Raw genomic sequence first — 57,498 nt, forward strand, 5'->3', positions numbered from 1 at the left:
ACCTGTAGTTAGTATTACATCCACCCAGGTCTCTGTCACAAACACTACAGTTGTACCTGTATTTAGTACAACATCCACCCAGGACTCTGTCACCAACACTACAGTTGTACTTGTAGTTAGTACTACGTCCAACAGAGGGCCAGCTTTGACTCTGTCCCTGTATCTAAGGATCTGTGTGATGCTTTCTCTCCTCCTGTGGAAGAGAGTAGAGCTGTAGAGTTGTATAATAGTTAATGTAGATAGATGTCATGTGGAACAGTGGAATCAGTGCAGAGAGAGTTGTGTCATTAGATGTAACTGGTATGTATATGTTATACTAAAAGACAAGGTGGATATATGAACTTTTTCTCATAATACATGTGTCAGCTTTTTATTCTTCTTTCTATTCTCTTAAAAGTGAAACTATGGAGATGTTGTCAGAACTTCTGCTTTTTCATTCTGAGTAACTCTTCAGTCAGCATAGATAGAATAAAGACCCCTATATGGCCATCGGTGGCCGGTCACACTTTGGGGGGAAGTTTCCCCTAGGTACAGATCTAGGATCAGGTTTCCCTCCCCCAATCTTAACCTTAACCATTAGTGGTGGAAATGTAAAACCAACCTAAGATCAGCATCTAGGGGCAACTTCTCCCCCTACACCACCAGTCACAGAGTGAGATCCATAATGTGTTCTCCATGTGAAGGCTGGGGGTGCTGTAAACTCAGTCAGGATATATGTAGTGTATATGTCAAGTAATAGGATCACAATTTATTTTAGCACATCCAAAATTGGGACCCTGTGAATTCACACATACATCGTATAGCATGATATATAGTAATGTAATGTATTATATTGTCACACTAAGACTGGTGGGAGTCATATCATGTATTATATTATCACACTAAGGCTGGTGGAGTCATATCATGTATTATATTATCAAACTAAGGCTGGTGGAGTCATATCATGTATTATATTATCAAACTAAGGCTGGTGGAGTCATATCATGTATTATATTATCAAACTAAGGCTGGTGGGAGTCATATCATGTATTATATTATCACACTAAGACTGGTGGGAGTCATATCATGTATTATATTATCACACTAAGACTGGTGGGAGTCATATCATGTATTATATTATCACACTAAGGCTGGTGGGAGTCATATCATGTATTATATTATCATACTAAGGCTGGTGGGAGTCATATCATGTATTATATTATCACACTAAGGCTGGTGGGAGTCATATCATGTATTATATTATCACACTAAGGCTGGTGGGAGTCATATCATGTATTATATTATCACACTAAGGCTGGTGGGAGTCATATCATGTATTATATTATCATACTAAGGCTGGTGGGAGTCATGTGGTGGCCTGTGTTGTGTTGATTTCACAATTTATCATCCACTGCGGATGACTGACAAAGAGTTTCACTACCTAAAGTCACACAGACCCAGGACAGTGCAGGAGGAAGACACAGCTATAGATGTATATTAGAGTTGAGGTTAGATGTAGAAGTTAGTGTATTTTATCAGCAGTGTGTTAAGATGTCAGAGGGAGTCTATGAAATCCCAGATGGATTTAATGACGATGAGCCTGATGCAATGAAGAACACAGACATTGATGGCCAATCATATGCCAACGTAAGAGCCTTCAAGCCCAGTCCAAGAGATGGAGTTGTTGCTTCAGGTAAGATTGCACGAACACACACACACACACACTACAGTGAGTGAGTGAGTGAGTGAGTGAGTGAGTGAGTGAGTGAGTGAGTGAGTGAGTGAGTGAGAACGTTGTCATAGTAGGTTGATGTTACATCACTTTCTCACAGATCCAGTTTTGATTTTTTTTAAATCTCTCTCTCTTTCCATTACATTTTCAAATGCAAATAGTACTTGGCTTCTTTGATGCATCTACAGTTCTCATGGAATGACATCCATGAATCAAAACATACACTTTTAGGAACGTGATTGGAAACTCTCTCTCTCTGTGTTTTTCTGGTAGTCTAGTTACTATGCTGATAAAGTCCTTCAGTATGTACTGTGTATTTCCAACCTAGTCTCAAAACATGTTGTATTATTCTGTACGTATATCAGAGACACTCCATTTTAATATGATATATTACCTTTCATATGGTATGTATCAATTTGTGGATGCCCATCAACCATGTTGTATGAATTGTTACAAATTACAATGTGTATGATATGTTACGAATTTGCAAAAACAAACAATATGTTACGAATGTCCTAAAGATATGAATTCTACTAACATTAGCAAGCTGGTAGTAATTACTATGTTGATGGTTGGATACAGTGGTACGGAGGAGAGGAGATAAGAGGATAGGAGGAGAGGAGATAGGAGAAGAGGAGAAAGGAGTAGATATGAGGAGGTGAGGAGATAGGTGGAGAGGAGAGACTAATTGAGATAGAGCCTTAGTGTCAGAAAGACACAGAAGAGGAAGAAGAAAATTAAGAGAATGATGAAGACAAATAATTGTTTTGTTTAGATTTAGAGCAGAGAATGTAGACATACTGTACTCTGTAAAAGTATTCTTCATTATTTTTATTAGAAACATGTCATGTGATTTTGTAAAAAAGTGGGACCAATTATTAGCCTATGCTTATCACTTTAATAATAAGAATAACAAAGCACAGATTAATAAATAAAGGAACAAAGTTCTTTGACAAGGTCGACCAGCTTCCTGATTGAATGTGATTGGATACTTAAAACTGTGTGACCTGGACACACACAGAGGGCAGAACATTACTGAGAGGAAACGTTCCACAACAAATGCTTGTTTTGTTCGATAATGTCCATCATTTATGTCCAATAGCTTCTTTTGTTAGGGCGTTTGGTAAACATATCCAAAAGCGCGATCTGGTCCAGTCGGACGAAACGTTCAAAAAGTTATATTACAGGTCGAAGAAACTTGTCAAACTAAGTATAGAATCAATCTTCAGGATGTTTTTATCATAAAGGATCAATAATGTTCCAACCGGAGAATTCCATTGTCTGTCGAAAAGCCATGGAACGAGAGCTAACTCTCTCGTGACCACGCATCATGAGGCTGTGACACTCTGCCAGACCACTCACTCAAACAGCTCTCAACAGCTCTCATCCGGTCCCACTTCACACTACAAGCCTCATTCAAGTTTCTAAATACTGTTGACATCTAGACATCAACATTACCCATATCCCACTGTGTATTCGATAGGGCTGAGTTCAAAAACTACAAACCTTAGATTTACCACTCCCTGTTGGGATTTTTTCTCGGGTTTTTGCCTGACATATGAGTTCTGTTATACTCACATATATCATTCAAACCGTTTTAGAAACTTCAGAGTGTTTTCAATACAATACTACTAATAATATGCATATATTAGCATCTGGGACTGAGTAGGAGGCAGTTTACTCTGGGCACACATTTCATCCAAAAGTGAAAATGCTGCCCCCTAGCCCAAAGAAGTTAACAGGATATAAAACATAATATACTGTCCATTGTACAGTGTGTAGATACATAAAGTACCAAAGGATATTTTAAGGGGGCAATTAGAATTAGCCTTTATATGGAGCAGTCTGAGGATATTTATGCTACTGTAGACAGGGAGAGCTGTGGACAGGATACTGTGAACAGGAACACAGATAAACAACCTGAATCTCAGAACACTGGTAAGTACACAGTAGTCATAGAGACACACATGGAAGTTTAAAGTAATGGTTATTCTCCTTCCACTTGCCGCATAAAAAATTGTGCCTATGTTAATGTGATGCGGTTGGCCGATGCCCCATGCTCCAAGACTTCAAAAGTCAACTGAGTAAAATAAACTGTAACAAACAGATTATTACATATTCAAAAACAGAATACAATGTGTCTTCCAAATATAGGTCTTACTTCACAAGGGAAAGCTTTGGAATTGATATACTTATGGAAAAGGATACATTAAATGTTAAATACTACAGCTCCTAAATGAAACATTGTTCCTTTAAGACTAGAGGTTAAATGATCTGAAATGTTCGAGGCTCTGTATTTTAGGATGTTTACTAACTGCTGAAACATTAATTTTGATGTTCATAAAGTCCAATGCAAATCGCCAATGTGTATTTCCAACATGGTCTCATTGCATTTGTATTATTATGTACGTAAATCCGAGTCACAAGTCCCCCTCAACAGGAAGAGAGATGGTGTGAGAAAACATCACTTTAAAAGTGTGATTGTGTCTCATTGATGCTATGTACAGTACCTGTGTCCACAGAGCCTGATAGCTCAGGGAAGAGACCCTTCCTAGTTGCTGCAGTGTGTCTGGGGCTGCTGTGTGTTCTACTGGCTGGGATCATAGGCCTGTCTGTCTACTGTAAGTCTGAAGTTATAATTCCTACAATTCACCAGCATTCACCTACAATTCACCAGATTATCAATTTTATTGATACACTTTGTTGTTGTTAAAACAGATGATGGGGTCTCTAAGAGCTTCTTAGCCTATAAGACCAACTCATCTGCAGCGATAGAACAGCTACAGACCAGCTACAACAACCTGACTAAAGAGAGAGACCAGCTACAGACCATGACTAAAGAGAGAGACCAGCTACAGACCAGTTACAACACCATGACTAAAGAGAGAGACCAGCAAAGAGACTGAGAGAGATTTTCTTAACTGGAGGCTTACCAATCTCAGTGAGTAAACCTACAGTAATTAATTATCATTAATCCCACACAACTGATCATGAGTCTCTGTTCTTTCATTAAGTGTCCAGTGTGATAAATTGAAGGAAATTCATATTTTCATCAATATTTTCAAACCTGTTCTGAAGGCTGGCAGAAGTTTGAATCCAGTTGGTACTTCCTGTCTACTGAGTCCAAAACCTGGAAGGAGAGCAGAAAGGACTGTTTGAAGAGAGGAGCAGACCTGGTGATCATAAACAGTGATAAGGAACAGGTGAGAGAAAGAGGGAGAGGGAGTGGGGATGGGTGTGCAAGGGGTAAATATGTTCAAACATAAACGTCAGTTAATTTATCTTTCTCAACAACAGACTTTTCTCTTCAACCTCAAGAAGAGAGTCTGGATTGGTCTGACTGACTCTGTTAAGGAGGGGACCTGGAAATGGGTGGACGGCACCCCACTGACCACGAGGTGAGAGATGATAACTAATCTGTCAATACGGCTCCATTCAACCTTTTCTATACAGGTTACTGACATTGATGATAGCAGTCAACGCAGATAACTATAAAATGAAAAATGTCTACATATTATTTAGTATTATGATGTTGTAACTGTGATATCTGACTGTTTTTAACCTTGTAGGTACTGGTGTTAACCATGATATCTGACTGTTTTTAACCCTGTAGGTACTGGTATTAACCATGATATCTGACTGTTTTTAACCCTGTAGGTACTGGTGTTAATCATGATATCTGACTGTTTTGAACCCAGTAGGTACTAGTATTAACCATGATATCTGATGGTTTTTAACCCTGTAGGTACTGGAATGACAAGCAGCCTGATAGTAAAGATCCTACTGGGGAGGAGGACTGTGTTGAGATACATACAGATTGGACTCCACTTAAGGCATGGAATGACATGTCATGTGACAGGAAACTCAACTGGATTTGTGAGAAAGTGTTTTAACATCACCATGACAACGTACTATAACACATACAGCAGTTTATAGTTTACACAACTTTATTCTTCATTCTCTCTCTCTCTCTCTCTCTCTCACACACACTCACACACACACACACACTCTCTCTCTCTCTCTATCACACTTACACACATTTTCACACACACCCGCACACACACATACATGCAGGTACACACACACATTCAAATGCACCTATTGTTGTAATAGTTTGTTGTATCATATTAATAAAATTCCTACTTTTTTCCTGTTTGTAGCTTCCTGTGTACCAGTAGTTATGTTTGACATATCATCAGAGTCAACAGGAAGTTAGTACATTTGACAAAAAATGTTCAATACAAATGTATTCTGCTCCAATTGAGGCCTGGTGATGACATTCTCTACATTACCAAACCACCATTACATACACTGTATAGGAGGAGGTGACTGTATCACCAATCAATGAGTGTAGTAGAGATATCAAAGGATGTTACTAAGTCATCTTTGACCGTCAGTCTTTGTTGTCAAGTCACATACAATATCAAATGCTCATATTTGACTGATGTTCCCTTATAAGGGTCCCAAAAGAGTGAAGTGGATGTTTTCAGTTGTTCAAACAGATGTCACTCAACATCTCATCCTCACTGGTTAAGACTACCCACCCTCAATATCCACTTGGAACAGTTTGTAGTGTCACATCTATTGTCTGGACATTATAATGATGATGATGATGATGTTTGTAGTCCTGGACCTCCTGAACATGTTGATGTATATTTGGGAGTAAACAGAGGGTCCAAATCAGCAGAAAGGTGAAAGGAAGGAGGAGTTCTGGAAACTCCCTGAATTATCTTGGGGCTGTTAAATATGATATTTAATATATGTTAACAACTAGTCTTTATTCTCCACTTCCCCTCTATGATCTATATCTTCCTGGTATGATAGTGTCCTGTCCATCATCACAAATAACAAGTCCCATTCCCTGGGCAGGAGGACTGTGTAGAGATGTACTCTGGACAAGATGACCATGTAGAGACATGGAATAATTTATATTGTTCTGCAGAAAATGGTTTAACAATAACCACTGTAACAATGTCTCACACTCACACAACTACACACGCAAGTTTTCAAACTTGTAAACATTTTTGTATTATCATAGCCACAACTTCCCGTGAAATGTTGTTGTTTCTTCCATAGAGTTAACAGCTACAGCAGTCACACAGACAGAGACACACTGATGACTCAGAGACAGAGATATCACAAGAAGAAGAGACTTAACGTATAGAGGGCCTGCAGTTGACGTACGACGCCTCCAGGCGGCCATGTTGGAAGACCACCACATTAATTCTAGAACAAGATACTTAATGTACAGTTGGGGGGGACACGACTCCCCATCCTTGGAAAAATATGATTTTTCTCCACAATATATCAATGTAAACATAACTATGGAACATCAATAATATTAATAATACGCAATGAAAGCACTTGTGCTGATCATAGACACTTAATAGCGTGTTTTTAAGTTTCAAAAGATTGTCACACCTCGCCTTTTGCCACACAATGGTTTAATCCACAGCATCCCACAACTTAGCAGTGTTACATGATGCAGGTACTGTGCATGTGTGGGAATCTGACAGTCTGTTTTTGGTGGCTGACCTCCAGTATGTAGTTCAAACAAAGGATATGTTAGACATTTCTTTACTTCTCCCACTCAATACAAGAAAACACATTTATAACCGTCACCAGTCTTCATTTTCGCTGCATCAACTTACAGATCACTCTCTATGTTAGCTAGCGGTTAGCTGATGATTGCCAGCTAGCTACAGTAACATCAACCAGTTTTTGCAGCTATTTGAATATGAGTCAATGAGAGAAGCTAGCAATGCAATGTACTGTTCCTTAGCTGGCAAAGTAACAGAGGGTTGATGTCTACCGTCTGAAAGGCCCTCAATGCACGTAACTAACGTGAGGTTGATCCAGTCAATCTCACCATAGCGATTTTGTTTTATGTTGGCAGGGTTCACACACAAAATAGCTACATTTGCAGAGCTAGCGCGCAAACTAAAAAAACAAATAGCTAACAAGCTAGCTAGTACCTATTACATTTATGTGGTGTCGTCAAAGATGGAATCTTTGCTAACATCAGTTTATTCCAAGATTAGCATGCAGCTGTAGTGCTTCGAAGTCCCTGTGATAAGGTTAGCGATAAACTGAACAGAACTACACTCTCTTCTACCATTGTCTTAAATATCTTTAATGACCTCGTTGCAAAAGGTAAATTGTCGCTAGGGGACTTGGAAGCACCTGTGTGCCGATCTTGGAGTAAACTGACGATAGCAAAGATTATAGCAAACACCACAGAAACGGAACTGGTGCTTGCTAGATCTGCAAATTCAGCTATTGTTGGAAGCCAGCCAATATTAAACATAAACTATATTAAAAGTACAAAACGTTGCAGCATACGTTGTGTAAATGGTGAACTCATACAGCTGTCATCCCTTGTCACTGCAATCCGTTTCACATTTGCCAGCTGACTAGCTAGCTTCCTTTTAGATCGAAGCCCAACTAGAATGATAGAAGATGATGATAGAAGAACATCTAGAATGATAGAAGATGATAGATGATGATGGTAGCCAGCCAGGTAGAAAAATGGCAGAGAAAAGACAGACATCAAGAGTATTTTTCAGAAACCAAAACGCAAAGTAAGAACCACCTACTAGCCTAATATCTCAGACTTGTTGATAAAATGTTCATAAGAAAGAAGTGAAATGATAATGGGAATGTTTCACAATGATGTCATTAGGCAGAGCAGGCTACAGATGGCACACATACAGTAGAGCTGGGGACAGATGGGCAGGGACAGACTGGCAGAGACAGACTGGCAGGGACAGATGGGCAGGGACAGACTGGCAGAGACAGGGAGTCTCAGGTAAGTTTGTTGAGTCTTTGTTTGGCAACATTATGAAAGGTTCTCTCTTTTTTAGACTTGTAAAATTGGGACATAATTGGAAAATGCCATGGATACCCCCACTCTCAACTTAAACTGGTGACTGAACTAAGATTTGTTAAAGGCAATGGTATTGCGGTTGTGATTAATTATGTAGTTTTGGGTACCAGTAGTTAGGAGTATGGCCAACACCTTATTTATTTTCTTGGAGGCAGACTGTGAGTCAGTGAGGGTGGTGAAACAGAAAGAGCCACGGAGAGAGACTTCACAGGACAATATCACAGCCACGGCAGGACCAGGTGTCAACCTTGTTGCCAGCAGCACCAGTATAAGAGACAGTGGCACGCCATTGTCCAGTTACCTCAGTGATGGCACAAAACCATATCAGCCACACACACAATTTATAGAACCACAAACTCTTGCCAACAGAGTGTTGAGGTTTCAAGAGAGATGGTTTTGCGATTTCCCCTGGCTACATTATAATCCATCAATGAAAGGAGTGTTGTGTTTTCACTGTAGCCAAGGGTTTTCAAGCCAGCCATCTTTTGGCCAAAGAGCGGATGTTGCCTTCATTAGTGCAGGATTTAGGAACGGGTGGAAAAGCCATTGAATAATTCACAGCACATCAAAACAGCCAAACCCACCGCCACTGTGTAACGGTAACAGCACACCAGCTAAATCCAATCAGTGTCCAGTTATCCAGCGCGTGGGGTAAACAGTAGAAATGACGAAAGCTACCTTGCACTGTATGAGAAAGCAACAACATTGATTGACTCCATTGAGTCCATTGAGACACACTCAAGACGATTTTCTGGCAAAGCAGTGGATCACTATAGGGCAGTATTTTTTAAAGTGTTGGACGGAGTGGAGGTTCAGTTTGACGACCGTTTTGAACAGGACAGTCTAAACATTCTGTAAAAGTTGGAAAGAGAGCTTCTCACGGGGGAGTTGGATGAGTCTCTAGATCAGTACCCTGAGCTGAACATAGATTCTCTTTCAGTGCAGATCCCTCTCTTTGCAACAAATACCCCTGTAGCAGCAGTGGAGAGGCAGCAGACGTCCTTGGGAGGCTTCCAGTGGAGGTGCCGGGGGTTGGTTGACCAAGTTGAGGTGCTGAACAGAATTCTGTTTGTGGTACCAGTGTCTTCATGTGAGGCTGAGAGAAGTTTCAGTGCACTCCGTAGGTTAAAGACTTGGCTACGGGCCAGCAGGGGCCAAGAGAGACTGAACGGCGTAGTTGTCTGTAATGTACATTAAGACAGGCTGGATAGTCTCGAGGGAAAATATCTGCCAGCAATTTGTTGGATCCTTTGAAACCTACAAACATATGTTTGTTTATTTTGTTCAGTAGTGTGTATAGCAGTGGTTCTCAACCTTTTTGGGGTACTGGAACCCCTGCATATTTTGAGGCAAGGTGGGCAAGGTTTTGAGTGGTCCTCAGGGACCCCCACCACCTCTATATTATATGTAAAGTTACTGTAATCCTTGTGGTGCTGAATACGTTCATTACACTTTTCACGGCCCCTTTACAATTACACCAGGGACCCCTAGGGGTCCATTGACCCCTGTTTGTGAACCCCTGCTGTATAGTGTGATATTTGTGCTTTTGTTTAGTAGTTTTCAGTTTTTAGTACATGACAGTACACTTACTAATTATTTATATTATGTTATTTTATTTAAAATTGTATACATTGTGTCACATACTTGTCCATAGCTGCTGTTTGAAGGGTTGAGACACTGACTGAACAATAAATATGTATTTTTGAAGGACATTTTGGTTGATTTATTTGGGTTATTCATTGAAGTAGTTATTTTGCTTTTACAACTGTACTTATTCTGAGCTTTCTGTTCTACTGTAGTAGACTCAGGCCAGTGGCACATGTTTAATGACTATATAAATGTATCAGAAAAAGTCAAATAAAAAGGTATACGGAGACCAACTTTGTGATGCTTCTCAATGGAGATGATTTTAGATGAGATCACACCATGTTCATTGTATTTATGAAAACTGCACCCATACACAGTGTACCATTGCCACCTACTGGCCATGCTTGGTATTGCTGGTTGTAAATACAAATACCTGCATACATACTGGACTGATAAGGAACACTGCTATAACTATTATTAGTTGTAGTATTATAATGGTTTAAACATTTGAACAAGTTGGGACAACCCTTCAGTTAACTACTGCACCTATCAATTATCCAGATGTAGTAATTATGGTTCCTCAATATATATTTAACATATTACAACGTAGGCTATGTGTTACAGCAGGAATTGCCCCCCCCCCCCTCAGGAATTGCTCTTGAGAAAATGTAATGTAATTGTCCAATCCAAAGTTGATATCAGCTTTTGCCCCTGCAGTAGACCGACATAGAAAGAAAGACCCAGGCATTGTTAAATATGTCAAAGGTCATCTATACTGAACCAGATATGAACAAGAAGGTCAAGTTTGACAGAGGTGAGATGGAGGAGAGGATTGTGGATATCTACGTCAGCGCAGACACCCTGAGACATAAATGTCTCTTGTATGTGTCCACAGAGCTTGATTGCTCAGGGAAGAGACCCTTCCTAGTTGCTGCAGTGTTTCTGGGGCTGTGTGTGTTCTACTGGCTGGGATCATAGGCCTGTCGGTCTACTGTGAGTTTGTGTCTAAATTCATTGCTTATCACATAGTTGTAAGAAGTACAGGCTACTAAGCCTATTTAACTTGTGTTTTACCTAGTAACTATGTGTTTATACTTTGTAGATAACAGAGACAAAGATTCTGAGGATAAAAGGAACAACTTGTCAGAGTTTTCCCTTAATAAGACCAACACAACTGAAGAAAGAGACCAGCTACAGACCAGATACAACCACCTGAATGAAGAGAGTGACCAGCTACAGACCAGATACAACAACCTAACTGAAGAGAGAGAACAGCTACAGACCAAATACAACAACCTGACTGAAGAGAGAGACCAGCTACAGACCAGATACAACAACCTGACTGAAGAGAGAGACCAGCTACAGACCAGATACAACAACCTGACTGAAGAGAGAGACCAGCTACAGACCAGATACAACAACCTGACTACAGAGAAAGGCCATATTCAGTCAAAGCTTTTTGAGATATAAACTGATAAATTAGAAGTAAAATCAACAATAACTCTATATCAATGGGTTTATGAGTATAGAGATAATGGCTAAGTGTCTCAATGTTTTCACCTTTGCTGAGAGAGAGGAGAGAGGAGAGAGGAGAGAGAGAGAGAGGTGGAACAAGTATACTTTTCATCAGTACACTAATATGTGTGCATTATTTTATAAATATACCAATTGTGACATAAGCTTTATCTTTCTCAACAACAGACATTTGTCTTCAACCTCCACATGAGAGCCTGGATTGGTCTGACTGACTCTGTTACTGAGGGGCCCTGGAAGTGAGTGGACGACACATCACTGACCACAGGGTGAGAGATTTGACCATTTTACCAGGTGAAATGGAGACAAAAAACAAATACATTTTGCTTCCAATCATGTTCATAAAAATGTATGTTTCGACTCATTAATGTCATTCATTGAGAACTATGGATGTATTTTAGCAACCAGGTAATATTTACATATGAAAAGGTAAACTAAATGTGTTGATGACCCATTCTTGCTAATTTTACGATCATCTTACAGTGTTTCTTTAAAACTGTAAAAACATAAGAATATGTGTATAATTGAGAAGGATGTTTGTACCACAGTGTCTGACTGTGTGGTTCTCTGTGTTGTTTAGGTACTGGAGGACAGGACAGCCCGATGATAGTGGGCAAGAGGACTATTGAGGTATACAATGGACAAGATGACCCTGTAAAGACATGGAATGATGACAAATGTGGCACAAATCTCAACTGGATCTGTGAGAAAGAGGTGTAACAATAACCCACAGTAACAAACAGTCCCTCTCTCTCCCCCTTTCTCTCTCCCTTTCTCTCTCTCTCCCTCTAATGGTTGGATAAGGTCCTGAATGGTTAGGTGATGATTCCACCTAGTGGTTAAAGTGAGAGATGAACTCACCATAGAAGTGAAATAGTGGTATGACAGACTGTCTCAAAACACATTGAAGAACAGAATCCTAGGGGACTGACCTTGGTCCCTCTCCTCTAATAGGGTTGAAAGGAGGAGAGGAGATAAAGTCTTAGTGTCAGAGAGCCATAAAGGAGGAAGAAGAAAATAAAGAGAAAGATAGAAAAATAAGACAATTAATTGTTGTGTTTAGATTTAGAGGAGAGTATGTAAACATACTGTACTCTAGAAAATGATTCTTCTTTATTTTTATTAGAAACATGTCATGTGATTTGCAATAGACTTATGCTTAGTAAAATAAAATTGGGACCAATTATTAACCAATGCTTATCACTTTAATGATATGAATAACAAAGTCACTTTTGAATAAAAGGAACAGTTGTCTTTAACAAGGTATACCAGCTTCCTGATTGAATGAGATTGAATGCTGAGAGGGCACACTCACACACACACAAACAATGCTAATGAAAGGTGAGAATGACTCACAACCTTCACTGTACAAGGGACAACGTGTAGGTGACCAAGGACCTGTCTGCTACACACTCATCATGGTGTCTAATGGGGTCTCCACCCTCTCCCTCTCTGTTCTGTCTGTGAACCACAGCAAGTGACAGGATGTGTCACGGCTCTATCCACCAATAAGAAACAGACCCGTGTGTCCTTAATGGCACCCTATTCTCTACATAGTGCACTACATAGGGAAATAGGATGCCATTTGGCCACCAGTTACTGAGGGAGAGAGACCAGTTACTGAGGGAGAGAGACCAGTAACTGAGGGAGAGAGAGCTGTTACTGAAGGACAGAGACCATTTAAAGAGTGAGGGAGACCAGTTACTAAGGATCAGATACCAGTTAAAGAGTGAGAGAGACCAGTTAAAGAGGCAGAGAGACCAGTTACTGAGGGACAGAGACCAGTTACTGAGGGACAGAGACCAGTTACAGAAGGAAAGAGACCAGTTACAGAAGGAAAGAGACCAGTTACTGAAAGAGAGAGACCAGTTACTGAAAGAGAGAGACCAGTTACTGAAGGAGAGAGACCAGTTACAGAAGGAAAGAGACCAGTTACAGAGGGAGAGATACAATGTACAGAAGGAGAGAGACCAGTTACAGAAGGAGAGAGACCAGGTACAGAGGGAGAGAGACCAGTTACAGAGGGAGAGAGACCAGTTACAGAGGGAGAGAGACCAGTTACAGATGGAGAGAGAACCGTTACTGAAGCAGAGAGACCATTTACTAAGGGAGAGAGACCAGTTACTGAGGGAGAGAGACCAGTTACTGAGGGAGAGAGACCAGTTACTGAGGGAGAGAGGCCAGTTGCTGAGGGAGAGAGGCTAGTTACTGAGGAACAGAAACCAGTTTAAGAGTGAGAGAGACCAGTTATTGAGGGACAGAGAGCAATTAGAGTGAGAGAGACCAGTTACTGAGGCATCGAGACAAGTTACTGAGGGAGAGAGACAAGGTACAGAGGCAGAGAGACCAGTTACTGAGGCAGAGAGACCAGTTACTGAGGCAGAGAGACCAGTTACTGAAGGAGAGAGACCAGTTTTTTTATTTAAAAAAATTATTCACCTGTATTTAACCAGGTAAGCTAGTTGAGAACATGTTCTCATTTACAACTGTGACCTGGACAAGATAAAGCAAAGCAGAGGGACACAAACAACAACACATGTTGTTGAACAGGCGTACAGTCAATAACACAATAGAAAAAAGAAAGTCTATACAGTGTGTGGAAATGGCGTGAGGTGGTAAGGCAATAAATAGGCCATAGTTACTGAGGCAGAGAGACCTATTATTGAAGGAGAGAGACCAGTTACTGAGGGAGAGAGACCATTTACTGAGGAAGGGAGACCACCTTTCAGCAGGACAATAAGCTAAAACACAGTTTGACCAAGACAACACTGAATGTTCCTGAGTGGCCTTGTTACAGTTTTGACTTAAATTGGCTTGATAATCTATGGAAAGACTTGAAAATGTCTGTTTAGCAATGATCAACAATCAACTTGACAGAGCTTGAATTTAAAAATAAATGTAAAAAAATGGGCAAATATTGCACAATCTATGTGTAGAAAGCTCTTAGAGACTTACCCAGGAAGACTCACAGCTGTAATCGCCGCCAAAGTTGCTTCTACAAAGTATTGACTCAGGGGTATGAACACTTATTTTTTTGCATTTAATTTTCAATACATGTGCAAACATTTTTAAAACATGTTTTCAATTTCTTATGATGGGGTATTGTGTGTAGATGGGTGAGACAAATAATCAATTTAATCAATTTTTAATTCAGACTGTAACAAAACCAAATGTGGAATAAGTCGAGGGGTGTGAATATTTTCTGAAAGCACTGTACTTATCAAGCATGTTTCCACAGTGTCTGACTCGCTGGTTCTCTGTGTTGTTAACCATCTAGGTACAGGTATCTATCCAAACGCAATAATCTGGGTCCTGCTGGAGAGGAGGACTATGCAGAGAGAACACAGAAACATGTGAGGAGAATCTTCACTGGATTTGCGAGAAAGTGGTTGAACATCACCATGACAACATACTGTGACACATACAGCAGCCTAGTGCACACAACCTCCTCCTCCTGTCTCTCTCTCGCTCCAATTTCATCATTTAAAAGAGCGACTTACAGTAATGAGCAGTGGCGTAAAGTACTTCAGAAAAAATACTTTAGAGTACTACTAAAGTCATTTTGGGGGTATCTGTCCTTTACTATTTATATTTTTGACAACCTTTACTTCACTTCACTTTACTTCAATACTTTTTACTACATACATTTTCCCTGACAACTTGCACATTCATCTTCTGCACATCTATCACTCCAGTGTTAATGCTAAATTGTAATTATTTTCGCCACTCTGGACTCTTTATTGCCTTACCTCCCTAATCTTACTACATTTACACATACTGTATGTATATCTATTGTGATATTGACTGTACGTTTGTTTATCCCACATGCAACTCTGTGTTGTTTGTGTCGGACTGCTTTGCTTCATCTTGGCCAGGTTGCAGTTGTAAATGAGAACTTGTTATCAACTGGCCTACCTGGTTAAATAAAGGTGGGGGGAAAAAAACTAAAGTACTCATTACATTTTGAATACTTGGCAGAACAGGAAAAATTGTGAAACACGTGGTCATCCTAACTGCATATATTCTGGCAGATTTCCAGTACATTAGACACAACATGAGATCAGTACATTAGACACAACATGAGATCAGTACATTAGACACAACATGTGGCCAGCAGCATACCACCCTGCATACCACTGCTGGTTTGCTTCTGAAGCTAAGCAGGGTTGGTCCTGGTCAGTACCTGGATGGGAGACCAGATGCTGCTAGAAGTGGTGTTGAAGGGCCAGTAGGAGGCACTCTTTCCTCTGGTCTAAAAAAAGAAATATCCCAATTCCCCAGGGTAGTGATTGTACCCTACACTGCCCTGTGTAGGGTGCAGTCTTTTGGATGGGACTTTAAACGGGTGTCCTGACTCTCTGAGGTCATTAAAGATCCCATGGCACTTATCGTAAGAGTAGGGGTGTTTACCCTGGCTAAATTCCCAATCTTGCCCTTGAACTGTCACCCAGTCAACAATTGACTCATTCATCCCCCTCCTCTCCCCTGTAACTATTCCCCAGGTTGCTGCTGCAAATGAGAATCAGTCAACTTAACCTGGTAAAATAACGGATAAATAAAAACAGGACATTAGACACAACATGAGGTCAGGACATTACACACAACATGAGGTCAGGACATTACACACAACATGAACAGGAGAAGAAAATGCCCTGACCTTAACCACAATGTTACTATTTCATCACCTTCCTCTTTTGACATTTCCCTTTTATTCTGTGGATGAAGTCATAAACAGTTAGTCAAAGACTCAGAGCAGAGATAGGTACAGTAAAGAAACAGACACAGGGGCAACTATATTACCAGAATCTGTATATAGATAGAAAACACAGTAAGTTGTTGGAGAGGTCATCTATGCTGAGCCAGATATGAACAAGAAGGTCACGTTTGACAGAGGTGAGATGGAGGAGAGGATTGTGGATATCTATGTCAGTGCAGATACCCTGAGAGACGGTGAGACCAGCACCAAGAGAGAAGAGACAGTAGACACTGCTCCTAATAATGGACCAAGAGACCAGCACTCAGGTGACACACACACACACACACACACACACACACACACACACACACACACACACACACACACACACACACACACACACACACACACACACACACACACACACACACACACACACACACACAAAACATAACAGTATATTATGTGTGTCCACAGAACCTGATAGCTCAGGGAAGAGACGCTTCCTAGTTGCTGCAGTGTTTCTGGGGCTGCTGTGTGTTCTCCTACTGGCTGGGATCATAGGCCTGTCTGTCTACTGTGAGTTTGTGTCCAAGTTCATTGATTATCACCCAGTTATATAGAGGCGCTGGTTACTAAGCCAATTTACCTGGTGTTTAACCTAGTAACTATGTGTTTATACTTTATAGATAACAGAGCCATCAAAGATTCTGAGGATAAAAGGAACAACTTGTCACAGAGTTTTTCCCTTTATAAGACTAACACAACTGCAGAGAGAGACCAGCTACAGACCAGATACAACAACCTGACTGAAGAGAGAGACCAGCTACAGACCAGTTACAACAACCTGACTGAAGAGAGAGACCAGCTACAGACCAGATACAACAACCTGACTACAGAGAGAGACAGGCTTCAGAATTTGCTTTGTGGTCAGTGAGCTGGTTTTCATACCTTTCTTTATTATAAAGTACATTTTTCATTGAGATCCAGTGACTGATGGAAAATAAAATGTGAAGTTTATTGTATTGTATCACATTGTATAAGTGTTGTGTCGTCAAACAGAAAAAACATGTTGTTCAGACGGATGGAAGAAGTTTGAATGCAGTTGTTACTTCCTGTCTACTGAGGAGAAAACCTGGGAGGAGAGCAGACAGGACTGTCTGGAGGGAGGAACAGACCTGGTGATCATAAACAGCAAAGAGGAACAGGTGAGAGGAGATAGCACGAAAGAGAAGGTTGAGGGGGGGGGGGGGGGGGATATAGGTCTGTCGGGGGTAGATATGGTCAAACAATGAGCTTCAAAAGTATTGGGACTTTGACAAATATTTTTTGGTGGGGCTTTGTGCTCCAGCACTTTGGATTTGGAACGACACAATGTCTATGAGGTTGACGGGCAGACTGACAGCTTTCAGTTTATGGGATTTGTGCATCTTTAACTTTCTCACTCATCATTATTGACAATTCATTCAGCACTATCCGTAGTCATGGTAGCATCCACATTTATGTGGAAGTGTTTATAAAACATAATATATACTTATTTACATGTAACGTTACTCCAAATCGACACAATACATTATTAACCATTCATTTCTATTGGGCACAAAATAATGTGAAACACAACCAAAACTAAATGCAAATTCATCCAACACGTTTGTAGAGTCACAAGCTAGATGTAGTCATTGCATGCTAGGAATATGGGACCAAATACTAAACACTTTGACTACTTTAATACACATATAAGTGAATTTGTCCTAATACTTTTGGTCCCCTACAATGGGGGACGATGTACAAACAGTGATGTCATTTCTAAACGGTTCACTCGATATGGATGACAAAACCCGAAACTGAAAGCTGACGGTCCGTACTTTAACCTTTAACCTTTAATGTGTAATTTCAATTCCGAAGTGCTGAAGTACAGAGCCAAAACAACAAAAAATGTGTCAGTTTCCCAAAACTTTTGGAGCTTACTCAACGCAGTGTATATTGTATCTTTCTCAACCATAGGAGTTTCTCTTCCACTTCAAGAAGAGAGTCTGGATTGGTCTGACTGACAGAGAGACAGAGGAGACCTGGAAATGGGTGGATGGAACACCACTGACCACAGAGTAAGAGATGTCATGTCACGTCAATGGGCTTTCTAGCCAGCGCCGCTCCATTTCTCATATGTCCATTTGTGTTGTCTTGTTCCATACACACCTGGTTTTCATTCCATAATCACACTGCATGTATTTAGTTCTCTGTTCTCCTCCATGTCTTTGTGTGTAATTGTTTATTGTTATGTGGATATTGTCAGGCGCCATACTTGTGTTATCCTCTGTTTTTTTGGCACGTTTATGTTTTTATGTGCTGTTCTTTTTGGACTGGAATTAAAGTGTGCCTGTTTACTACACTCTGATCTCCTGCACCTGACTTCGCCTCCGTATATACCCCTAACATGATAACTATTCTCGCAATAATGCTCCAATGAAAATGTTTCTATACAGGTTATTATCGTTGATTATAGCAGTCAACAAAGATATCTTTAGTTATGTATATTATAATGTACATTATTTAGGATTGTAATGTTCTAACTGTGAAATCTCACGGTTTTTAACCCTGTAGGTACTGGTATTAACTGTGATATCTGACTGTTTTTAACCCTGTTGGTACTGGTATTAACCATGATATCTGACCGTTTTTAACCCTGTAGGTACTGGTATTAACCATGATATCTGACTGTTTTTTAACTCTGTATGTACTCGTATTAACCATGATATCTGACTGTTTTTAACCCTGTAGGTACTGGTATTAACCATGATATCTGACTGTTTTTAACCCTGTAGGTACTGGTATTAACCATGATATCTGACTGTTTTTAACCCTGTAGGTACTGGTATTAACCATGATATCTGACTGTTTTAACCCTGTAGGTACTGGTATTAACGATGATATCTGACTGTTTTTAACCCTGTAGGTACTGGTATTAACAATTATATCTGACTGTTTTTAACCCTGTGGGTACTGGTATTAACCATGATATCCGACTGTTATTAACCCTGTAGGTACTGGTATTAACCATGATATCTGACTGTTGTTAACCCTGTAGGTACTGGTATTAACCATGATATCTGACTGTTTTAACCCTGTAGGTACTGGTATTAACCATGATATCTGACTGTTTTTAACCCTGTAGGTACTGGTATTAACCATGATATCTGACTGTTTTAACCCTGTAGGTACTGGTATTAACGATGATATCTGACTGTTTTTAACCCTGTAGGTACTGGTATTAACAATTATATCTGACTGTTTTTAACCCTGTGGGTACTGGTATTAACCATGATATCTGACTGTATAAACCCTGTAGGTACTGGTATGACAAACAGCCTGATAATGCAGGTCCTACTCAGAACGAGGACTGTGCTGAGATACGTAATGACCAGCTTCCTCTAAAGGCATGGAACGACTTGTCATGTGACAGCAAACTCAACTGGATTTGTGAGAAAGCGTTGTAACATCGCCATGACAACATACTGCAACACATACAGTAGAAAACAGTGCACACAATTTCCTCCTCCATTCTCTCTCTCTCTCACTCGCTCTCTCTCAAACCCTCACCCACTCATATATGCATGCAAACATGTTTGTAGTATCATACTAATAATAAAAGGCTGACTTATTTCCTGTTTGTAGATTCTTGTGTTCCAGAAGATATGTTTGACACATCAGAGTCAACATGAAGTTAGTACATTTGACTTCTTTCACACTCATCGGGGGCACTTCATCAATCCATTTCAAATATATTCTTCCTACTTACTACAGATAATTACATGCTCCAATTTAGACCCAGTGGAAACATTCTCAACAGTACCATTCACTCATTGCATACATTGTATAGGAGTTGACTGTAGAGATGTCAAGGTATCAAAGGATGTTACTTAATAATCTTTGACAGTCAGTCTTTGTAGTCAAGTTACATATAAGTACAATATCAAATGCTCATATTTGATGTTGTTCCCCTACATGGGCCCCAAAAGAGGGAAGTGAAGTGGATATTTTCAGTGGTTCAACCAGCTGTCACTCAAAAACAACCAATCAGGTTCATTAAAGAGAAGAGGGCTGCGGCCATTTCCCCACTATGATCTAAATATTCCTGGTATGATTGTGTCCTGTCCATCATCACAAATAGCAAGTCCCATTCCCTGGAAAGGAGGACTGTGTTGAGATATACTCTGGACAAAACGAACATGGTGAGACATGGAATGATTTATATTTTGCTGCAGAAAATAGTTTCACAACAACCACTGTAACAATCTCTCACACACACAAGTACTTACACAAGTATGCAAACTTGTTCAATTAGCATTTATATTAGCATGCCCATGTCCTTTTGTTGATACTTCCCTAGAGTTAACACCTACAGCAGTCAAACAGACAGAAACACAGATGACTCAGAGACAGAGATATCACTAGAAGCAGAGACTTCATGTAAACAGAATTCTGTTTTATTTCGTTAACGAGGCCAGTCAATTAAGAACAAATTCTTATTTACAATGACAGCCTACCCCAGCCAAATCCTAACCGGGATGACACTGGGACAATTGTGCACCACCCTATGGGACTCCCAATCACAGAGAGTTGTGATACAGCCTGGAATTGTGCCAGGGTCAGTAGGGACAACTCTAGCACTTACATGCAGTGCCCTAGACCGCAGCACCACTCAGGAGCACATTCCAGAAGCAGAGACTTAATGTATAGTAGACCTACATAGAAAGAAAGACCCAGGCATTGTTAAAGTTGTCAAAGGTCATCTATGCTGAGCCAGATATGAACAAGAAGGTCAGGTTTGACAGAGGTGAGATGGAGGAGAGGATTGTGGATATCTACGTCAGTGCAGACACCCTGAGAGACAGTCAGACCAGCACAAAGTAACAGAACCAAGGAAAGACCCAGATGCAGACTGTCGAAGTAACAATGTTTATTTTAGCAACAGGGGCAGGTAAAGACAGGTCAAGGCAGGATGGGGTCGATAATCCAGAGTATGGAGGCAAAGCTACAGGATGGCAGGCAGGCTCAGGTTAGGCAAAGGTCGGTGATCCAGAGGGGTCAGGGGCAAGCAGAGTGGCCAGGCAGGCGGGCTCAGAGTCAGGACTGGCAAAGTGGCCAGGCAGGCGGGCTCAGAGTCAGGACAGGCAGAGTGGCCAGGCAGGCGGGCTCAGATTCAGGACAGGCAGAGTGGCCAGGCAGGCGGGCTCAGAGTCAGGACAGGCAGAGTGGCCAGGCAGGCGGGCACTCAGGTAACACACACTCAACCCTATTATAGGAGAAGGTCCAAGGTCCCTCCCTCAGGATTGCATTATCCAATGTGTTTTGTTAAGGAAAGATGAATGGTGAAAAAGCCCATCGACAAGTCTGATATAACACAATTTTACCTCTATGATGAGTTCATCTCTCACTTTAACCACTAGGTGGAATCATCACTTAACAATTCAGTACTGTATCCAACAATCAACATGAGAGAGAGAGAGAGAGAGAGAGAGAGAGAGAGAGAGAGAGAGAGAAAGAGAGATAAAGAGAGAGAGAGCGTGAGAGAGAGCGAGAGAGCACGAGAGAGAGCGCGCGAGAGAGAGAGAATGGATGAATGAATGAAGGAGAAAGTTGTGTGCACTCTAGGCTACTGTATGTGTTACATGTTGTTTTCTGTGTCACAACAACAGACATTTATCAATGGGGTTAAATCAGTCAGTCATGTCTGGATTGGTTTGACTGACTCTATTACTGAGGGGACCTGGAAATGGGTGGACGGCACCCCACTGACCACCCCAAGGTAAGAGAATACTGCTCTATAATAACACTGACCACCCCAAGGTAAGAGACTACTGCTCTATAATAACACTGACAACCCCAAGGTAAGAGACTACTGCTCTATAATAACACTGACCACCCCAAGGTAAGAGACTACTGCTCTATAATAACACTGACAACCCCAAGGTAAGAGACTACTGCTCTATAATAACACTGACCACCCCAAGGTAAGAGACTACCGCTCTATAATAATACTGACCACCCCAAGGTAAGAGACTACTGCTCTATAATAACACTGACCACCCCAGGGTAAGAGACTACTGCTCTATAATAATACTGACCACCCCAAGGTAAGAGACTACTGCTCTAAACCTGGGTTGGTGAGTGGGGTACCGTCCACCCATCTCCAGGTCCCCTCATTAACTCAGTCAGTCAGACCAATCCAGACATGACTGACCTATTTAACCTCATTGATAAATGTATGTTGTTGTGATGCAGAAAACAACATTGTTAATACAAAGTTTTCTTTCTCTCATCTGCCTTTTATTAATCACCAGGTCTGCTCCTCTCTACAGACAGTCCTGTCGGCTCTCCCTCCAGGTTTTTTTTTTCTCAGTAGAGAAGAAGTACAAATTGGAGTCAGAGAATCTCCAAAACATGAGATTACAAAACATGGAATCATGACAATTGTGGCACAAATCATAACTGGATCTGTTATCAATAACCTACTGTGACAACGTTCTCACTCACTCACTTACTCACTTACTCTGTCTCGCTCATGTTGAGGGTTGGATACAGTACTGAATGGTTAAGTGATGATTCCACCTAGTGGTTAAAGTGAGAGATAAACACAACAAATAGGTGAAATAGTTGTATTACAGACTTTCCTATGGGCTCTTTCTCAATTATCAGTCCTCAATTCCTCCTGGCATCATCTATCCTCTTATCCTTCTCAAAGCACATTGGAGTGTGTACAATCCTAGGGGATGGGCCTTGGACATTCTCCTCATATAGGGTTGACCTATGTAGGTCTACTGTACATTAAATCTCTGCTTCTTGAATTAATGTGGCGGTCTTCCAACATGGCCGCCAGGAGGCGTCATACGTTAAGTCTGATTCTAGTGATATCTCTGTGTCGTGTAGTGTCTCTGTCTATGTGACTGTTATAGGTGTTAACTCTAGGGAAGTAACAACAAAATGACACGGGTAGTTGTGAATATGCTAACACAAAAAATTTGTTTGCATACGTATGTGTGTGATTGTATGCATGTGAAAGACACAGTGATTATTGTTAAAACATTTTCTGTGGCACAATATAAACCATTCCATGTCTCTACATGATCATCTTGTCCAGAGTACATCTCAACACAGTCCTCCTGCCCAGGGAATGGGACTTGCTATTTGTGATGATGGACAGGACACTATCATACCAGGAAGATATAGATCATAGAGGGGAAGTGGAGAACAAAGACTAGCTGTTAACATATATTAAATATAATATGTAACAGCCCCAAGATAATTCAGGGAGTTTCCAGAACTCCTCCTTCCTTTCACCTTTCTGCTGATTTGGACCCACTGTTTACTCCCAAATATACATCAACATGTTCAGGAGGTCCAGGACTACAAACATGGGTCATTATAATGTCTAGACAATAGATGTGACACTACAAACTGTTCCAAGTAGATGGGTGGGTAGTCTTAACCAGTGAGGATGAGATGACGTAATTGTCCGCAGCTCTCTTCTCTCTTAATGAACCTGATTGGTTGAGTAGTTTGAGTGACAGCTGGTTGAACCATTGAAAAGATCCACTTCGCTTCCCTCTTTTGGAACACATATTGGGGAACAACAGTCAAATATGAGCATTTTATAATGTATGTAACATGACAACAAAGACTGACTGTCAAATATTATTAAGTAACATCCATTGATATCACCTTTAAACTCATTGATTAGTGACACAGTCAACTCCTATATAGTGATTGTAATGGTGGTTTGGTACTGTTGAGAATGTTTGCACCAGGCCTCAATTGGAGCATGTAAGATTTTTGCAATTATGACCATTGTATTTGAACTGAGAGTCTAATGTGCACAAAGTTAAATGTACTAATTTCATGTTGACTCTGGTAAAGAGGAAGCTACAATGTCAGCAAGTGAGAAGGACTTTTATTAATATGTTAATACAAACAAGTAGAACATGTGTGGGTTTGAGACAGAGAGAGAGAGAGAGAGACAGAGAGAGAGAGAGAGAGAGACAGAGAGAGAGAGAGAGAGAATGGAGGAGGAAGTTGTGTGCACTGTAGGCTGCTGTATGTGTTACAGTATGTTGTCATGGTGATGTTAAACCACTTTCAGGTCACATGTCATGTCATTCCATGCCTTTAGAATACTCAATATCAGGCTGATGTGGTGGAGACCAGTACCTACAGGGTTAAAAACAGTCAGATATTATGGTTAATGCCAGTACCTACAGGGTTAAAAACAGTCAGATATCATGGTTAATACCAGTACCTACAGGGTTAAAAACAGTCAGATATCATGGTTAATACCAGTACCTACAGGGTTAAAAACAGTCAGATATCATGGTTAACACCAATACAGGGTTAAATAAAGGCTATATTTTTTTTTTAAATACACAGGGCAGAGTAGAAATCTATGGCATGTTGGCGCATTTCTCTGTCACCTTCCCATTAGGGATACGAAGGCAGACCATCTGTCTGCGTTGCAATGTAGACTGCCATAGTGGTAAAAAAAAGGATTGAGGGTAACAAAACTAAACCTAATCAAGGCACCCTTCACTCTTTCATGTAGAAACGACCTCAGTTCACGACTCTTGTCCTGTATGTTCATGACTAGTCCGGGGTCATTCTGAGTGACTAACTTCAATTCAATTGATTTGATGTCCAGTTCAAGGGCCCTGATAGTCTCTTTAACTTCAATACGAGACAGAGCAGTGTACTGTTGACAAAACATACGTATTTGGGCATCGCATCCTCCCAGTCATAAGGACTAAAAATTCAATTTAATAACTGTCCATTTTTCCCAAAACATCAACAGGTTTTTACAAAACATGACATGTAATAACATTAAAATACCAATAAAGTGATGACCTTCGTGGACAGGACAAGTGAATATCAACAGTCATAATATGGTGATCAGAAAAACCCACAGGAGTAATGTCACACCATACACCCTGTCTAACCTTGCTGCACTGACACGCCCTTCATTAACTTTTAACCAAGTGTGCTGCGTGACTTTTGCATTTCTTACTCTCCACACATCAGAAAGTTCAAACTCAGTTAATAGACCAGACAGGGCAAGTTGCTGACCGCAGGTGAGGTTCTTCAGCAGTGCGATCAACAGTAGTATTCGGTGTCCTGTGTGAATTTAAGTGTGTGCTCTCTAATTCTCTCTTTCTTTCTCTCTCTCGGAGGACCTGAGCCCTAGGACCATGCCTCAGGACTACCTGACATGATGACTCCTTGCTGTCCCCAGTCCACCTGGCCGTGCTGCTGCTCCAGTTTCAACTGTTCTGCCTTATTATTATTCGACCATGCTGGTCATTTATGAACATTTGAACATCTTGGCCATGTTCTGTTATAATCTCCACCCGGCACAGCCAGAAGAGGACTGGCCACCCCACATAGCCTGGTTCCTCTCTAGGTTTCTTCCTAGGTTCTGGCCATTCTAGGGAGTTTTTCCTAGCCACCGTGCTTCTACACCTGCATTGCTTGCTGTTTGGAGTTTTAGGCTGGGTTTCTGTACAGCATTTTGAGATATCAGCTGATGTACGAAGGGCTATATAAATAAATTTGATTTGATTAAGGTTTTGTGTATTTGATCAAATACAGCAATACGCTCTGTACCCTCATTAGGAGCATAAACATAAAAATAAAAATAAAATAAAAATATATATATAACATCCGCCTTGACCAATAAAACCCAACCCTTTGCAATCTTTCTTGTAGATACCACAGTCACCCTGAGGAAAACAAAATGGCCACCTCAGCACTGAAATTAGTACCATGACTGAGTACATGCTGCCCCTCCCACCACATACCCCTGTCAACCTCATTATCCTCATCACTATTGTTGTGTCTTTGGCATTATTAAAACTGAAGACTTATTTATCAAATAACTCTCTGTAATTATTATTACGCGATTAAACTAATTAATCTTGTAACTGTAATTAACTAGGAAGTCGGGGCACCAAGGAAAATATTCAGATTACAAAGTTAAAGCAACCTTTAGCCATCTCGTAATTGAGGTAAGCTCAGTCTCCTCTCAACCCTTTGCTCAATCCTACTTAAACCTTGGCCCTCTCGTTATCGAGGTAAGCTGGTCTGGTGATAGAAAACCCGGGTGGGGGTTTTATTCGGAAGAGCAGAAAAGGGCCTGTCCCAGGACGCCAGACCATAACTGTGCTCATGGGCGGTCCTCTGACTTAGTTAAACTCCAAAGAGAATTGGAGTTTCCTTCAAAAAACAGTCCAAAATCACATTACACAATATCATCCTCACTCATTCATCTTATACAACAATTAGATGTAAGCCTCATATCTGAGGCTATTGTATAAACAGCGTTATGGTATTGTCTCCCATGAGTTTCACAAAATTGTACCAAATGGACCAGTTCGTAGCTGGATTCTTCACCGATCTTTTATACATTCTCCAGAACATAAATATTGTTCGGACCTCAAGTTCTGTGAGGTGGAAGAAATTCCTTTGTTCTCTCTATGAAAACTCACTCTCTCTCTATACTGTGGCCATGAGGAGATATTCTCCTCCGGGAATTTACAACTTGAGGTCGCAGCAGCCTGAGTGTAGGAGACAGAGAGAGGGGGATGGTGCTTGCTGTACCCAAAGAGATCAATGTCTTGACACTATGTGTCTCCTGTAGAAAAACTACATTAAGCCTTTTCTGTTTTATTACTCTTATTCCTGTCCCTTCCCCCATTAAGAAGTACGCCATGCTCAACCATCCGATCAACAAGACGCTCTTCTTTAAGAAAAAACACCACCTCTTTATTCATCCGCAACGCATAAGTAACATTTTCATAGCCTATGGTTGCTATGGCAACCAGAAACTCCGCCATAATGACAGTAGCTTCAGTAACACACCTGAAGCCGTGACAAAGTGACAGGGACGATGTCCCCTGTGGTTCGCCATCTCCAACGAAGCAGATAGAATATACTTAATTCTACCACTAAAATGTTTTACCTTAATCATTCATAGAAAAAGGAAAACCACCAAGAAAAGGAAACAAGAAAGTAAATATTGGCGATGTGACTTCAGACAACACTCGCAATCGCTCATACAATTCCCAGCATGCACCAAACACTCAGCATAGAAAGAGAGAGAGAGAGAGAGAGAGAGAGAGGAGGAAGTTGTGTGCACTGCAGGCTGCTTTTTGTGTTACAGTATGTCTGTTCCACATGACATCTACCTACATGAACTATTATACAACTCCATAGCTACACTCTATTCCACGGGAGGAGAGAAAGCATCACACAGATCATTAGATCTTAATCGGGAAGAACTATTGCATATCAGAGAGACGTCAACTTACCAGCACTCCAACCAGGAATACGACGTTCCCAAAGCAGATCCTTTGTCTGCACCTCCCAGGCCATATGACTCCAGAACTGATTCCAGAGGCCGACCCAAAACAACGCCGTCGGAGGTGAGGGTGCCGGAGAGGTCTTCTAGTGATGCTTCGGATGTGCGCACCACCCACTGCTTCCGAGTATATTACTCGCTAATGTCTAGTCCCTACTTAACAAAGTCGATGAAAATAGGGCAAGAGTTGCTTTCCAAAGAGATATCCGGGATTGTAACATACTCTGTTTCACGGAGACATGGCTAGCTGTGGACATGCTTTTGGAGTCCGTATAGCCAACGGGATTTTCAGGGCATCGCGCCTACAGGAACAAACATATCTCTAGTAAGGGCGGGGGTGTATGTTTCATGACTAATGACTCATGGTGTAATTGTAACAACATACAAGATCTCAAGTCCTTTTGTTCACCTGACTAAGAATTTCACACAATCAAATGTATTACCTCCCAAGAGAACTTGCTTAGGTTATCGTCACAGCCGTGTATATCCCCCCGAAAGCAGATACCAAAATGGGCATCAAGGAACTTCACTGGACTTGCTAAATATGCTAAATATATACTGAGGCTGCATTTATTGTAGCTGGGGATTTAACAAAGAAAATCAGAGAACAAGGCTACCTAAATTCTATAAGCATATCGATTGCAGTACACGAGCGAGTAACACACTCGACCACCGCTTCTCTAACTTACTCAATGCATACATGGTCCTCCTCCGCCCTCCTTTTGGTAAATCTGGCCATGACCACATCTTTTCGCTCTCCTCCTATACGCAGAAACTAAAACAGGAAGTGTCCATGCTTAGGTCTATCTAACGCTGGTCTGACCAATCTGATTCCACACTTCAAGATTGCTTCGATCACATGGATTGGTATATGTTCCGGGTAGCCTCAGACAATAACATCAAGGTACATGCTGACTCAGTGAGCGAGTTTATAAGGAAGTGTATAGGAGATGTACCCTCTATAACTATTAAAACCATCTCCAACCAAAAACCATGGATTGATGGCAGAATTTGCGCAAAATTGAAACCACCTACCAATCAGTAACATAATGGTGAACATAAACACAATATTGATGGGGTGGAGGGAATCTGTAACATAATGGTGAATAAACACAATATTGATGGGGTGGAGGGAATCTGTGACATAATGGTGAATATAAACACAATATTGATGGGGTGGAGGGAATCTGTGACATAATGGTGAACATAAACACAATATTGATGGGGTGGAGGGAATCTGTAACATAATGGTGAATATAAACACAATATTGATGGGGTGGAGGGAATCTGTGACATAATGGTGAATATAAACACAATATTGATGGGGTGGAGGGATCTGTAACATAATGGTGAATATAAACACAATATTGATGGGGTGGAGGGAATCTGTGACATAATGGTGAATATAAACACAATATTGATGGGGTGGAGGGATCTGTAACATAATGGTGAATATAAACACAATATTGATGGGGTGGAGGGATCTGTAACATAATGGTGAATATAAACACAATATTGATGGGGTGGAGGGATCTGTAACATAATGGTGAATATACACAATATTGATGGGGTGGAGGGATCTGTAACATAATGGTGAATATAAACACAATATTGATGGGGTGGAGGGATCTGTAACATAATGGTGAATATAAACACAATATTGATGGGGTGGAGGGATCTGTAACATAATGGTGAATATAAACACAATATTGATGGGGTGGAGGGATCTGTAACATAATGGTGAATAAACACAATATTGATGCGGTGTAGGGATCTGTAACATAATGGTGAATATAAACACAATATTGATGCGGTGGAGGGATCTGTAACATAATGGTGAATATAAACACAATATTGATGGGGTGTAGGGATCTGTAACATAATGGTGAATATAAACACAATATTGATGGGGTGGAGGGATCTGTAACATAATGGTGAATATACACAATATTGATGGGGTGGAGGGATCTGTAACATAATGGTGAATAAACACAATATTGATGCGGTGGAGGGATCTGTAACATAATGGTGAATATAAACACAATATTGATGGGGTGGAGGGAATCGGTAACATAATGGTGAATAAACACAATATTGATGCGGTGGAGGGATCTGTAACATAATGGTGAATATAAACACAATATTGATGGGGTGGAGGGAATCGGTAACATAATGGTGGATTTATAATAACAAAGTGCACATACCTACAAATGTCAACAAATCACACATTACCATTAGATTCAATCTCAACAAACTACTTTACAATTTCCAGAAGTACAGTTTTGATCTTAATCTGAGCAAGCAATGCTGGTTAAATGTTTTTAACAGGATCATTACAATGGAAAGAGGGAAAGTTACTTTGGTTCCTGATACCTTCTCATTGGACATCGGTGGAAGGTAGTATAACCCTGAATATGAATTTATTAACTTATATCAACTTACTTTAACTTTTGAAATCATCATGACAAACTAACCATGATTCAGATGACCATCCATCCTATGCTAGATTACGGAGACATAATTTATAGATCGGCAGGTAAGGGTGCTCTCGAGCGGCTAGATGTTCTTTACCATTCGGCCATCAGATTTGCCACCAATGTTCCTTAGGACATGTCAAGGCACTCTATACTCCTCTGTAAACTGGTCATCTCTGTATACGCATCGCAAGACCCACTGGTTGATGCTTATTTATAAAACCCTCTTAGGCCTCACTCCCCCCTATCTGAGATACCTACTGCAGCCCTCATCCTCCACATACAACATCCGTTCTGCCAGTCAATTTCTGTTAAAGGTCCCCAAAGCACACACATCCCTGGGTCACTCGTATATGGCTGCTTTGTGTGATGTATTGTCTCTAACTTCTGCCCTTTGTGCTGTTGTCTGTGCCCAATAATGTTTGTACCATATTTTGTGCTGCTACCATGTTGTGTTGCTACCATGCTGTGTTGTCATGTGTTGCTGCGTAGCTATGTTGTTGTGTTAGGTCTCTCTTTATGTAGTGTTGTCTTTCTTGTCGTGATTTGTGTTTTTTCCTATATTTATATATATTTTTGTTTTCCCCAGCCCCCATTCCCGCATGAGGCATTTTGCCTTTTGGTAGGCCATCACTGCAAATAAGAATCTTTTTAACTGACTTGCCTAGTTAAATAAAGATAAATTAAATTAATAATTTAAAATATATAAATGATCAAAGAGGACAACACTAACTATTATGGGTCAAACTGGTTATAACTGGATCATTACAACGGAAAGAAGGACAGTTCAGATGTATTTATGGTACATTAGTTGGGGTTGTGGAATGATCAGTGATATACAGAAAATATTAACATAAGAGTATTAAGTAGCATGTATCTGATGCTCTGTCAAAAAATATTTACACATGACCCTCCCCTTGTCTGTCAAAAAATGTGCAGACCCTCCCAATATTAAAATTAACTAAACCAATGTATTACCACCACAAATTGGAATAACTAGCAATATGTTGAAAAACATATTGCTTCAACTTGTTTTATTAATTTTAATATTGGGAGGGTCTGTGCATTTTTTGACAGGGTCATGTGTAAATATTTGTAAATGTGTAAATATTTTTTTTACGTTGTGAAAGGGGGTGATTTCATTTTTATGACACCTCGGCAAGTCAGTTATAATTAATTATATATATATATATTTTTTTTTTCTTTCTGTGCTTTCTTATATCTGACACGTTCGTTGTAAGGATCGGACCAAGGCGCAGCGTGAGTAAAGTTCCACACAATTTTAATAAATTGAAACTTACTGAACAAAACAACAACCAAATGAAACGTGAAGCTACTGATGTGCACTAAGGCAACTATACATAGACAAGATCCCACAACGCAAATAAGGAAAATGCTACCTAAATATGATCCTCAATCAGACACAACGATAAACAGCTGTCTCTGATTGGGAACCATATCAGGTCAACATAGACAAAAACAAAAACCCCATGACATACAAAAACTAGAGTACCCACCCTAGTCACACCCTGACCTAGCCAAAATATATAGAAAAACAGCGATAAAGGTCAGGGCGTGACAATATCTTGGACAGACACTTCCAAACCTTTTTCCATTAGATGTCATTTTTATTTAAATGTTTTGCCATTTATGAATGTGTTATTCAATGTGTTTCTGTGGACTATAGTAGTACAGTTCCAAATTAAATAGCTACAAATAACTGCAGTATGTTAGCTTAGTACCCCCCTCCCCCCATTGTCAAAGCAACAGATTAGTGTCAAAGTGGATAGACAGTAGGTTGTATGATTGTTCACTGCCTCCCTGTGGCCTCTTGTCTCTGTTAGTGAACTGAAAAAATTCTCGATTACTGAACCCCGGCCCCTCTCTCTTCCCACAACATTGGCAAGATTCCAGGCTGACTACATTGCAAACACCTGACAGAACTCACAACTCCTGGATAGGTGTTTAACATATCAGTTAACCAAATCATATGGTGTAGCAATCTGAAGCTCATTTGTTGATGCGTTGAACTCAAATGCAATATAGTTGGCCTGGAACGAGACAGCTCTCTCCTCGTGGTTGATAGATTGAGCTCTGACCTACAGAAAACATCTAACCCTGCTACTGATCTCCCTCCCTCCCTCCCTAATCTTTCTTTTAATCTAAATAGGGAATCTATAAATATCTTTGTAGCCACTTCTAATTATATCTGAGAACAAACACATTTACTTCAAGTGAGCTGACATTGATATCTTTATAGCAGATGTACAGGCAGTGTCACGACTTCCGCCGAAGTCGGTCCATCTCCTTGTTCGGGCGGCTTTCAGCTGTCGACGTCGCCGATCCACTTTTCATTTTCCATTTGTTTTGTCTTTGTTTTACACACCTGGTTTCAATTCCCCAATAACGTGTTCACTGTTTAACCCTCTGTTTTCCCCATGGTTTTTGTGCGTGTTTGTTTTGTGTATTTCGGTCCTTTGTGTGGGCTTGGTATATCTACATGTATTTGGTAATGTTGAGTAAAGTTACTTTTATTACTCAGCTCTGCTGTCCTGCGCCTGACTCATCTGCACCAGCTACACCCAGACCCTTACAGGTGGTGGATAAATAGGACAGGAGATGTCATATTGCTGAAGGCTTTTCTTTATTGGTTTTAACAAAAGCTGCAATGCACATGACAACAAATGCCAATTCACTGGCAGAAGATATAACAAACAATGTGTGTAGCATTTATTACAGGACTGGCCTGACAATCTGAAAGTTGGGAAAGTACTGCTTTTATTACTGAATATTTCCTGCATTTGTAGGCGGGAGCGATGATGGATGGGGATGCTGGGGGTTGAAAATAAAATCTGCATGTCATATTTGATTGAAAGCAGAAAACTTGTGTTGCTGGTTTGATTTTATTCTCATTGGAGTGTTTTATTAATCATCTGGCATTTCAGGTCACTCTTTCCTTTCTCAGTACTCTGCAGTTTGTAGACGACGTCACACCAGAGGTCTTTCTGGTCTTTTCTCCTCATCACCTTGGTGATTTTGAACACCTCGTAGGGGGGAATCAGTACTTCTTTCTCATGTGGTAGCTGAGAGTACTTCCCCAGTGGGGCACCAAAGTAGGTAGCGATCTCAAAACAGGATTTAGTTCCAAAGCCTTTAGCAATTTTCTTGTCTAAAGAGCTCGAGGTGAACTGTCCAAATCGCATTGTAGTTTTTCGGTCAGAGAAGAAAGTCACATTGGTTCCTCGGAAGGTATGGAAATGCCTAATAAAGCATTTCCCAAAATTGTTGTTCAGGATTCGTAAGGCATTGGTCAGAAGGAAGTGCAGGGAGTGGTACTTGAACGTAGTTTTGTAGCTCTCCTTTTGGGTACGAGTGGCAGCATTGAATGACTTGTAAACGTTGGATGTTGCATTCACATACACCTGGATTGCCAGGGAATAGTTTTTAGACAGTTTTCCTTTTTCTTTGTAATGGTCCTCAGCAGCGGTCCAAGCCTGGTTGAAATCTTTGTTCTCTCCTCTCTCTTTTGGCAGGTAATAGTCATGCACCTTCCTGAGCATCTTCTCCTCACAGCCCTTGTAGGAGTCATCAACAGAGTCTGGAGCCATGTCTAAGGGGTAGTTGGATTTTGGATCATGCAGAGGGAGACTGACCTTTAGTGATTTGAGAGAGAAATGGAGAAACAGGTGTGAAACAAGAAAATGCAGATAATATTATTATGATGAGAGACAGCTGTAAGTCTGTTAGTTAGTTATTTCGAGTTTAAGATGTTGGGGTGGGTGGGAGGTTCTGAGTTGACATGGAATTGTTTTAAGATGGTCATACTATGGATCATATATCTATTTGATTTTGAATTTTGGATCCCTTTAGGAATCAAAAAATATATAATAATTAGTAATAATAATTTGATGAAAAATTTAATGTTTTTGGCCTTTCCTTCTAACCCTATAGAAACTCATTGGATAAGACATTCATCAAATGCAGAAAGGACAGTCAAAAAATGAATCAGAAAAAACAAGGTTTTGAAGTGTCTGTCCTAAAGCTAGGAGATATAAGAAAACTCAGGAAATGTATATATATATATATATCTCTTTACACATACTGTATATAATGCCTTTTTTTGGGGTAGGCACAAAACTACCTTCATACTTCGGTTTAAAACCGATATCTGTTACCTTCAGACGAGTCACGTGACACTTAACTTTGTCCATAATAAAATGTTGCCTGTTATTTTCCTCTTTGACTCGCTCTCTCTCAAAATAGTGTAGCAGCTTACCATCTTGGAGTCCACACCCAAAATCCAAGCCAGGACGAATAACATCACAGTAAAGGTTAGGATCTTGTGTCTTGCCATGATGTCAAAATGTATTGGTCCAATGTCAACTTGTAATGGAGAGGAATTGTCTTTTAAGATACAGAATCAGCATTCAAATGTTCAACTTTCAGGGGGCCTTGTTATAACAGAGCTCTTGTGGTTATGTTCACAGTCCCTCCTCTCTTGCTGACATCAGGCAAATACAGATACAAGTACCCCTCAAACACCATAGCACAGTGAACACACACACGCACACACACACACACACACACCCACAACACCAAATTACTTTTTGAGAATGGTTTGTTCACACGTATTTAATGCTGATCTATGTGTGAACATGACCAACACCAGCAACAACACTGCTGATACTGAGAAAAGGTTCCCATAGTAACAGTACAGAAAGACCCTTCAACCTCATCATCATCATCCTTCTCCTCTAATCAGGGACTGATTCATGTCTGGGATACTAATAGCCAATATACCACTTTAATCAATCAATCACCCAGAATAAAGGGAAGCAGTGCTAAAGTGAACCTTGAGGCCCCCAGTCCAGGGTTTCCCAACATGTTTGTTTTATCTCTAATCTGACACACCTGATTCAGTCTACTAACCCTCAAACCCTTGACTAATTGATGCAGGTGTGCCTGTCTGGTGAACCCAGTGGAGAGGGTTGGAAAGTACTGCACCTACAGCTTGTGGAGTTCAATACTGCCCTCTTCTGGCTGCCGTGCAGAATGAAACGTGTCAAATAACTAAAGGCCTCTGGGTACATTAGTGTGTGTTTTGGTTTTCAGTGGTCTCTCCTGCCAGTGTCCAGTATGATTTAGACAGTTTCCCAATATTCTAATAGTGCTGGTTATGGTTGTTTCCATTCCTTTGTTATGACTGAGATGTGAGAGACCTGGTAGGTTGATAGAGTTATATTCCTTTGTTATGACTGAGATGTGAGAGACCTGGTAGGTTGATAGAGTTCTATTCCTTTGTTATGACTGAGATGTGAGAGACCTGGTAGGTTGACAGGATTCCATTCCTTTGTTATGACTGAGATGTGAGAGACCTGGTAGGTTGATAGAGTTCTATTCCTTTGTTATGACTGAGATGTGAGAGACCTGGTAGGTTGATAGAGTTCTATTCCTTTGTTATGACTGAGATGTGAGAGACCTGGTAGGTTGATAGGGTTCTATTCCTTTGTTATGACTGAGATGTGAGAGGCCTGGTAGGTTGATAGAGTTATATTCCTTTGTTATGACTGAGATGTGAGAGACCTGGTAGGTTGATAGAGTTCCATTCCTTTGTTAAGACTGAGATGTGAGAGACCTGGAAGATGAATAGAGTTCCATCACATTGCATTCATATGGTGAGGTCTTTCTGATCTTTGATTGTCACAAAGCAAAGGAGACAAGGAAATGAGACAAGTAAAGTAAGGCAACAGATTGAGACTAATTGGAGGTGACCTTACTGTTTGGGAACATAGCTGCTGGAGTCCAGCCACTATATAGATACTGTAGCATCTAATCCAGCAGACATATCTGTAGAGGGATGTGTGTTCACACAGATCAATAGAGGTCACATTTTAACACATATACACACACACCCACACAGGCAGGAAACACCACATGGCTTCTGAGAATGGTTTGGTCACACTTCTTTCATACGGATCTATTTGTGGACATGACCAGCACCAGCAACACCACTGCTGATACTGAGAAAAGGTTTCCCATAGTAACAGTACAGAAATACCCTTATTAAACCTCATCATCATCATTCTCCTCTAATCAGGGACTGATTCAGGTCTAGAATACTAATAGCCAATATACCACTTTAATCAACCAATCACCCAGAATAATGGAAAGCAGCACTAAAGTGAAGATTGAGGCCCCCAGTCCAGGGTTTCCCAACCCTCTCCTCAGGGACCATCAGACATTTCACATTTTGTTTTTTTCTAGGGAGTTTTTCCTAGCCACCGTGCTTCTACACCTGCATTGCTTGCTGTTTGGGGTTTTAGGCTGGGTTTCTGTACAGCACTTTGAGATATCAGCTGATGTACGAAGGGCTATATAAATAAATGTGATTTGATTTGGTTTTAGCACTAAACTGGCACACCTGATTCAGTCTACTAACCATCAAACCCTGTAGTGCATCAAATTAATGCAGGTGTGCCTGTCTGGTGAACCCAGTGGAGAGGGTTGGAAAGTACTGCACCTACAGGGTAGTAGAAAACCCTGGTCCTGGAGTGCTGCAGAAAGGGGTTTGTCTAGTCAGAGCTTAGTCTGCCAATCATTCCTTTAGCTTGTGGAGTTAAATACTGCCCTCTTCTGGCTGTTGTGCAGAATGAACCGTGTCTTTTAACTAAAGGCCTCTGGGTACATTAGTGTGTGTTAGGTTTTCAGTGGTCCTAATCTGACACACCTGATTCATTCTACTAACCATCAAACCCTTTACTAATTTATGCAGGTGTGCCTGTCTGGTGAACCCAGAGGAGAGGGTTGGGAAGTACTGCACCTTGTAGGCAACCGTGGTCCTGGATTACCGCAGGAATGTTTTTAATTTAACCGACCTGGAAGAACAGGCTGAAGAGAGAGACCACCTACAGACCAGTTACAACACTGAGGAGAGAAACCAGCATATTACCAATATTATTTCCTCTTTATATCAGTAGTTATTTCCACAGATTCTAGCTTCCTGTACACCAGTAGTTGTTTGACAAATCAACATTACATTAGTACATTTGACTTTGTCCACACTCTACATGTGGTGCATTTCATCATTTCCATTTTAAATATATTATTCGTACTTTCCACAAATATTAGAAAACCCATAGAGTATATTGACTGGTGAGTCAATCTAAGGATAAAAATATCCCCATCAAAATCTGGCAATTTAAGATGGAGATGTCAGGTTTTTTTTGCATGGGATGCGTCTCAGTCCACCAAATCTGCCGATATCGCCATTACTCTCTCTCTCTCTCTCTCTCTCCACCCCTTCTCCCTCCCTCCTTCCTCCCTCCCTCCTTCCCCCCTCCAGGTGACAGGTTTTACCACTCCCCATTGAGTGCTACCAGGCTTCTCCTCCAATGGGCCAGGGTTAATGGTCTAGAAGCATGGTTTCGATTGCTCCAATAGTTATGTTTCGGTTCTGCAGTTTAACGGATGCTAGGCCTAGAAGTCAGATTTGAAAAATGTGTAAGAAGACACTTTAGTCATCACCTTTGTGCACAAAATATCCATTGAATTATTTGGACAATTATCACAGATAAAAAAAACGGGCAGATAAAAAAATTAAAAAAAAGTAAATTCATCCAATGTCTTCCATGTTTTAAGATGACATAATGACGACATCGCTGCTCACGCTGCTCCCTGTGTGAACTGAGTGCTAGTGTGCATGTGATGTTGGGCTGAGTAAACCGGATGCATCCTGGATATACACCTGATTACCTTGATAACAACGGGTTCTTATTATACCTCTGACTCTCCTCTGACTGCCCGTTAGCATGCAGCTCCTCAAACTGGCAGCGCTCACTGACGGTGTCAATGAGACAGGCATTGTCTGCGTCACCCTATGCCAGGGCAACGGGACCCTCAACATGTCTAGGGCGGTAGGCCCCAGGGCCGAAAAAAATTACCCTGTGGACTGCAGCTCCAACTGCTGTTCAAAGTTAGAACTGGTGGTAGTGGACAGGACTGGCAACGTAGGTGTGTGTCTGGGCTCAGTGAAGAACTCTGTTGGGGTGGATGTGAGCTCTACATCCCAGGGCCCCATTTCCATTCTAATGGCTAAGTCCATAATTATTACCGTATCATCCTATTTTTCAATAGTGCCCAGGTCTCTGTCACCAACACTACAGCTGTACCTGTAGTTAGTACTACATCCACCCGGGTCTCTGTCACTAACACTACAGCTGTACCTGTAGTTAGTACTACATCCACCCAGGTCTCTGTCACCAACACTACAGCTGTACCTGTAGTAAGTACTTCATCCACCCAGGTCTCGGTCACCAACACTACAGCTGTACCTGTAGTTAGTACTACGTCCAACAGAGGGCCGGCCGCCTTTGACTCTGTCCCTGTATCTAAGGGTCTGTGTGATGCTTTCTCAATAGAGTAGAGCTGTAGAGCTGTAGAGCTGTAGAGCTATAGATTTGTATAATAGTTCATGTAGGTAGATGTCAAGTGGAACAGTGGAATCAGTGCAGAGAGAGTTGTGTCATTAGATGTAACTAGTATGTATATGTTATGTTTTACTGAAAGACAGGGTGGAAATATGAACGTTTTGTCATAAAACATGTGAGGGGTTTTTGTTCTTCTTTCATTTCCCTTTTTTTAAATATATTTTTTTAACCTTTATTTAACTAGGATCTTTTTAAAAATATTTTTCAGTTAAGAACAAATTATTATTTTCAATGACGGCCTAGGAACAGTGGGTAGACCGACAGATTTGTACCTTGTCAGCTCAGGGGGTTGACCTTGCAACCTTCCAGTTCCGAGTCCAACGCTCTAACCACTAGGCTACCCTGCCGTCCCTTAAATCTGAAACTATGGAGATGTTGTCAGAGCTTCTGCTTTTTCATTCTGAGTAATTCTTCACAGTCAGCATAGATAGAACAAAGACCCCTATGGTCATTGGTGGCCGGTCAAACTTCAGGGGAAAATTTCCCTAGGTACAGATCTAGGATCAGGTTCCCCTCCCCTGATTCTAACCTTAGGATCTTTACTGTCAAGTTACAGATAAGCACAATGTAAAATGCTCATATTTGACTGTTGTTTCCCAATATGGGCCCCAAAAGGAGGGAAGTGAAATGGATATTTTCAGTCAGTCAACCAGTTGTCACTCAATCTCCTCGACCAATCAGGTTCATTAAGAGAGAGGGAGGCAGGTCTTCTAGCAGTTAAGATTGTTTGGCCAGAAACCGAAAGGCTGCTGCATCAAAATCCCGAGCCGACTACGTGAAAATCTGTCGCTGTGCCCTTGAGCAAGGCACTTAACCCTAATTGGTCCTGTATGCCGCTCTGGATAAGAGGGTCTGCTAAATGACTAAACTGTAAATGTAGAGGAGAGACATGGTGGTTACTGTAATCATCTCAACCTCACTGGTTAAGACTACCCACCCTCAATATCCACTTGGAGCAGTTTGTAGTCTAAAATCTATTGTCTGGACATTATAATGACCCATGTTTGTAGTTATTGACCTCCTGAACATGTTGATGTATATTTGGGAGTAAACAGAGGGTCCAAATCAGCAGAAAGGTGAAAGGAAGGAGGAGTTCTGGAAACTCCCTGAATTATCTTGGGGCTGTTACATATGATATTTAATATATGTTAACAGCTAGTCTTTGTTCTCCACTTCCCCTCTATGATCTATATCTTCCTGGTATGATAGTGTCCTGTCCATCATCACAAATAGCAAGTCCCATTCCCTGGACAGGAGGACTGTGTTTAGATGTACTCTGGACAAGATGAACATGTAGAGACATGGAATCATTTATACTGTGCCACAGAAAATGGTTTGACAATAACCACTGTAAATCTCTCACACAAGCTTGCAAACTTGTATTTTTGTATTAGCATAGCCACAACTACCCATGTCATTTTGTTGTTACTTCCCTAGAGTTAACACCTACAGCAGTCACACAGACAGACACACTGATGACTCAGAGACAGAGATGTCACTAGAAGCAGAGACTTAACGTATAGAGGCCTTGCAGTTAACGTACCACACCTCCTGGTGGCCATGTTGGATGACCACCACATTAATTCTAGAAGCAGAGACTTAATGTATTGTAGTGGTGTTTATTTGAGAGGGGTAAAGAAAGATTGTTCGGGCGCCAGGCAGGTATTAACCATGCCGAAAGGAAAATAGTAGAATAGAGAGAACCACTACCAGACACACACACACATCAGCAGAAGAGACTGCCTAGTGTAGCCTGTTCACCAGATAGCCAGTGGAGAGAGAATACACACCATATTAAACCCACATCACAGCACAGGGGTAACCCCACCAAGAATACCTCATACAATAATAATAATAATAATAATAATAATAATAGTAATAATGGCAGAGCAATTTAACAGCAACTTCATACAAGAAAGAACCCAGCCATCAACAGAGGATTTGCAATAATCTGTATTATCTTCCAGTGGAGGAGTGCAGAGGGTATGAATGTGGGGGGTGTTCATAGACACAACAAAGGCCTTAAAAATGTTCACAATCTTCTCGGCCACATGTCATTAGTACACCTCACCTCAATACAGTTCAAATAACAATACACAAGTTGCATCGGTCCCAAACGAAAACAACCACGACGTAGAGCGATCACACCGATGATGGAGTTAAATACTTTATAAACTACACGCGCTGAAAACAAACAAAACTTCTGCAGCACGGCACAATCAAACTGTCGCGCCACCCAAGAGCCCCTCCCCAAAGAGCTGAATGAGCTCTCTTTACTTCCTCCTTCCTTACCGCTCCATGCGCCCTTAAAGTGGCAGCGCACGTTAGACCTACATAGAAAGAAAGATCTAGGTATTGTTAAAGATGTCAAAGGTAATCTATACTGAAACAGATATGAACAAGAAGGTCAAGTTTAACAGAGGTGAGATGGAGGAGAGGATTGTGGATATCTACATCAGTGCAGACACCCTGAGAGACGGTGAGACCAGCACCAAGAGAGGTGGTCTCCTTTGCCTAAAAATGGACCAGGAGACCAGCACTCAGGTAAAACACACACTCAACCATATTAGAGGAGAATGGAGTGGAGGAGAGAGGATGTGAGGAGGAATTGAGGAATGATGAATTAAGAAAGATCCCATTGACACTTCTGTAATTCCACTATTTCTTCTCTATGGTGAGTTCATCTCTCATTTTAACCACTAGGTGGAAGCATCACTTAACAATTCAGTACTGTATCCAACTATCAACATGAGAGAGAGAGAGAGAGCTAGAGAGAGAGAGAGAGGTAAATAATGAATACTCATATGTAATTGACTTCTTTATCTTTCTCAACAACAAATCCCTCACTGAATTAAAACAGGAACATTGATAGTGTCTGGATCGGTCTGAATGACAGAGAGACAAAGGGGATTTGGAAATGCGTGGAGGCAATACTTTGTATTACAATGTTTTCTGTGAGACAACAAAATATATTTATCAATGGGGTTACATCAGTCAGTTACGCCTTGATTGGTCTGAATTACTGTTACTGAGGGGACCTGGAAATGGGTGGACGGCACCCCACTGACCAACCCAAGACTCCTGCTCTAATAACACTGATCACCCCAAGGTAAGAGACTACTGCTCTATAATAACACTGACCACCCCAAGGTAAGAGACTACTGCTCTATAATAACACTGACCACCCCAAGGTAAGAGACTACTGCTCTATAATAACACTGACCACCCCAAGGTAAGAGACTACTGCTCTATAATAACACTGACCATGGTCATGATGATGTCTAGTAGTTATCATGCTGATGGTCATGATGAATGGTTAAGTGATGATGTCTAGTAGTTATCATGCTGATGGTCATGATGAATGGTTAAGTGATGATGTCTAGTAGTTATCATGTTGATTGTCATGATGAATGGTTAAGTGATGATGTCTAGTATGAGAGGACACACACACTGCACGACACACGCAGCCACACACACACACTTAAAGTTCCCCTTTTAAACCTCTGATAAAGATGCAGACAAAAGATTTCCCCCACCAGCTCCGAATAAGTCTTCACACTGATGTCACACATACAGATAAAAAATATCCTTATATGGCCATCGGTGGCCGGTCACAGAGTAGACATAACGTGACCTCTGTTTGAAGGCTGGGGTGTCAAAGCCTCAGTAATGATATATGATCTATGTGCAAATTCACTAAGTCCAATCTTTTATCTGCTAAAATACATGATCACTTCAGTTATCTTGAATCATTTAAAACATATTTCCAATAGAAGCTATAGTGGGTCTATAGTGGGTCATGTGGTGGCCAGTGACGTGTCGATTTGACAGTTTCCCATTCACAGTGGATGACTGTTTAAGAAATAGTCATTACCATAAGTCAAACAGACGCAGGACAGTGCAGGGAGAAGACGCAGGACGGTGCAGGGAGAAGACACAGGACAGTGCAGGGAGAAGACACATGACAGTGCAGGGAGAAGACGCAGGACAGTGCAGTGAGAAGATAGGACATTGCAGGGAGAAGACGCAGGACAGTGCAGGGTGAAGACACAGACATACATTAGATTTGAGGTCAGAAGTAGAAGTTACTGTATTTGACCAAAAGTGTGTTAAGATGTCAGAGGGAGTTTATGGAAACTCAGATGGAGTTGAAGACGATGAGCCTGATGCAATGAAGAACACAGACATTGATTGCCAATTATATGCCAACGTAAGAGCTTTCAAACCCAGACCAAGAGATGGAGTTGTTGCTTCAGGTAAGATTGCACTCATGCTCTCACACACACACGCACATGCACACATGAACATACACACACACACACACAGATCGGGAGAGAATACTGGGAGAGGCGGCAGGTCGAGACACAAGATGGCCAGTAGAGGGCGGTGCAGGAGCAGATGTGACACACACATAAATTACACACACAATACATTAAAACAGATTACCCTGTTGTACTAGACCTTTTTTTTGTCCCAATCCTGGATGATACAGTAAAACATAATACCAAAGATCTTACTTTAATTATTTGTGATTCAGTACATGCTCAGTGGTGGAAGAGACCCTCTGGAGTTGCTGCAGTGTGTCTGGGGCTGCTGTGTGTTCTCCTACTGGCTGGGATCATAGGCCTGTCTGTCTACTGTAAGTTTAGTATGTTGTCACTGAGACTTAAGTAGCCTACTTAATCATACTTACTCATTAATGGTGTTTTAGTTACATGTTTGATGAACTTTTCCCTTTTACAGATGGAGCCATTGATCATCACAAGTCAACACAGATAGACCAGCTACAGACCAGTTACAACACCCTGACTAAAGAGAGAGACCAGCTACAGACCAGTTACAACACCCTGACTGAAGAGAGAGACCAGCTACAGACCAGTTACAACACCCTGACTGAAGAGAGAAACCAGCTACAGACAAGTAACAACAACCTGACTAAAGAGAGAGACCATCTACAGACCAGTTACAACACCCTGACTAAAGAGAGAGACCAGCTACAGACCAGTTACAACACCCTGACTAAAGAGAGAGACCAGCTTACCAATTGTAGTGAGTTAACATTCATCCCAAGCACATTATTGTATGTCTGTATTCAGTCATTAAGTGTCCAGCGTGATACATTGAAGGAAATGCATGTTTTCATCTTGTAGAACAAACCTGTCCTGAAGGCTGGCAGAAGTTTGAATCCAGTTGGTACTTCCTGTCTACTGAGACTAAAACCTGGAAGGAGAGCAGACAGGACTGTTTGAAGAGAGGAGCAGACCTGGTGATCATAAACAGTGATATGGAACAGGTGAGAGAGAGAGAGTGAGAGTGAGAGAGAGACAGAGACAGAAAGAGAGAGAGAAGAAATGGCATTGCAGGGGTAGATATGATCAAACATATTAATATATACTTATCTCTCTCAACAACAGGAGTTTCTCTTCAAACTCAAGAAGAGAGTCTGGATTGGTCTGACTGACTCTGTTAGTGAGGGGACTTGGAAATGGGTGGACGGCACCCCACTGACCAACCCAAGGTAATATACTACTGCTGTAATAACACTGACCACCCCAAGGTAATATACTACTGCTGTAATAACACTGACCACCCCAAGGTAATATATTACTGCTGTAATAACACTGACCACCCCAAGGTAATATACTACTGCTATAATAACACTGACCACCCCAAGGTAATATATTACTGTTATAATAACACTGACCACCCCAAGGTAATATACTACTGCTGTAATAACACTGACCACCCCAAGGTAATATATTACTGCTGTAATAACACTGACCACCCCAAGGTAAGAGACTACTGCTCTAATAACACTGACCACCCCAAGGTAATATACTACTGCTCTAATAACACTGACCACCCCAAGGTAAGAGACTACTGCTCTAATAACACTGACCACCCCAAGGTAATATACTACTGCTCTAATAACACTGACCACCCCAAGGTAAGAGACTACTGCTCTAATAACACTGACCACCCCAAGGTAAGAGACTACTGCTCTAATAACACTGACCACCCCAAGGTAAGAGACTACTGCTCTATAATAACACTGACCACCCCAAGGTAAGAGACTACTGCTCTATAAAAACACTGAAAAACCCAAGGTAAGAGACTACTGCTCTAATAACACTGACCACAGTGTAAGGAGTAGGACTGATTCTCTGTGTTGTTCATACTCTAGGTTCTTCATACTCAACTGATAGACCAACACTGACCACGAAGTAAGAGATGATAACTACTATGACAATAAGGCTCCAATGTTCAGTTCATTCAACCTCTATCCCTACAGGTTATTGTCATTGATGGTGGTATTCAACAAAGCTGAATTAAGCTGAATAATGTCAGTATATTATTTAGGATTGTGATGTTCTGTGATATCTGACTATTTTTAACCCTGTAGGTACTTGTATTAACCATGAAATCTGACTGTTTTTAACCCTGTAGGTACTGGTATTAACCATGATATCTGACTGTTTTTAACCCTGTAGGTACTGGTATTAACCATGATATCTGACTGTTTTTAACCCTGTAGGTACTGGTATTAACCATGATATCTGACTGTTTTTAACCCTGTAGGTACTGGTATTAACCATGATATCTGACTGTTTTTAACCCTGTAGGTACTGGTATTAACCATGATATCTGACTGTTTTTAACCCTGTAGGTACTGGTATTAACCATGAAATCTGACTGTTTTTAACCCTGTAGGTACTGGTATTAACCATGATATCTGACTGTTTTTAACCCTGTAGGTACTAGTATTAACCATGATATCTGATTGTGTTTAACCCTGTAGGTACTGGTATTTACCATGATATCTGACTGTTTTTAACCCTGTTGGTACTGGTATTAAACATGATATCTGATGGTATTTAACCCTTTAGGTACTGGTATTAAACATGGTTTCTGATGGTTTTTAACCCTGTAGGTACTGGAATGACCATCAGCCTGATAGTGGAGATCCTAGTGGGGAGGAGGACTGTGTTGAGATACATAAAGATTGGATCTTTCCACTTAAGGCATGGAATGACATGCCATGTGACTGGAAACTCAACTGGATTTGTGAGAAAGTGGTTTAACATCATCCTGACAACATACTGTAGCCTGCAGTGCACACAACTTCCTCCTTCATTCTCTCTCTCTCTCACACACACACAGATAGAGCCTCTGTCTTGATCTCGCTCACACACTCTGCCTCAATCCCAAACACACCCTTACACAGATTTTCACACACACGCAAGCACACATGCATACACGTACACACACACACATGCAAATGCACCTATTATTGTATTTGTTTGTAGTATCTTATTGATAAAAGTCCTACTTATTTCCTGATTGTACCTTCCTGTGTACTATTCATTTTGTTTCACACGTCATCAGATATAATTTGAAATTAGTACAGTTGACAAAAACATAAATTCCAATTAAAATAATTCTAAAGAATATATTCTAATTGTGGCCTGGTGATAACACTCTCAACAGTACCAAACCACCATTACATACACTGTATAGGAAGGAGTTGACTGTATCACCAATCAATGAGTGTAGTAGAGATATGAAAGGATCTCAAATTATGTTACTAAGTCATCTTTGATCGTCAGTCTTTGTTGTCAAGTCACATACAATATCAAATGCTCATATTTGACTGATGTTCCCTTATAAGGGTCCCAAAAGAGTGAAGTGGATGTTTTCAGTTGTTCAAACAGATGTCACTCAACATCTCATCCTCACTGGTTAAGCCTTCCCACCCTCAATATCCACTTGGAACAGTTTGTAGTGTCACATCTATTGTCTGGACATTATAATGACCCATGTTTGTAGTCCTGGACCTCCTGAACATGTTGATGTATATTTGGTAGTAAACAGAGGGTCCAAATCAGCAGAAAGGAAGGGGGAGTTCTGGAAACTCCCTGAATTATCTTGGGGCTGTTACATATGATATTTAATATATGTTACCAGCTAGTCTTTGTTCTCCACTTCCCCTCTGTGATCTATATCTTCCTGGTATGATAGTGTCCTGTCCATCATCACAAATAGCAAGTCCCATTCCCTGGGCAGGAGGACTGTGTTGAGATATACTCTTGACAAGATGACCATGTAGAGACATGGAATGATTTATAATGTGCTGCAGAAAATAGTTTTACAATAACCACTGTAACAATCTCTCACATGCACAAATGCACACAAGTATGTAACTGGATGTATTTTTGCATTGGCATACCCGTGTCATGTTGATGATAATACTCTAGAGTTAACATCTACATCTGGTGTGTTTACGGACATATTCAATCAATCCGTATCCCAGTCTGCTGTCCCCACATGCTTCAAGAGGGCCACCATTGTTAATGTTCACCAAGAAAGCTAAGGTAACTGTGCTAAACGACTACCGCCCCGTAGCACTCACTTCCGTCATCATGAAGTGCTTTGAGAGACTAGTCAAGGACCATATCACCTCCACCCTACCTGACACCCTAGACCCACTCCAATTTGCTTACCGCCCCAATAGGTCCACAGGCGACGCAATCGCAACCACACTGCCCTAACCCATCTGGACAAGAGGAATACCTATGTGAGAATGCTCTTCATCGATTACAGCTCAGCATTTAACACCATAGTACCCTCCAAACTTGTCATCAAGCTCGAGACCCTGGGTCTCGACCCTGCCCTGTGCAACTGGGTACGGGACTTCCTGACGGGCAGCCCCCAGGTGGTGAGGGTAGGTAACAACATCTCCACCCTGCAGATCCGCAACACTGGGACCCCACAAGGGTGCGTTCTAAGCCCTCTCCTGTACTCCCTGTTCACCCACGACTGTTTAGCCATGCACGCCTCCAACTCAATCATCAAGTTTGCGGACGACACTACAGTGGTAGGCTTGATTACCAATATCGACGAGAGGGCCAACAGGAAGGAGGTGAGGGCCCTCGGAGTGTGGATTCAGGAAAATAACCTCACACTCAATGTCAACAAAACAAAGGAGATGATCGTGGACTTCAGGAAAACGCAGAGGGAGCATCCCCCTATCCACATCGATGGAACAGTAGTGGAGAGGGTAGTCAGTTAAGTTCCTCGGCGTACACATCACAGACAAACTGAATTGGTCCACCCACACAGACAGCATCGTGAAGAAGGCTGAAGAAATTCAGCTTGTCACTAAAAGCACTCACAAACTTCTACAGATGCACAATCGAGAGCATCCTGTCGGGCTGTATCACCGCCTGGTACGGCAACTGCTCCGACCACAACCGTAAGGCTCTCCTGAGGGTAGTGAGGTCTGCACAATGCATCACCGGGGGCAAACTACCTGCGCATCAAAGCAGGGACCGAGAGACCGAAAAACAGCTTTTATCTCAAGGCCATTAGACCTAACATTGAGTGGCTGCTGCCAACATACTGACTAAACTCCAGCCACTTTAATAATGGAAATTGATGTAAAAAATGTATCACTAGCCACTTTAAATAATGCCACTTAATATAATGTTTACATACCCTACAATACTCACGTCATATGTATATACTGTACTCGATACCATCTACTGCATCTTGCCAATGCCGTTCTGTACCATCACTCATTCATATATCTTTATGTACATATTCTATATCCCTTTACACTTGTGTGTATAAGGTAGTTGTTGTGGAATTGTTAGGTTAGATTACTCGTTGGTTATTACTGCATTGTCGGAACTAGAAGCACAAGCATTTCGCTACACTCGCATTAACATCTGCTAACCATGTGTATGTCACAAATACAATTTGATTTGATACATCAGTCACACAGACAGAGACACACTGATGACTCAGAGACAGAGATATCACTAGAATCAGAGACTTAACGTATAGAGGTCTTGCAGTTGATGTACGACACCTCCTGGTGGCCATGTTGGAAGACCACCACATTAATTATAGAAGCAGAGACTTAATGTATAGTAGACCAACATAGAAAGAAAGACCCAGGCCTTGCTCAATATGCCAAAGGTGTCACAAGGTGCCCTTTTGTGTGTATATCACAGCCATTCTCTCTCACTCTCTCTCCCATCACAGGTTTTATGATGGTCATAAATACCTTGTAGAAACTTTGGGTTTGGCAAGTGTGAGGGGAAAGAAACCTATGTGAGACAAGGATCTTCCCCTGCCAAAACGCCTACATCCACAAAATTGGTCGGTGGGAAATCAAATTTCAATCAAATGTATTTATAAAGCCCTTTTTCATCAGCCGATGTCAAAGTGTTATATAGAAACCCAGCCTAAAACTCCAATAGCAAGCAATGCAGATGTAGAAGCACGCAATCCTGTCAAATTTGTTAATCGTTTGTGATGTAACTCCCAAATCCAGTCAGCTGATGTTCTGAAAGAGCTGCAAAATCTGGACCCCTACAAATCAGCTGGGATAGACAATCTGAACCCTCTCTTTCTAAAACTATCCGCCGCCATTGCTGCAACCCCTATTACCAGCCTGTTCAACCTCTCTTTCGTATCGTCCAAGATCCCTAAAGATTGGAAAGCTGCCGTGGTCATCACCCTCTTCAAAGGGGGTGACACCATAGAAGCAAACTGTTACAGACCTATATCGATCCTGCCCATCTAAAGTCTTCGAAAGCCAAGTTAATAAACAGATCAATGACCATTTCGAATCTCACCGTACCTTCTCCGCTGTGCAATCCTGTTTCCGAGCCGGTCACGGGTGCACCTCAGCTACGCTCAATGGGGCAGCCTAGTGGTTAGAGCGTTGAGCTAATAACCGAAAGGTTGCAAGTTCAAATCCCTGAGCTGACAAGATAAAGATCTGTCGCTCAGCCCCTGAACAAGGTAGTTAACCCACTGTTCCTAGGCCGTCATTGAAAATAAGAATTTGTTCTTAATAACTGACTTGCATAGTTCAATAAAGATACAAATAAAAAATGTACTAAATGATATCATAACTGCCATCGATAAAAGACAATACTGTGCAGCTGTCTTCATCGACCTGGCCAAGGCTTTTGACTCTGTCAATCCCTGTATTCTTATCTGCAGACTCAATAGCCTTGGTTTTTCTAATGACTACCTCGCCTGGTTCACCAACTACTTTGCAGAAAGAGTTCAGTGTGTCAAATCGGAGGGCATGTTGTCCGGACCTCTGGCAGTCCCTATAGAGGTACAACAGGGTTCAATTCTCGGGCCGCCTCTTTTCTCTGTATATATCAATGTTGCTGCTCTTGCTCTACGCAGACAACACTATTCTGCATACTTCTGACCCTTCCTTGGACACTGTGCTAACTAACCTCCAAACGAGCTTCAATGCCATTCAACACTCCTTCCGTGGCCTCCAACTTCTCTTAAACACTAGTAAAACCAAATGCATGCTTTTCAACCGTTCGCTGCCCGCACCCGCCCGCCCGAATAGCATCACCACCATGGACGGTTCCGACCTGGAATATGTGGACAACTATAAATACCTAGGTGTCTGGTTAGACTGTAAACTCTCCTTCCAGACTCATCTACAATCCAAAATCAAATCTAGAAATCGGCTTTCTATTTCGCAACAAAGCCTCCTTCACTAACGCCGCCAAACTTACCCTAGTAAAACTAACTATCCTACCGATCCTCGACTTTGGCGATGTCATCTACAAAATAGCTTCCAATACTCTGCTCAGCAAACTGGATGCAGTCTATCACAGTGCCATCCGTTTTGTTACCAAATCACCTTATACCACCCACCACTGCGACATGTATGCTCTAGTCGGCTCGCCCTCGCTACATATTCGTCACCAGACCCACTGTTCACCGACGACTGCGTGGCCACGCACGCCTCCAACTGAATCATCAGGTTTGCGGACGACACAACAGTGGTAGGCTTGATTACCAACAACGACGAGACGGCCTACAGGGAGGAGGTGAGGGCCCTCGGAGTGTGGTGTCAGGAAAATAACCTCACACTCAACATCAACAAAACTAAGGAGACGATTGTGGACTTCAGGAAACAGCAGAGGGAACATCCCCCTATCCACATCGATGGAACAGTAGTGGAGAGGGTAGTCAGTTAAGTTCCTCGGCGTACACATCACAGACAAACTGAATTGGTCCACCCACACAGACAGCATCGTGAAGAAGGCGCAGCAGCGCCTCTTCAACCTCAGGAGGCTGAAGAAATTCGGCTTGTCACCAAAAGCACTCACAAACTTCTACAGATGCACAATCGAGAGCATCCTGTCGGGCTGTATCACCGCCTGGTACGGCAACTGCTCCGACCACAACCGTAAGGCTCTCCTGAGGGTAGTGAGGTCTGCACAACGCATCACCGGGGGCAAACTACCTGCCCTCCAGGACACCTAGGCCTGTCTGTCTACACCACCCGATGTCACAGGAAGGCCATAAAGATCATCAAGGACAACAACCACCCGAGCCACTGCCTGTTCACCCCGCTATCGTCCAGAAGGTGAGGTCAGTACATGTGCATCAAAGCTGGGACCGAGAGACTGAAAAACAGCTTCTATCTCAAGGCCATCAGACTGTTAAACAGCCACCACTAACATTGAGGGGCAGCTGCCAACACACCGACTCAACTCCAGCCACTTTAATAATGGGAATTGATGTAAAATATATCACTAGCCACTTTAAACAATGCTACTTAATATAATGTTTACATACCCTAGATTATTTATCTCATATGTATATGTATATACTGTACTCTATATCATCTACTGCATCTTTATGTAATACATGTATCACTAGCCACTTTAAACTATGCCACTTTGTTTACATACTCATCTCATATGTATATACTGTACTCGATACCATCTACTGCATCTTGCCTATGCCGCTCTGTACCATCACTCATTCATATATCTTTATGTACATAATCTTTATCCCTTTACACTTGTGTATAAGGTAGTAGTTTTGGAATTGTTAGCTAGATTACTCCTTGGTTATTGCTGCATTGTCGGAACTAGAAGCACAAGCATTTCGCTACACTCGCATTAACATCTGCTAACCATGTGTATGTGACAAATAACATTTGATTTGATTTGATTTGAAAGACAGGGTGGAAATATGAAAGTTTTATCATAATACAAGTGAAGGGTTTTTATTCTTCTTCCTCTTAAATCTGTCAAAGTGAAACTATGGAGATATTGTCAGATCTTCTGCTTTTTCATTCTGAGTAACTCTTCACAGTCAGCATAGATAGAGCATAGACCCCTACATGGCCATTGGTGGCCGGTCACAACACAGGGGGAAGTTTCCCCTAAGTACAGATCTAGGATCAGGTTACTTTCCCTCAATCCCAACCTTAACCATTTGTGGAATAAATATAAAACGGAACAAGATCAGCATCTAAGGGCAACTCCCCTCTACACCTCCAGTCACAGAGTGAGAGCCATAATGTGTTCTCCATGTGAAGGCTGGGGGTGCAGTAAACTCAGTCAGGATATATGTAGTGCATATATGTCAATTAACAAGGATTTTAGAACTTGAAAAATTGGGACCCTGTGAATTCACACATACATCATATATCATGATATAGAGTCACATAATGTATATTATCAAACTAAGGCTGGTGGAAGTCACATGGTGGCCAGTGTTGTGTTGATTTCACAATTTGTCATCCACTGTGGTTGACTGATAAGGAGTTTCACTACCTAAAAAGTCACAGACGCAGAACTGCGCAGGGAGACGACACAGCTACAAACGTCCATTAGAGTTGAGGTTAGAAGTAGAAGTTACTGTATTTGACCACAAGTGTGTTAAGATGTCAAAGGGAGTCTATGAAATCCCAGATGGATTTAATAACGATGAGCCTGATGCTATGAAGAACACAGACATCGATGGCCAATTATATTCCAATGTAGGAGCCTTCAAGCCTAGTCCAAGAGATGGAATTGTTGCTTCAGGTACGATTCCACGAACACACACACACACACACACACAATATATTAAACAGGTGAGATTACCCAGTATTTCTATACCTTTATTTGTCCCAATCCTAGATGATACAGTAATACACATTACTAAAGATCTTACTTTAATAATGTGTTATTCAGTACATGTTCAGTGGTGGAAGAGACCCTCTGGAGTTGCTGCAGTGTGTCTGGGGCTGCTGTGTGTTCTAATCATCTTTGACAGTCAGTCTTTGTTGTCAAGTTACATATAAACACAACATCAAATGCTCATGTTTGACTGTTACATATGATATTTAATATATGTTAACAGTTAGCCTTTTTTCTTCACTTCCCCGCAATGATCTATATCTTCCTGGTATGAGGGTGTCCTGTCCAACATCACAAATAGCAAGTCCTGTTCCCTGAACAGGAGGACTGTGTTGAGATATACTCTGGACAAGATGACCATGTATAGACATGACATGGTTTAAAATGTGCCGCAGAAAATGCTTTCACAATAACCACTGTAACAATCTCTCACACTCACACAACTACGCACACAACTAAGCACACACATTTTCAAACTTGTAAACATTTTTGTGTTAGCATAGCCACAACTTCCCGTGTAATTTTGTTGATACTTCCATAGAGTTAACACCTACAGCAGTGACACAGACAGAGACACACAGATGACTCAGAGACAGAGAAATCACTAGAAGCAGAAAAAGTACAGAGGTCTTGTACTGTAGTTGACAAACGACAACTCCTTGTGGCCATGTTGGAAGACCACCACATTAATTCTAGAAGCAGAGACTTAATGTATAGTAGACCTACATAGAAAGAAAGACCCAGGCATTGTTGACGATGTCAAAGGTCATCTGTGCTGAGCCCGATATGAACAAGAAGGTCAAGTTTGACAGGTGAGATGGAGGAGAGGATTGTGGATATCTACGTCAGTGCAGACACCCTGAGAGACGGTGAGACCAGCACCAAGAGAGAAGAGACAGCAGACACTGCTCCAAATAATGGACCAGGAGTCCAGCACTCAGGTAAAACACACACACACACACACAAAACATAACAGTATATTGTATGTGTCCACAGAGCCTGATAGCTCAGGGAAGAGACCCTTCCTAGTTGCTGCAGTGTTTCTGGGGCTGCTGTGTGTTCTCCTACTGGCTGGGATCATAGGCCTGTCTGTCTACTGTGAGTTTGTGTACAAGTTCATTGCTTAATTGTAAGAAGTGTAGGTTACTAAGCCTATTTAACTGGTGTTTTACCCAGTAACTATGTGTTTATACCTTGTAGATAACAGAGCCATCAAAGATTCTGAGGATAAAAGGAACAACTTGTCACAGAGTTGTTCCCTTTATAAGACTAACGCAACTGCAGAGAGAAACCAGCTACAGACCAGATACAACAACCTGACTGAAGAGAGAGACCAGCTACAGACCAGTTACAACAACCTGACTGAAGAGAGAGACCAGCTACAGACCAGATACAACAACCTGACTGAAGAGAAAGGCCATATTCAGCTAAAGCTTTTTGTGATAGGTGATATATAAACTGTGATAAATTAGAAGTAAAATCAACAATAATTATATATCACTGGGTTTATGAGTATAAAGATACTGGCTAAGTTTCTCAATGTGTTCACCTTTGCTCTTCAACAGAGCAGCATTGTCAGGAGGGATGGAGATACTTTGACTCCAGTTTGTACTTCCTGTCTACTGAGACCAAAACCTGGGAGAAGAGCAGACAGGACTGTCAGGGGAGAGGAGCAGACCTGGTGATCATAAACAGCAGAGAGGAACAGGTGAGTGAGTGAGAGAATACTTTTCATCAGTAAACTAATGTGTGTGCAGTTTTTTATAAATATATTTAAAAAGTTAGTTTTTTATCTTTTTCAACAACAGACATTTCTCTTCAACCTCCACCTGAGAGCCTGGATTGGTCTGACTGACTCTGTAACTGAGGGGATCTGGAAGTGGGTGGACGGCACCCCACTGACCACAGGGTGAGAGATTTGACCATTTTACCTTGTGATAAGTTGATAAAAAACAAAAGATATATTGCTTCCAATCATGTTCATAAAAAAACATGTTTCCACTCATGAATGTCATTCATGAGAACTATAGATTATAGAAACCAGGCAATATTTACATATGAAAAGGTACTCGACATGTGTTGATAGCCCATTCTTGATAATGGTATGATCATCTTACAGAGTGTGTCTTTAAAACATAGGACTATGTCTATAATTGAGGAGAATGTTGGTACCACAGTGTCTGACTGTCTGGTTCTCTGTGTTGTTTAGGTACTGGAGGACAGGACAGCCTGATGATAATGGGCAAGAGGACTGTGTTGAGATATACTATGGACAAGATGACCCTGTAAAGACATGGAATGATGAAAATTGTCACAAATATCATGACTGGATATGTGAGAAAGTTGTATAACAATAACCCACAGTAACAAACACTCTCTCTCTGTGTCTCTCTATCTCAATTCAATTCAAGGGCTTTATTGGCATGGGAAACATGCTAACATTGCCAATGCAAGTGAAGTAGATAATATACAGAAGTGAAATAAACAATAAAAATGAACAGTAAACATTACACTCACAGAGGTTCCAAAAGAATAAAGACATGTCAAATGTCATATTATGTATATATACAGTGTTGTAACAATGTGCAAATTATTAAAGTACAAAAGGGAAAATAAATAAACATAAATATGGGTTGTGTTTACAATGGTGTCTGTTCTTCACTAGTTGCCCTTGTGTGACCTGTTGCCACAAGACATCTTGCTACTGTGATGGCACATTGTGGTATTTCATCCAGTAGATTTGAGAGTTTATCAAAATCTGGTTTGTTTTCAAATTCTTTGTGGATCTGTGTAATCTGAGGGAAATGTGTCTCTAATATGGTCATACATTTACAGGATGTTAGAAAGTGCAACTCAGTTTCCACCTCATTTTTTGGGCAGTGTGCACATAGCCTGTCTTCTCTTGAGAGCCAGGTCTGCCTACGGCGGCCTTTCTCAATTGCATGGCTATGCTCACTGAGTCTGTACATAGTCAAAGCTTTCCTTAAGTTTGGGTCAGTCACAGTGGTCAGGTCACTGTGTACTCTCTGTTTAGGGCCAAATAGCATTCTGGTTTGCTCAGTTTTTTTGATAATTCTTTCCTGTGTCTCAGGTAATTATCTTTTTGTTTTCTTATGATTTGGTTGGGTCTAATTGTGTTGTTGTCCTGGAGCTTTGTGAGGTCTGTTTGGGGTCTGCTTCTCCAGATTAATCTATTTGTAGGTGATGGCTTTATGGAAGGTTTGGGAATTGATTCGCTTTAGGTGGTTGTAGATTCGAATGGATAATTTCTAGATTTTGATCGTTAGCGGGTATCGGCTTAATTCTGCTCTGCATGCATTATTTGGTGTTTTCCGTTGTACAAGGAGGATATTTTTCGCAGAATTCTGCATGCATTGTCTCAATTTGGTGTTTGTCCCGTTTTGTGAATTCTTGGTTGGTGAGTGGACCCCAGACCTCACAACCATAAAGGGCAATGGGTTCTATAACTGATTCAAGTCTTTTTAACCAGATCTTAACTGGTATGTCGAATTTTATGTTCGTTTTGATGGCAGAGAAGGCCCTCCTTGCCTTGTCTCTCAGAACATTCACAGCTTTGTCGAAGTCGACTGTGGCACTGATGTTTAGGCCAAGGTATGTATAGTTGTTTGTGTGCTCTAGGTCAACTGTGTCAAGATGGAATTTGTATTTGTGGTTCTGGCAACTGGACCTTTTTTTGGAACACCATTATTTTGGTCTTTCTGAGATTTACTGTCAGAATCTGTGCAGAAGATCTAGTCTCTCTCTCACTCACACACACATATATAGTTATTATTTTAATAGTTGGAATTGGTCCTGAATGGTTATCACTTAAAGCTAAGCATCCCGCTAGCTGGACACCTGTCGACAACTTCCGGGGGAAATTGGAGGGTGCGTATTTCAAATAAATAATCATCAAAATTATGGATATTAAACATTTAGGTACATACAAGTATCTTATAACGGTTAAAAGCTTAAATTGTTGTTAATCTATCTGCATTGTCTGATTTACAATAGGCTTTACAGCGAAAGCATGCCATGCAATTGTTTGAGGACGGCGCCCCACATCAAAATATTTTTCAACCAGCACAGGCTTTGTAAAATCACAAATATCGGTTAAATATTAACTTACTTTTAAAAAATCTTCCTCTGATTTGCAATCCAAAGGGTCCCAACTACAACATGTATGGTCGTTATGCAAGATAAAAATCCTTCTTTATATCCCAAAAAGTCAGTTTAGTTGGAACCATCGATTTGAGTAATCCACTCGTTCAACATGCAGAGAAAGGAATCCTAAAAGCTACGGCTAAACTTTGTTAAAACAAGTCCAAATACGTTTCTATTGAATCCTCAGATACCCTAAAATGTAATTAAACTATAACATTTCATAGGGAAAGTAGTATGTCCAATAGAAAAGCATAATTAGCAGGTGCGCGTCCTCTTCGTCACGCACCAGACTGATTTCCAACTCTGACTCCCAGTACTACAACTCAAAATTATTCCTTGTTTGGGAAGAAACAAAACTGAAACCTTGAACAACGACTGTTGATATCTAATGGAAGCCATAGGAATTGCAATCTATGAGCTGGATTTGTATATGACCCTATACCTTCCATTGTAAGAGCATGGGCTCTCAAAAAAAAAGACATTCTGTTTGTTTTTTCTTTGGATTTTCTCCTACCATATCTATTGTGTTATAGTCTCATACATTATTTTAACATTTCTACAAACTTCAAAGTGTTCTCCATCCAATGGTACCC

General features: G+C 41.1%; 2 protein-coding genes and 1 pseudogene across 2 annotated transcripts; 2 read left to right on the forward strand and 1 right to left on the reverse strand.

Annotated features, from left to right (window-relative positions):
* Positions 1-10,940: 10,940 nt before the first annotated feature.
* Positions 10,941-19,907, forward strand: LOC139398340 (C-type lectin domain family 4 member M-like). Its single transcript, XM_071144388.1, has 7 exons — positions 10,941-10,998; positions 11,287-11,622; positions 12,298-12,433; positions 17,209-17,265; positions 17,477-17,621; positions 18,418-18,518; positions 19,760-19,907. The coding sequence occupies exons 1-7, from the start codon at positions 10,941-10,943 to the stop codon at positions 19,905-19,907; spliced, it is 981 nt and encodes a 326-aa protein (XP_071000489.1).
* Positions 19,908-33,197: 13,290 nt separating this feature from the next.
* LOC139398342 (ecto-ADP-ribosyltransferase 5-like) lies at positions 33,198-34,643 on the reverse strand. Its single transcript, XM_071144389.1, has 2 exons — positions 34,565-34,643; positions 33,198-33,941 (listed from the first exon to the last, which is right to left on the reverse strand). Exons 1-2 carry the CDS (start codon positions 34,640-34,642, stop codon positions 33,198-33,200), a joined length of 822 nt encoding a protein of 273 aa, XP_071000490.1. The 5' UTR covers position 34,643.
* A 3,453-nt stretch (positions 34,644-38,096) lies between these two features.
* On the forward strand, positions 38,097-55,026 carry LOC139398341 (C-type lectin domain family 4 member M-like; annotated as a pseudogene).
* Positions 55,027-57,498: the final 2,472 nt, after the last annotated feature.

Source organism: Oncorhynchus clarkii, unplaced genomic scaffold (genome assembly GCF_045791955.1).
Source record: "Oncorhynchus clarkii lewisi isolate Uvic-CL-2024 unplaced genomic scaffold, UVic_Ocla_1.0 unplaced_contig_9918_pilon_pilon, whole genome shotgun sequence".
NCBI classification, from domain to species: domain Eukaryota; kingdom Metazoa; phylum Chordata; class Actinopteri; order Salmoniformes; family Salmonidae; genus Oncorhynchus; species Oncorhynchus clarkii.

What these genes read in the sequence shown, in the direction of transcription:
- LOC139398340 (XM_071144388.1), top strand. Translation starts at nt 10,941, where the DNA reads ATGTCAAAGGTCATCTATACTGAACCAGATATGAACAAGAAGGTCAAG. An exon ending in GAAGGTCAAGTTTGACAGAG is followed by an intron (nt 10,999 to 11,286) that starts GTGAGATGGAGG and finishes TATACTTTGTAG; the next exon opens with ATAACAGAGACAAAGATTCT. An exon ending in GGAACACCACTGACCACAGA is followed by an intron (nt 18,519 to 19,759) that starts GTAAGAGATGTC and finishes TAAACCCTGTAG; the next exon opens with GTACTGGTATGACAAACAGC.
- LOC139398342 (XM_071144389.1), bottom strand. Translation starts at nt 34,642, where the DNA reads ATGGCAAGACACAAGATCCTAACCTTTACTGTGATGTTATTCGTCCTG. An exon ending in TGGGTGTGGACTCCAAGATG is followed by an intron (nt 33,942 to 34,564) that starts GTAAGCTGCTAC and finishes AAATCACTAAAG; the next exon opens with GTCAGTCTCCCTCTGCATGA.